Source organism: Amblyomma mixtum, chromosome 1, assembly GCF_055824585.1.
Source record: "Amblyomma mixtum isolate Tamu chromosome 1, ASM5582458v1, whole genome shotgun sequence".
NCBI classification, from domain to species: Eukaryota; Metazoa; Arthropoda; class Arachnida; order Ixodida; family Ixodidae; genus Amblyomma; species Amblyomma mixtum.
This window is the reverse complement of record NC_143012.1, coordinates 67,210,900-67,281,212: the sequence shown is the minus strand read 5'-3', so window position 1 is coordinate 67,281,212 and position 70,313 is coordinate 67,210,900. Positions and strand designations below refer to the sequence as shown.

General features: G+C 47.0%; 5 protein-coding genes across 5 annotated transcripts in view; 2 read left to right on the top strand and 3 right to left on the bottom strand.

The window, feature by feature from the left end:
* The window catches only part of LOC149366595 (uncharacterized), a 20,386-nt gene extending 12,519 nt beyond the window's left edge, over positions 1–7,867 (bottom strand). Inside the window, exons 1-3 of the mRNA XM_089563477.1 lie at positions 6,694–7,867; positions 535–920; positions 4–75 (exon numbers count right to left, since the gene is read on the bottom strand). Of these exons, the coding sequence (XP_089419603.1) occupies positions 4–75; positions 535–920; positions 6,694–6,853 (618 nt within the window). The 5' untranslated portion in view covers positions 6,854–7,867. The remainder of the gene's footprint in view (positions 1–3; positions 76–534; positions 921–6,693) is intronic.
* A 25,510-nt stretch (positions 7,868–33,377) lies between these two features.
* Positions 33,378–34,964, bottom strand: Phb2 (prohibitin 2). The gene has a single exon (XM_089551391.1). The coding sequence runs from the start codon at positions 34,818–34,820 to the stop codon at positions 33,912–33,914; it is 909 nt and encodes a 302-aa protein (XP_089407517.1). The 5' UTR covers positions 34,821–34,964; the 3' UTR covers positions 33,378–33,911.
* A 384-nt stretch (positions 34,965–35,348) lies between these two features.
* LOC149366593 (calcyphosin-like protein) lies at positions 35,349–47,580 on the top strand. Its single transcript, XM_089551390.1, has 5 exons — positions 35,349–35,469; positions 38,720–38,840; positions 41,021–41,198; positions 42,594–42,803; positions 43,672–47,580. The coding sequence occupies exons 2-5, from the start codon at positions 38,764–38,766 to the stop codon at positions 43,771–43,773; spliced, it is 567 nt and encodes a 188-aa protein (XP_089407516.1). The 5' UTR covers positions 35,349–35,469; positions 38,720–38,763; the 3' UTR covers positions 43,774–47,580.
* A 3,746-nt stretch (positions 47,581–51,326) lies between these two features.
* On the bottom strand, positions 51,327–56,635 carry ClpP (Caseinolytic protease proteolytic subunit). Its single transcript, XM_089563409.1, has 6 exons — positions 56,518–56,635; positions 56,239–56,424; positions 54,536–54,632; positions 53,240–53,427; positions 52,093–52,198; positions 51,327–51,539 (listed from the first exon to the last, which is right to left on the bottom strand). The coding sequence occupies exons 1-6, from the start codon at positions 56,533–56,535 to the stop codon at positions 51,424–51,426; spliced, it is 711 nt and encodes a 236-aa protein (XP_089419535.1). The 5' UTR covers positions 56,536–56,635; the 3' UTR covers positions 51,327–51,423.
* Positions 56,636–58,092: 1,457 nt separating this feature from the next.
* Polr2E (DNA-directed RNA polymerases I, II, and III subunit Rpb5) lies at positions 58,093–67,177 on the top strand. The gene is made up of 8 exons (XM_089563350.1): positions 58,093–58,225; positions 58,372–58,460; positions 58,552–58,613; positions 59,075–59,214; positions 60,541–60,621; positions 61,252–61,310; positions 62,546–62,624; positions 66,790–67,177. The coding sequence occupies exons 1-8, from the start codon at positions 58,169–58,171 to the stop codon at positions 66,853–66,855; spliced, it is 633 nt and encodes a 210-aa protein (XP_089419476.1). The 5' UTR covers positions 58,093–58,168; the 3' UTR covers positions 66,856–67,177.
* Positions 67,178–70,313: the final 3,136 nt, after the last annotated feature.

Below are 70,313 nucleotides of genomic sequence, written 5' to 3'. Positions count from 1 at the left end.
TACCTTGACAGGATGCAGGTAGCTCCTGCTGTTGGTGGAATCAAGCTCCCTTCCAGGAGAGTCGTCTGGGGAGCTCTGCGAATAGTTAATAGTAAATGCATCACCTAATCAATAATATTCTTTTTAATAATCCTGATTATTAAAAACAATCAGTTAGTAATGCATGTTTGACATGGTAATTTGGTGTGTGAGTGAGTGAGTGAGTTTATGAGTGGGTGAGTGAGTTTGTGAGTGAGTGAGTGAGTGAGTGAGTGAGTGAGTTTGTGAGTGAGTGAGTGAGTGAGTGAGTGAGTGAGTGAGTGAGTGAGTGAGTGAGTGAATGAGTGAGTGAGTGAGTGAGTGACTGAGTGAGTGAGTGAGTGAGTGAGTGAGTGAGTGAGTGAGTGAGTGAGTGAGTGAGTGAGTGAGTGAGTGAGTGAGTGAGTGAGTGAGTGAGTGAGTGAGTGAGTGAGTGAGTGAGTGAGTGAGTGAGTGAGTGAGTGAGCGAGCGAGCGAGTGGAAGCGAGAGCTCATATGCAGCCAAAGGTACCCCACCGTGCCGCCGTCATCGCCACGCTGCTGCTGCTCGTCGTCCGATAGTAGCGCCCCCAGGTGGGCGATGTAGTTCGAAGCCAGCACCAAGATGTCCAGCTTAGACAGCTTCGTGTCCGGAGGGACTGAGGGCAGCGAGCTCTGCAGCGCTTGGAATGCGCTGCGAAGGCTCCTCACGCGGCTGCGTTCCCGGGCGGCGTTTCGCGATGTGGCTTTGGCTTGGCTTCTGGCTGCGGACGGCGAGGGAGGCGCGTTGCAGACCTCGGCCGAGAGTAACGCCGCCTCGTGGGCGTCAGCGTCTGTACTGGCGTCGGGCAGGACTCCCTGCAATAGCTGCTCGCAGCAGTCACTCGTGGGTACGGGGGCAACTTCCAGAAGAGGAGACAAGCCTGCGTTGAAAATATGCGTTCGTAGTAAGAGTACTTACGGAGATTTAATTGCTTTTTATTGCCGTCATCATCATCAGCTTGTTTAAGACTACTGCAAGGCAAAGGCCTCTCCCATGCCTCTCCAATTAACGCTGTCCTTTGCCAGCTGCGGCCACCTCATCCCCTCAAATTTCTTAATCTCATCCGCCCACCTAATTTTCTGACGCCCCCTGCTAAGCTTGCCTTCTCATGGAATCCACTCTGTTACCCTTAAGGACAAGCCGCTATCTTGCCCTCGCATTGCATGCCCTGCCCAAGCCCATTTCTTCCTCTTCATTTCCACTAGGATGTCATCAACCCGCGTTCGTTACCTCATCCACTCTGCCCTCTCCCGTCTCTTAATTTTTCTTTCCGTAATTCGTTGCGTTCTCCTTAACCTAAGCTGAACCCTCCTCGTAAGCCTCCACGTGTCTGCCCCATCGGTGAGTACCGGTAAGATACAGCTGTTGTGTACTTTTCTCTTGAGGGATATTGGTAAACTGTCATTCATGATCTGAGATAACCTGCCAAAATGCCCTCCACCATATTCTTATTCTTCTAGTTATTTCGCTTTAGTTATTCGGATCTGCAGTCGCTACCTGCCGTAAGTAGTATTTCCTTACCACTGGCAGCACCTCGCTCACTGTTTCTCAACAAAGATTTCTCCTCACCTAGTTGTAGCCGTGTGGCCACAAAGGAAACACACTTTTCTCCTTTCCTGGTTTTCCGACTACTCACGATCAGCTACGATAACCACAGGAGTCGTATCCGGCCACGTGACACAGCTTGAATCGCCAACTCGAAGCAGTGGGAATGTGTTAACAGTGAACTTTGAAAATTTGAAAACTGAAAGACACTGTTACGGAAATAATGAAGGTAATGTTCCATTCTTCTGATACGTAGCAAAATATTTCTTTTAGAGCGCATTCATCGATCGCAACCAACATTTCAGACTGCCGTTGAAAACCAATGAAGAACGGTTTTTACGATAGCAAGAACGTTAACAAAAAAATAAATTCAAGACTGCCGTCGGATGATATCCAGATATATTGATTTTTGTAGTGAAATCTTACACTGTATGAAAAAATTGCGTTTATAAAAGCAACCAATTTTTTTCATCAACGGCATCGCTGATCCTAAGGCTAAGGCCATCGGAGGGCGGGTCGCGAATGCCCCTTCGCGCCACAATCAAAGAGCACAGCAGCGCTCACCGCATCGACCGTAAACTCTACCCCGACCCTCATCATAGCCTTTCTGTGCGGTAGGCTCACATCCTTCGACGCATACAACTTAACACACTTGTCACACCTACACGGCTTTATCTGTACACATTCCGTCGCGATCCTTCATGTCCTAACTGCCCTGCTCCTTATGTCAACCTCTCCCGCTGTTTATTCGCCTGCCAGGATGCTCTGCAATCGGGTTTCTTTCCCGCCCTCTCCCAAACTGTCGGGACCTGGCTGGACAAGCTTGGAGTTAAAGGTGGAGACGAACAGCGCCTGCTTGTGCAGCAGACCATCTACGTCTTAGGCGCCTAAGTGTTGTGCCTGAGCAATGTCTCGTACTACTATAGTACTACGAGACTTTATTCAGGCACTTTAGTAGTAGTATACTACTGCTAAAAAGGGGACTTCGTTCACGGTTGTGTCAGGGGAGCGGAGTACTGCAGGACGCCGCGGTCCATGGCCCACTGTTACCAACTGCGTTTTTTTTTAAGGTGTATCCTACTATATTACTGGTTAACCGTTCGTGTTATGGCGACTTTTATGACGTCACACCTTATCGACCAATCGCATTCGCGGTTGCTCAGTGGTTACGCTCGACTACTGACCCGAAAGACGCGGGTTCGATCCCGGCCGTGGCGGTCGAATTTCGATGGAGGCGAAATTCTAGAGGCCCGTGTACTGTGCGATGTCAAGAACCCCAGGTGGTCGAAATTTCCGGAGTCCTTCACTACGGCGTCTCTCATAGCCTGAGTCGCTTTGGGACGTTAAACCCCCATAAATCAAATCAATCGACCAAGCGTGAGTTTTGTAACGTCGCCACTTTTGGGCGACTCCCGGTTTTCGACTCGATGAGCCATCTAATCCTCGGTTTTTGGTTTTAGGAGAAAGGAAATGGGCCGTTATTGTCTCACATACCTCGGTGGACACTTGAACCGCGCTTTAAAGAAGGGAGTGAAAGAAGAAAGCGAGAAAGAGGTGCCGTAGTGGAGGTCTCCGGAATAATTTCGACCACCTGGGGTTCTTTAACGTGCATTGACATCGCACAGCACACGGGCGCCTTTTGCGTTCCGCCTACAACGAAACACGGCCGCCGCGGTCGAGTTCGAACCCGGGTACTCCGGCTAGGTAGACGAGCGCCTTAACCACTGAGTTACCGCGGCGGATCCGAACGCCTTTAAAGACGCTGTCACGGCGTCAGGGAGTTCGTATAATGCGGTCGAAAATCTACCCCGAACAATTGGACTTGATGTTTAAAAACAAGACCTTCGTAGTGTCGACCACGCAAATTTAAACACATTGCAGTTAACAAAACATATTATATGCGGAAAATTATCCAGGGCGCTTAAGGAACACAAGTCGATTAAGGCGAGCAATGCGAAATAATTCCGATTCCGTTCCAAATCTATTCCAGTTCTATTTTAATTCTACTCCAATTCTGTTCCAGTTTTGTTTGAATTCAATGTCAATTCTATTTCAATTCTATTCCATTTTTTTCTCATTCTATTTCGATCCTATTACAGTCATAATCTATTCCTTTGCATTTGGTGCAGTTGTAACTACTAATATTCGCTATAACTGGTTAACAATTCGTATTTTCCCGCCTGTGATGACTGCACACTGTTTCAACCACTATGAAACAACAGCGCGAATAAGGATGGGGACGAAAGTGAAGACGACACATCGAGAGCTACATTCGTCCACGGCCTTATTCGCGCTGTTGTTTCATAATGGACATATATCAACTCGCCCAAGTCGCTATACAACGGGTTATTCGACCAATCGCGAGTTTTGTAACGCCGCTACCTTTTGGGAGACGCCAGTTTTTCGTGTCAATGAGCCCCCTAATGCCTTCACATTAATAAATTTCGAATAGTGCTGGAAGATGTGTAGCTACAGTGTAACTGTGCATAGACGGTGAACATCAGAGCCTACCGCAGAACGTGCCGAGCATCGGCTGTCGCCCTATTCCTCTAAAGGATACGGCAAGGCACCGAAAATTTTTTTGTGTTGTATAGAGGAACTATGCGTACTAAACAGCCCTTGACAAAATAGCGCTTTCTGAGAGAGAATTAACCACTGAGGTACTAAATCTGTATCAACTGAAGTCGTCTCATTAAGCTGTTCCCGTTTGAATCGCTCGTTTGAAATGTTCGTTCAGTGCGATAGTTCAGGGGCTTTATGCGACCCCCTCATACCACATATGGCAGCAGTGCTGCATTACACTGTTTAAGGGACCAGAGCAATTTTTAACGCAAAAGCATCTCTAGCCGCACTCCCGGGGTTTCAGCGGTACGTTTCTGTGTATGTGTGTGAAGCCTTTGAGTAGCAAGTGTAACTGGCTCACTGGGTCAGTGGACGTCTCAGTCGCGCTGTGAGTAACGGTTGGAATCCACCAAAAAAACTGAGACAGTTACGCGTCTTTCCTTTTCTCAAATTAAGGGGAAGGTATGCACTCCGTTAATTTTGAAAAAAAAAAAAAGAAAGGAGCACAACTCGCTCCCTGGGTCAGGGTTTTGCGTGTACACAATCGTGTTTTGCGGTACGCGGCGGTTGTGTCCATCAGCAAAAATTTTCACAATAGCTTCCTTTCCACAGCGTCAGAGGTTACGGAAAAGTCGGCTGATCAAGTCGTTCGCAGAAAACCAACTAATTAAATGGTCTTAACTATTTAAAACCGCTGTGTGGCTTTAAATACAGCCCCCGCTAATATGGGCAACTCCAAGTATGGACAGTCTTCTTTGGGACCAAACTTGTTCAGTGTATTTACGCCCCATTGATATGCAAACTCGGAGTCTGGTCTATGGACAAGGAGAAATTGCACACTGTTCATTACGGCGCATGGTATTTTTGTCTCGTTAATATGGACGGCATTGAGAACAAAATCTCTACTACCCTAACCAGGTGTCTCAATTTCTGCATCTTGACCGCAGTACACCAGAGGAATGCAGAGATAAAATCCAAATGGTTGAGTGATGGGCCTTTCCCTTCATGGTTTCATGCTTTACAGTGCAAAGTTGCCCAATCGATGCGCCTCAACATTTTCCATATTGCACAAATGACTGGGACGAAAACTCCCTCTGCAAATTGTGCAACGTGGAAAGCCGTATTTCAGCAGCTGTCAGCTGGCTGAGTGCTTTGAATTGCCCTATAGACGCATACAACTCAAGAAAGAAGCTGCTCTTCTCCGTCAAAGGATCCCCTTCCATCCAATGGCGTCGGCCGATTCTTATGAACCTGCTAGAATGACAATACAAGGAGCGGCGTGAAGACGCACGGAGGGCACTATCCCGGTCCATGAAAGGAGGGGGCTGTGCACTTTCAACTGCCGCCCCCAGCATTGTCACCCTAGCAGGGTCAGGAGAATCGGCCAACGCCATTGGCTGGAGGGGGGGTCCTCCTTTGACGAGGGAAAAGCAGCTTCGTTGCTGAGTTGTATCCGACTGCAGTAGTAATTACCACATTTAGCCGTGAGACGCCATCAAGCATGTTATAGACCACTAGGCGCGTCAAGCTGCACCACATTACTTCAAGCACAATGGCGACCAGGAAAATGGGCTTGGAGCTGGCCAAAATGTCCAATTTCTACTTCTCTGGCTACCAGTATGGACAGAGGCACACCTTAATCATAGCATATTTTTTTTTTCTTCGCGATTCGTTAACTGACGACTCGTTTTAGGGACAGTTTTCTTCGGGAACCAAAGTGTCCATTTTAACGAGGCTTGAGTGTATGTGAGTTTTAGTGCACTGCCACTTATAGTGGCCATTCTCTGCATTTAGCCGTTGTGTGCTTCTCTGTATGCCCGTCTGCCTCTCTGAAGTCAGTTTTGTGGCAAGTGTTCATGCATCTGCCGACCGATCAAGCGGCAGCTCAATTAATCGTGAGAGGCTGCTCGGGAACAGCGACCTGGGTCGCATTCGAACAAGTTTGGCTTTTTTGGATAAAAATTTTGAATATTGGAACATTGTAACATATGGTTACAGAAATAATGAAGGTAATGGTGCATTCTTCTTATGTGTAGCGAAATATTTCTTTTAAAGTATTTCCATCGATCGCATCGAACAGTTAAGACTGCCATAAAAGACCAGTGGGGAACGCTTTTCAGAATAGCAAATTCGTTACTAGAAAAAAAATAAATACAACACTGCCGTCGGTTGATCTGCGCATATATTGATGGCTATGGTGAAATTTTACATTATATGAAAAAAAAGCGTTCATAAACGGTTTCCGGTTGATAAATGCTTTTGTCCAGAATTTCTGGTTATGCTTAACCGCTGCACCACCGCACAGTCATCCATGAAGGGAGAGAATGACCAATTCCGCATATATGCACATTATCCCAGTATCGCTATACGAACTACTTCCATCCGTGAACACTGGATCTAAACACCGCAACCGAAGGGAAAACCGAACTACTAGAGCGCCTATAGTTCGCATTTGGCCCAGCTACGCAAATCGTCTATCATTTTTTTTCTTCCCGTCTTTGGGGCCAGTAAACCTGGTGAACAGCAAAGCCAGTCCGTTCACTCACCTAGAGATGCGTCGTCAGAGGAGGAAGTGCTGAGGCCGAGGTCAGACGCGAAGTCCAACTCCAGGAGCCCGTCGAAATAGCACGGCTCGGCCTCGATGCCTTCCCACAACTTCCAGGAGCAGTCTGCCGTGTCAAAGTCCAAACTGAGGAAGTCTTCCATCGCTGGTCAGGTGCGGTCGTCCCGTGTACGAGGCAAAATAACGTCTCAAAAACAGCGTTAAACGCTTTAATTCCCTGTGGTTTTAATGCGACTTAGCCTCAGAAGTCGTCGATGAATCAAACTTGTAATTTACAACCGACAAAGGCGAAAAAGAAGAAACGTGAAAAATTCCTTTAAGCTTGAAAGCCTCTAGTATTCAAAGGGCGCAGGGAACGGCGAACACAAAGCGCTCTTCTGACGTCGTGTACTGTTTCATATCTTTCTCAGCTGCAACATGCGATGACCGTAAGAGAATGGTACTCCTTGAAGGAACGTACGTAGTAATCCGCCCTCATGACTCTAATTCATCATTCAGTTAGTTGATCTAACACCTCGCATGATACTGCAGCCGCTTAAAGATCTGCACCAATGTGGTTAGTACACAAGTTTACCACTCGCACCGTTACTGAAAAGCTTGTTGAGCAGAGCGCCACCTAGTAGAGTCCAGAAGATGCAGAAAGGCTCAATATCCTGCTGCAGGGCGACAGCTTCGCTTGTCGCCCTTGGTAACAACTTCGCTTGTCGCCTTGGTAATTATACGGCAGAAGCATCCGTTCTTTTCATCTACCGAAGAGTCAGGTTTCTCTGTGGACGTATGACGCACATACTGTTTGCAACGGTGACTCAATAGTAGGCGTTATTCCCTCGTTGATGCCGCCAAACCACCGCGCCTGCTACAACCTTTCTTCTCCAGCACAGACACTGCTCTTGCAGCTACCACGAGGTGTCAGGTTGAAAAAAGCCACGTCATCGGTATCGTCATCACCTGCTCCCAGGGGGCGTCAGCTGAACTTGGAGCTGCTGTCTCAACCGCATAGAGTGTCAAAAAGTCCGACCCGAATTTCACAAGCGCAGGAACTTTTCTGAGGAGAAAACTGGACAGTCGTCAGTCGCGAGCGAAAGAAGTCACACCGCTGTTCGAACTCGTCTCGAAGCATAAAAGATAGCGGTGCAAACTCGGGGGTCCTGATGCCTCCTTTAAAAGCTCGCAGCGACAAAGAGGAGGAGGAGGTTAAAGCCGGTATCTTTTTTCTCGCGGACCCTTGGAGAGTGGTTGCCCGTGGCGGCCGAGCAATGAGCACCGCCCACCGAAGAGGTATCCAGTTACGCTCCGCCCCCTCGACAAGGGGGAGAAGCGGATAGATAACGACGAGCGGAGAGAGTAATCGAGAGAGTAGAAAGTACGATATCGCTATGGCGGGCAGGACTTCCTTATCACCTGGACTCAGTTCGGTTTGTGCGCATGCAGTACGGTCTGCGTCACCCTTGTGTAGAACGCTCGAGCAATTAGCATCAAACAACAAAAACCGAAATTATACAGTAGCCCACCGTATGCGAGCAAAATTCTCGTGCCCACAGCGCTTGTAGGTCTATATGACTCAACTTCAAACCAATAGTTGTATCTACAGTCTAGCAGATGCGGCGAGGTGTCGCTTTTTTTGCAGGGCAGTGTCCCATTTGGGCGCTCTATAAAAGGGTGACGCAAACTGCACATCACTAGGGGGAGCAGCGCGAAAAGACGAGGATAAACACAGACTCTGATAGGACGGGCGCCGAACTTCTGTGTTCGTTCTCATCTTTTCGCCCTGCTTCCTTTGGTTTTGAATCCAGACTAACAAGCTCAAATCACTACTCTAATGCGCAGTACGTTTGAAGGGGACCTACCGGCTGACCGGAAAACTGTTGTCTCGAATCCGAAGCGATTAAGTTTCGTGTGCGCAACGCACATGGTAGTAGCTTTTTCTTTCGCATGCGTTAAATTGCAGTAGACAGAAGCTGCTCAAACGCCGAAGGAGTCGTGCTCTGTGTAAATGTGTCCTATTTCCGACAAAGTACTGTCTAGTACACAGAATTAACGTTGTTCGTTCTTGGTGCATAGTGACACGACCACACATGGGCACTCTGACGAAGGCTTGCCCCCGTGACCCAGTGACAACACCCGAGCACAGGTATATCCGAACCATAGCTGAATATCCGAACACCTTTGAGTTTTTGCGAGGCATGTCCGTGGGAAGTCTTTGCTTTAGATGTGCTGAAACGTTATCCGGTGGATATCCCGTTCGGGTCATATTATGGACACTAACTTGATATGATTATTCTTTCTGCGGAGATGTGCACAATGTTCGCGAAAAACTTGGCAAGGTGGACTTTTATGCTTTTTCCGATAGAAGATACCTGCAACATAGTCCACTCAACTTCATTTCTTTTTAATTAATAACTGAATAAAATAATATTGCTGCTTTCAAAAGGACAATAATATTGCTGAATGAATAGTATTGCTCAACGAATAATATAGCTGCTTTCAAAAGGAGGGTCCTTGATTTGCAGTGTACGCGTATAAGCTCGTGGAATTTCTTCGTTCCGTGGATGCTACCTCAATTTTTTGGTGCTGCATGACCTCTAGTCTAGTTGGTAGCGTTTCTCCAGCCTGATCTGTGTTTTACATGTGCTTGTTGTTCGACATCTTCGTCGTGACAGCGTGTGATGCTACGGAAATTTTACCCCTCAAAATTTCACCGTTGGTCCAAGCAACTCTAATCAGCTGTAGTCGTATCTTTCTTTACGTTTAAATCACAGAAAATGTAAATTAGGCTTTGCGAATATTTTTCACATGGCCCGAGCAAGTTTTCTCTCTTGAGCTTATAAAAATCACTCGGTAAATTTAACGCTTATGTCCTTGTTAAGGCCTATGAAAATCCTCTTCCTACGGACCTTTGTTGGATACAGGCCGCCGCAGTGACTCAGTGGTTATCGTGTTCGGCTGCTGACTCGAAAGACGCGGGTTCGATCCCGGCCTAGGCGGTCGAATTTCGGTGGAGGCGAAATTCTAGCGGCCCTGTACTGTGCAATGTCAGTGCAAGGTAAAGAACCCAGGGTGGTCGAAATTTCCAGAGCCCTTAACTACGGCGTCCCTCGTAGACTGAGCCGCAATGGGGCGCTAAACCCCATAAAACCAAACCAAACCTTGGATATACAAAATGCGATCAAAAAGATATGTGAGGAATGTCCGCGGGAGTTTCCCCGCACTTCCTGGGGATATCCGCATGTACTTTCAAGATTTCGCAGCGACATCCTATGGATATCAACATTGCCACTGAGGAGGACGACTTCACCCCTATGTGCCCTATTAACCACATGGTGAGATGAGGGTAAGATGTCAAGGGCTTGAAAAATTACAGACCGATCAGCTTACTGTCCATTGCCTACTAGGTGTTTACAAAGTTAATCGCGAATAGAATCAGGGCAACCTTAGACTTCAATAAACCAAAGCTTCAAGTAGGCTTTCGTAAAGGATACTCGCCAATAGACCATATTGATACTGTCAATCAGGCGATAGATAAATGCGCAGAATATAACCAACACCTATATATAGCCTTCATTGATTTCGAGAAGGAATTTGACTCAGTGGAAACCTCAGCAGTCATGCAGGCATTGCGGAATCAGAGTGTAGAGGTGTCATATGTGAAAATACTAGAAGATATCTATAACGATTGCACAGCTGCCATAGTTCTCCATAAAGTCAGCGATAAAATTCCAATAAAGAAAGGCGTCCGGCAGGGAGACACGATCTCGCCAATGCTATCCACCGCCTGTTTACAGGCGGTATTCCGGGGCCTCAAACGTGAACAGTTGGGGATTGGAGTTAATTGAGAATACCTAAGTAATCTGCGATTCGCTGATGACACTGCCTTGCTAAGTCACTGAGGAGACCAAGTGCAAAGCATGTTCAATGAGTTAGACAAGCAGAGCGGAACGGTGAGGCTAAAAATTAACATGCAGAAAACCAACGTAATGTTCAACAGTCCACCAAGGGACAGCAGTTCGCAATTAGTAGCGAAGTGCTGGAAGTGGCAAGGAAGTATACGTCTACTTAGAGTAGGTAGTGACCGCTGATCCGGATCATGAGAGGGAAATAACTAGAAGAATAAGAATGGTAGGCTCTCTCAGATCATGAATATAGCAGGCTATCATGAATATGGCATAAGAATCATGATCATGAATATGGCGTAAGAATATGGCAGGCTCTCTCAGATCATGAATAGCAGTTTACAGTATCCCTCAAGAGAAAAGAATACAACAGCTGTATTTTACCGGTACTCACCTATGGGGCAGAAACGTGGAGGTTAACAAAGAGGGTTCAGCATAAGTTAAGGACAACGCAGCTAGCTATGGAAAGAAAAATGGCACGTGAAACGTTAAGAGACCGGAAGCGGGCGGAGTGGGTGAGAGAACAAACGCGGGCTAATGACATCCTATTCGAAATCAAGAGGAAGAAGTGGGCTTGGGCCGGGCATGTAATACAAAGGTAAGATAACCGCTGGTCCTTAAGGGTAACGAAGTGGATTCCATGAGAAGGCAAGCATGGCACGGGGCGGCAGAATGTTAGGTGGGCGGATGAGATTAAGAAGTTTGCGGGGATACAGTGGCCGCAACTGGCAAAGGACAGGCCTTTGCCCTGAAATGTGCATAGTCGGACTGGTAATGATCGGGCTGGCGCAGTCGGGCTGGCACAGTACACGGGCATCTAGCATTTCGCCCTCTATCGAAATGCGACCGCCGCGGCCGGGATGGAGCCAGCGCCCTCCGGATCAGGAGCCAAGCACCATAACCACTGAGCCAGCACGGCTGTTCGCTCAAGACACGTGGGAACCAAGCACACCTAACAGCTTACGTACAACATTAGTCAAAATTCTTCACGCCATAGGGTTTGCTGTCGAGCTGGTTAGCGGGGCATCCACCGCAGCCCCGATGATCAAAATTCATGAAAGGTGAGAAGAATTACCGTCGTCATTCTGCGCAGCCTTTTGAGGTTCGGTGGATCCGTGCCACTCTAATGGGCTCACGACCAAAGACTACAGCCTAAAGACGTTTGACCATTACGGTGCACATGCATAAGCTCGTTGTTCGTACTGCGGCCTGCATAATGAATGATACGTCATGACCTGGGCTTCAAACACCCTCAAGCTTCATGTTTGTATTTTTGGTCGAGGGTCGTCTATTGTAAACGAAGTCCCCAACGCCATGAAGGCGCCACTGCGTAGCATGACTATAGATAACAGCCTTCTCGGCCAGCAGTTGTGAATACGACTAAGGAATTATCGGACGTGCCGTGCCAACAACTCTGTTAATCCTGAAGAGGGTCATCGCTATCACTATCATGTAGAAAGAAAGCCACAAACTTTTTTCGTGACCATCGGAGGCTCAGCACCAGGTAAGAGGATTCGATCCCGGCCGCGGCGGCCGAATTTCAATGAAGGCGAAATTCCAGAGGCCCGTGTACTGTGCGATGTCAGTGCAAGTTGACCCCAGGTGGTCAAAATTTCCGGAGCCCTTCACTACGGCGTCCCTCATAGTCTGAGTTGCATTGGGACGTTAAACCCCAATAAACCAAACCAACCTCGCGCGGATGAAGTCGCGCGAACTGCTCACGACGACGGCGATTTTGTGTCGATCCCCATTTCGAGATCAGACGCAGCGAGCAGGCTTCGCGCACTTGCGCGGGACATCACGCTTGCCGCGTGGAATTCAGGACAATTTTGCAATTCCCGTTTAAAATCCTTGGACCCAGATCTGAAACTCCGGCTACCATCAGGCCTACCACGATGAGAAGAAACTTTGCTGTGTCGCCTCTGGTTTTCTGCAGCTTTCACCAACCATTACTCATTCTTAATCGGTATGGCTGATAGCCCTGCATGTGCTACCTGCGGGCATGACGAGACTATAACCCACATTATTTGTGACTGCCCTGCCTACAGCGTCGAAAGGCAGTCTTTCAGCCGTGCGCTGGAGCGCCTAGATCCGCGCCCACTGATGGAAATGAAGATTCTCGGCCACTGGCCGCGGCGGTCGTCGGCGGTGAAGGCCTCCAAGGCACTGCTCCGCTTCTTGAGAACTTCTGGTCTGCACCACAGGCTGTGACTTAAACGAACACTGGCTTTTCACAGTGACTTCAATTTCCTGTTACTCTCCTTTCTCTCTTTTTTTATCCCCTCGCTCCTTTCCCCCCGTGTAGGGTAGCAAACCGATTATTATTCTTTCGGTTAACCTCCCTGCCTTTCCTCTTCTACCTCCTCCTCTCCCTCCTTTTTTTCTCTTTATAATAATACTATTAATTCGTTTTCAGGGAAGAGAGAGAGAGAGAAAACTTTATTTACAAAGGAATTCGGGGCACGCCCCAGGGTCCCCGCACGACCCCACTGCACTCAAGTGTTTATGTTCCTGAGGTCCATAACACTGGCAGCACGGCCGGTGGCGATGGTCTGCACGGCCGGGTCCTCCGAATGCAGCAGGGTCTCCCAGTCCTCCCAGGTCTTGAGGTTCTCTAGGTCACACGGGGGAGGGTCCGCCGGGCAGAGGGAAAGGATGTGGAGGGAAGAAGCGAAGGGTTCTGGGCATAGGGCGCAAGCAGGAGTGGGGAAGGAGGGATGATAGTGGGTTAGGGTAAGGGGCGAAAACCGCAGTATCTCCCTGCCACACTGTGGGAGAAGAAAGGAGGAGGGACTGATAAAAGCTAGAGGAAAAGAGGCGCCATAGTGGAGAGCTCCGGATTAGTTTCGACCAGCCAGGGTTCTTTAACTATGGGATAACTACCGCTGCGCAATGCCTGCAACACCGCAAACTGCCATGCCCACCTAGACCGCGCTAACACAGGTGGCGCATTCAAATGTCACACGGGCTGCGGCAATTACTGCGTCTTCTCTTTCGCCGCAAAGCGCTTGTATCTTTAACGCGATAGCGTGAGAGGACCCGTTCTCCAGAAATTCCGGTGTTGGCGTTGTCGGCGTCGGCGTTGCGAGCGAAAAATCACGGGCAGGACTCCGGCAGGTGTTCCCCAGAGAGCAACCTTAGTGGCAGGTGGGTCACCTAGGTCACGAGACATTGTGACGTCATCACAACCTTCCCACCGGATAGTGAGCCAACTGTCCACCGTCGTAGGCGGCAGTTCAGTTAATGATTGCTCATTCGGAAAGAGCAACCTGGACCGCACAAGGACCACCGCTGGGAGCACCTTCCATCGCAGGGCAGTGGCGCATCGCTTAACCACTGCGCAACTGCGTCAGGAGGGGTATGAGGGCTCCCAGGGATCTGTGAACGTGAAGTGCAGAGTTACCTTCTGCATGTATGGGAATTAACCCATCACGCTACCGCGTCTCTGAACAACTGCCATCCGCGAAGACTGGATCTGAACATCGGAACCGAAGCGAAAACCAAACTGCTAGCACTCCTAATTCGCATTTGGCCTAACTTCTCAAATCGACTATCATTTTTTTCGTAACTTCAAGCGAAATGTTCATCATCGGGGTAGAAATTATTTGCACTGTCCTTCGGATGTTTACCTGATAAGCGGCAGCATTTCGATGCTCCCGTTTTCATCAATTGTGACACTTTGTATGAAATTTTGTACATCCCTGTAAAACATCAACCCTTGGTATTTTGAGCTGAAAAAGTAACAAATTGTCTGTTAAGGCCTTTTTAAAGGCGAAAATTATTTAATTTCAATAAAAACAAACATTAGCCGCCGTGGTGGCTCAGTGCTTATGGTGCTCGGCTGCTGACCCGAAAGACGCGGGTTCGACTCCGGCTGCGGCGGTTCAATTTCGATGGAGCCGAAATTCTAGAGGCCCGTGTACTGTGCGATGTCAAACACCGGGTGGTCGAAATTTCCGGAGCCCTTCACTACGGCGTCCCTCATAGCCTGAGTCGCTTTGGGACGTTAAACCCCATAAACAAACCAAACCAACCAAAAACAAACATCAGGATGTCAAAGGGTTAACCGATATAAAGGATATTTCACTCAATATTTCAAGTATACGTCTCTTTTCAGAGGACTGACTGCGTTCTGTATACGAAACAGACTCAATGTTTGTCCATGCTTGGTGTTCGAAATGGAAAATGTTTTTTTAATACGTAAAAGTGCGTTCACAGTTGTATTTCACCCCAAAAAAATAGATAAAAATTCAAGCTCAGCATCGCATGAATAATAACTGGTTAGCGAGAGCTGTACTTAGGCTTACTTAGGTACAATAATGTCGAATTACTGTTCATAGAATGCACATCTGGATCACGTGGTTACAAAAGCTCGCAGGACGCTGAATTTAATTCAAGTGAATCTAAAATCTTCACCGCGAAACCAAAAGATAACAGATTTCCCCTACCGTGTTAGATCCGCCGCGGAATATGCCTGCATTGTATGGGGACCTGCGCATAAATCATTTGACAAACTGAAGGAAATTCACAACAGAGCAATGGGGTTCCGAGGTATTGGCGAGAAGGTAGCTGTAAAGCAATAAAAAAGGATTTGCAGAGGTAACCTCTTGTTTCTCGTAGAAGAAAGTTTAGACTAAAGTTGTTGCACTCAGTATTTCCTGAAGAGAGCGAGATTAATCACGAATTTTATTTTGAACAATCCTTTTACGTTTCTGAACGGAATGATTATTCTTGTGAAATTCGGGAGTACCGTACCAGGACCAACTTGTTCGCGATCTCATTTTGTTTCGGAAGCAACACTACGCTAGGTGTCAGCGGTTTCGCGGAGCCCCGCAGAGCCCCAACTGCGCATGCGCGAGGAGCGAGTGTGAGACAGTTCCTGCGCAATTTCCTTTCCTCAAATACAATTTTCATTTTCTTCATTACGGCCCCTCTTTCTTATTTCACTCTTCCTCCCATACTGTGCGGTGCGGTTCAGGTGTCCACCGAGATGACAGAGAATTACTGCGCCATTTCCTTTCCTCCAAAAGCGTCGCGTTCAAAGGGCAAGGCATCGCTGCGAACGGTTGGTGGCGTTCCGTGGACTCCCTGGCAGCGCTACAACACGCTGTCGCGTTCCACTTCTAAAGGCGAAGCTTAAGCGCCATTAATTAGCAGTTAATTAGTATTCAGGCATTAATCATTAATTAACCCTTAATAAGTGTTTTGTCATCACTTACTAATTAATACTCAATTACATGTGACACCACCAGTGCCACAGAAGCAGTTAAAGTGGTGTGGAAAACGCTTTCACCTCTACGCCCTTTAGACAGTCTAAATGCCCCCTGAGATGCCGCCGCCGCTGCGATTTCCGCGCCGTTGCTTCCGCAGTTCTACTCGGGATTGCCACTGGTCAAACCACAGCCAATTTTTTGTTATTGTTGTTGAAGGAATACAACAGCAAAAATCGGCTCTCGGAAATACAAGTATGGTCTCTAAATGGAGGTTGGTTTATTGCCAAGCTGTAATGCAGGATTGTTCTGGAACAAATAAAATTAGCTCTGGTTTGTTCTCTGACCCGCTCTGCTCTCCTCCCGACTCTTAACATCGTCCCTATCACTTATTTTTCCGTCATTCGCTGCGTTGCCCTCAGTTTAAATTTCAAGCCTCTCAATGCGTCCACTTTTCTGCCTCATAGGTAAAAAGAGTACCAGTATGGCGCCGCTATTATATACCTTCCTCTGGAGAGAGCCCCTACCAAATGCACACAGCTTCATTCTTATTCTCTTGGGTATTTCCCTCTCATTGGCCGGATCTGCTGTCGCTACTTTCTTTAGGACCGTTTCCAATACCTTTCCATTCGTGGTTAACTGTTCGTCCCTCTCCTTACTGTGGAACATTAGTTTCCTACTTATTAATGTTTAGTATTCCGACCCCTTTGGATGTTGTGGTAACTAATGATCAAATAAAAAATCCGCACACGCGATCATACGATGTGATCGGACAAGTAATCTCCATTAGCAGTCATACCCAAAAATCCTGGACAAAAACATTTTTAAGCGAGAAACCATTTATGAATGCAATGTTTTCATATAATGTAAGATTTCACTATAAGAATCAATATATCCGAAAATCACTTGACGTCAGTCTTGAATTGCCTTTTTCTATCGACATTTTTGCTATCGTCAAAAGCGTTCCCCATTGGTTTTCTATGGCAGTCTTAATTGTTCGATGCGATCGATGGAAACAGTTGAAAGATTTTGCAACATATCAGAGGAATGGACCATTACCTTCCATATTTCTGTAACGGTTTCTTACAACGTTCTAATTTTAACATTTTTTGCCCGAGAATGTTTGCCATGATTTGTTGTACATTTAGTTTTTGCACTGATGGCGTTCCCATTGTGCCTTCGAATTTGATTTCGCTGCCGCTCTTTGGCTTAGATGCTACGTGTGCTTCTGTAGGGCGAAGGCTTCTGAAGGGTATTCTGGAGGGTGTAAGTGGGTGGGAAGAACAATATAGGACAGAAAATTTATAGGTGTAACGTTAAGAGATCGGGAGAGGGCGGAGCGGGTGAGGAAGCAAACACGGGTTAATGACATCCTAGTCGAAATCAAGAGGAAGAAATGGGCTTGGGCAGGGCATGTAATGCGAATGCAAGATAACCGCTGGTCCTTACGGGTAAAGGAGTGGATTCCAAGAGAAGGCAAGCGTAGCAGGGGACGACAGAAAGTTAGGTGGGCGGATGAGATTAGCAAGTTTGCGGGGATACGGTGGCCGCAACTGGCAAAGGACGGGGTTAATTGGAGAGACATGGGAGAGGCCTTTGCCCTGCAGTGGGCGTAGTCAGGCTGATGACGAAGTGGGTGGGGATGATGATGGGTGCTTGTTGGAGAGCGGATGCTCGTAGATGAGAGATGCATTTCGAGGCGATAGCTTCACTCGGCTAGGTAACGCCGGGCATCGCCGTGTGTACAACATGACCTTCGGGACATCTGCGGGGGCTCTGGTCTGACGTCACGACAGGCCGTATATGAGCATAACTCTGGCAGGTGGGGCAAAAACCTAAAAGGCAGGTGGGCCACCCAGGTCATGTGACCTTGTAGTATCATCACAACCTACCCACTGGATAGTGGGCAAACTCCCCACCGTGGCGTTTCTTAGTTTTTCTAAGGGACGCGGGTTTAGTGGACATACTTCGATAATCATGTGTGTTTGTGAGTGCGTGAGTGTTGAGTATGTTTGATGTCACCTTTTTTTTCTTACTCTCTCTCTCTCTTTAACCCTCTTCTTTCACCCTCATCTGGAGTAGCATGCCAGGCCCATAACCAGGCAGACCTCTTCATTATTCATTAAAGTCTCTTTCTCTCTCTCCCCACCGTGGCAGGTTGGAGTTAAATAGAGCAACCGGGGCCTCACAAGGCTCACCGGTGGGAGCACCTGTCATCGCAGGGTAAACTTGTAGTAGTAGTAGTAGTAGTAGTAGTAGTAGTAGTAGTAGCAGTATGTTTATTTGGCCATATTATATACAATATGCCCTCGAGGTGAGGCTAAAGGAGGTAGACCAAGCATGCCTCCTGACAAGGCCTACACCCCGATCACACATCATGGAAACGGGGGCCGAATGGACAAAAGATAAAAAACAATGAGCAAACACGATCACAATAGAAAATAGTTAATGATAGACAATAATAAATATCAATTAACAATAAACAAAACATTTCATAATATGCACATTCAGAAAAAAGCAGAACACAAATACACACTGAAAAAAAAAACTAAGTATACAGAATTAGCTAAATTTAACCCGGGGGGAAAAGAATCGTCAGTTTTTTCTTGAATACAGACACACTATAACTTTCTAAAGCAATCTGAATAAGAGACTGGTAGGCATTACACAATGTTATAATTTGATAATCGGTTGTTTGTTTACCATAATTTGTTCTGGGTCTTGCAGTAGATAGGGCAACGGAACGTAGACCATACGCAACGTTTCTTGAGTTATAAGTATTAGAAAAAGAGCTAAAGTCATGCTTGACTTTATAAAAAATGTGAAGAGCCAAACTATAATTGTATGAATGAAAGAAATTGCGAACATGAAATGTTTCGAAAAGATTTGCTTCAACAGATGAACTTGAACCTAATAAACGTAGAGCTCTTTTCTGGAGAGAAAGCAATTTGTATGAATCAGTTTTGTTGCATGTACCCCAAACTAGGTTGCAATACACCAGGTGAGAATGAACAAGAGCAAAATATAACTGTTTTTTAACTTGTAGTGGGAGGAGATGTCTAACACGATAAATAACATAAATAGATCTGGCCATTTTTAGTCTAATGTAGTTTATATGATCAGTCCAACCCAAATCGCTACGAAAAAACACACCAAAGGAACCGGCAACTATGAAACTTGCTCGATGTTAAAGTCATTAAAAAATAGTTTGATGTGATGATCTAATGGTTTGTTTTTTGGATGGAAGAGCATAAACTTTGTTTTGTTTACGTTTAATTGAAGTTGATTAACATAGAGCCAAACCGTTAACTCCTCAAGCCAGGCATTACATTGGTGTTCAATTACTTGGAGACTAGAGCCGGAAAAAAAGACATTAGTATCGTCGGCATACATCATGATATTAGGAGTTAATGGAATGTTTACAATGTCATTAATATAGAGCATAAATAAAAGTGGTCCCAAAATTGAACCCTGAGGGACACCGACCTCTCTTAACCGCTGCCCCACTCTGTCGAGAGAGCTATTCGAGGACTCCCAGGAATCTATGAATGTAAAGAACAGAATGACAATCTGCACATATGGGAATTGCCTTATTACGCCATCGCGTCATACCGTTAAAGCGGGGCGTAAGTGTCCCCCCTAATTATTACCGGTGGGCGCCCGGTTGTGCACTCACCGGAAGAGTGGAGGCCTCACACATACACACGCAGCGGGTTTCCCGCCGAAAGGCTATAATGCTAACGCAATAAAAAAAATGGCTGAGGCTTAACTTGGTTAAGCCTGGAGAATGCGAAGCATCATCGTGTCGCGTAATTTGGAGGCGCACAACCACAGCGACGGCGCGAGGTGGGCCCCCGTTTCTCCACTGTCGTGACGTCATCGTGTCACGTGGTGTGACGTCATGTATCATGTGATTTGGAGGCGCACAACCACAGCGACGGCGCGAGGTGGGCCCCCGTTTCTCCACTGTCGTGACGTCATCGTGTCACGTGATTTGGAGGCGCACAACCACAGCGACGGCGCGAGGTGGGCCCCCGTTTCTCCACTGTCGTGACGTCATCGTGTCACGTGGTGTGACGTCATCGTGTCACGTGATTTGGAGGCGCACAACCACAGCGACGGCGCGAGGTGGGCCCCCGTTTCTCCACTGTCGTGACGTCATCATGTCACGTGGTGTGACGTCATGTATCACGTGATTTGGAGGCGCACAACCACAGCGACGGCGCGAGGTGGGCCCCCGTTTCTCCTCTGCCGTGACGTCATCGTGTCACGTGGTGTGGCATCATCGTGTCACGTGATTTGGAGGCGCACAACCACAGCGACGGCGCGAGGTGGGCCCCCGTTTCTCCACTGTCGTGACGTCATCGTGCCACGTGGTGTGACGTCATGTATCACGTGATTTGGAGGCGCACAACCACAGCGACGGCGCCCCTTCGGTTCAGTTAGAACGGCCGCTTCCTGGTCGCCTGCGCACGCCGTCACACGCGACCGCGAGCTCGTCTCCGCGTCGCCCGGCACGTGTCCGCTGTTCAAAAACATATCGACCGCCGTCGCAGATAAGAGGAGAGAGAGGAACCGCGCACGCGGTCTCCGGGTGCCGCAACGTATCGGGTCTCGGCGCAGGAGGAAACCGTTAACAAGAAGGGACACGCGACGCTCCCTGGCGGCGACGCAACAGGCGGCCTCCGACCCCGCCCCCTCGCCTGTCTCGGGCGCGTGCCGCCACTCAGGCGGTGTCCAATGTCCGGCGGGCGCAACCGTGACGTCACAGGCCGACCGCTCACGTCCATAAGCTCGGAGCAGCAGCAACACCGCGGACGGACAAACACGGGGTCGAGAGCGCGCTATGAGCCTGCTGTTTGCGGCCAGACCGATGTTAGAAAGGTTAGCGTGGGCCGTTGCCCTTTGCGTCTGCACTGAGTAGGACTTGGGCTTGGGCCAGGTGTGTGGATGAATAAACTAAACAAAGGCTAGTGGTTTTATGGGGCTTAACGTCCCAAAGCGACACAAAATATGAGCGACGCAGTAGTGAAGGGCTCCGGAAATTTCGACCACCTGGGGTTCTTTATCGTGCACTGACATCGCACAGTACACGGGCCTCTAGAATTTCGCCTCCGTAGATATTCGACAGCCGCAGTAGGGAGCGAACCCGCGTCTTTCGGTTCAGCAGCCGAGCGCCATAACCACTTAGTCACAAAGAAAGGAATAGGCTGTGTCTGGTTTAGAGAAGGGAGTGGGGGTTAGGCATTCTCTCTAGGTACTCTCTTTCTCAAGGTATTGTATACAATATCTTTATTGAGTGAGTGAGTGAGTGAGTGAGTGAGTGAGTGAGTGAGTGAGTGAGTGAGTGAGTGAGTGAGTGAGTGAGTGAGTGAGTGAGTGAGTGAGTGAGTGAGTGAGTGAGTGAGTGAGTGAGTGAGTGAGTGAGTGAGTGAGTGAGTGAGTGAGGGTGGTAAACCTAGTTCTACGCGGCTCTGCTGGCTGCTTCAGACTTGCTTGAGTGGAACCTAAAATTTTTTTATGCATGTTTCAATTCCGCAAAGTCGTAATCTACAAGCCATTCCATCCACTTAAGCGTGTTTCGACGCATCCTCTTAATCTTTTTTAGAACAGCTTTTCGTAATGGGCCGTTTGTATCTGCTATGCTCTCGTTTGCATCTCAATCGGTGACATCGTAGACAACTGGAAAAGCAGATACTGATGCCAAGCTCAATGTAGAATAAAAGTTTCATGGTGGCGCTTCTTGTTGAAAAGTTAGCTGAGCAAACTGACACTCCCCCTTGGACTCTTCTTCACTGCGCTTTGTGTTCTGAAGGCTAGGTTACACTCAACATAAATACCCATGAAAATAGAAGATTGGACAGCCGCCATAGCAACTCAGTTAGTATAGCCTCGCACACGACTTGCGAAGGGCTTGGGCTCGATTCCCACTCACGGCAATTCTCATTGATTAACACTACAATTAAAAAAAAATGGCAGTCGATTTGGATGATCAGTCCTAATGCGGTTATATGCGCTAGCATGACGTAAATTATTGGTTAGAGCTACGACATCCTAGGTGGTGCCAGGCTACCACCTAATTACCCCCCCCCCCCCCCAACTTCTTCATCCGTGTAGCTACTGTGCAAGCATCATTCTATTCACGTACTTCTCCTAAACGCTGCTGTTCATTCCGCTTAGCTCGGTACCATAAGGGGCGGTGCTGCCTAATTAGCTGCCCAGGTTATCGCCTGGTGTTACCACCGGCTACACCTTGGCAAGTAATCCACCCAGTGTACAGGTGACCAGTGGCGCAGTGGCACAGGGCAGGTGCTGTGGCAGGTTTTGCAATCGGTAGGACTTGGGTTGCGACCCAAGTTGCTCTTACCGAACAGCCTCTCCGATAAATGGGTTCCTTGATCCCGACATGGTGGGCAGGTGAACAGCTTGCCACAGAACTGACAGAACAGGCTTCAGACAAACAGACAGACAAAGAAGAATGGCCTGAGGGGCGAGTTGGTGCACGAAGAAATGAACGGCGGCGCAACAAGGACACTAACAAGAGAGGGGACACCACATGCGCACACTACCAACTGTTTATTACATGGAAAGGTGGCATATTTAAACATACAGCTCAGGCATGACACTCATCGCATCATCGCTCCGAACCCAACACGTGGAAAAAAAGCAGCAAGATCAGGATAACAGACAAGAAAAATTTAACCTCTGCAGAAAAAACTAAGATTCTGATAGCAGAAATTAGAGGGGGCCATCTCGTAGCAAAAGTAGTGTCAAACAATCGTAGCAAAAGCAGTGTCAAACATGAGAAGCAAAAGCAGTCAGAAACCAAACACCAAAAATAAAAATAAAAAGTAAAAACGGTAAAAAAAATAACAATCGTAGCAAAGGCAGAGTAAAACGCATTAAGCAAAATTACAGAACCCGAAAAAACAACAAAAAGGAAAAGGCAAAAACAATAGCAAAATTAACAACCCGCATAAGCAAACAACAGACGGCCGCTAGAAATGCAGGGCTGAAAAGATGCACAGTACATGACGACACAAAAAACTGTCAAGAGAGGACACTTCAGACAAACAACGCCCAAATGCTGGGAATTGCCACTATGAGTGCGAACGCATTATAAAAAGGAAGTTGCCTGGTTTCAGTGACTGTTTGCTTTCTTTATGTGTGTCGTCACGAGCATCCCATTTCCCTTTCCTTGTTTGCTAAATGAAATGCGAAATATTACAAGGCCCGCACAAGTCCACATGATTTTCGGCGCAGGTCACCATCGTCGCCAGATGTCTTCTCTAGACCTGCTCCTTACAAATTTCTCTTGAGCTCCAATGGGAAGTTATATAGTTGTCTTTACGCTATAAACATCTCTACATCAAGACGAACTACCAACTCACCCAACAGGAAGTTTTAATATAACGTGTACTAATCACAGTAAGCGGTATAAAAGCCACAAATTCAAAAAAAAATTTGAAAGAAACAATGAGCTGCAACAATAACGATCACATACATCAGAAGCATAACAGAAACACATATAAATGATTTCCAGGACATTAGGGAGCAGCAACGATAACAATATCACATAAATCAGGTTCATAATAGACACATATGATTTCCAGGACACTGGACAGTAAGTACATGCCGATGCGAACAATCACAGAATTTGCACAAGCAATGTCTAGGACTTCCGAGGATGTCACTGCCCTTGAGGAAGGCCTATTGTACGATGCCATTGTCCAAACGTATCGATAAATTTTCATATAACCGTCCAGTCTTGCTTTCGCAACTAATTTAGGCATATCGGTGACCCGTACTAAATAGCCATGAAGAAGGAATTCTCGAAAACGTCTTTCAGTGGGTGCTTGGATACAAAATTTGCACCCGTGTTCCTTCGGGGATAGCGCATTGTTGGATTTTTTTTGTTCGCGATTTGTCGGTCATTCGCAATAGTGGCGAAGCTTAAGAAGGTTACAATTTGTTGGACTTTTTTACAGGAATTAGAGTACAAGGAAATTTTTCCTGGAATTTCTTTTCGCTGAAAGTCGCGTTACGTTTCGATAATTTTGATTATGTTTGTTGACCCATTGCGCATGCTCTCTGCTCGCTACAAGAGATTGTCTTCATTTGAGTACTGCTATTCTGAAACTTAGTTTTAGGCAATTGCTTTGCACTTGTACAGCCCTAGCCTTCAATCATTTCTGCAACTCTCCATTTGCAGAGGTCGTGACGTACGGAGCGTTCGGAGAAGAGGTATACCTGCAACCCTCGAGCCCCCTCCCCTCTGACTTTTTTTTTTGTCTCGCTGAATGAACGCGCTATGTTCGTTTATAGTCAAAGAAATGTTAAGCTGGGGAAATTACGTTGCCCACCGTTCGATTGTAAAGTTTTAATGAACAAGGAGGAAACTGAGAAATCAGTGAAATAAAACCTGATTAGACGTAACCCCTGTGGGACTTCAGTAGGGAACAGATATAAGGGATAAAAATATGGCACGGAGGCAGTGTCGCACCTATAAAGCGCCTACACAAAAGCGTACTCACGAAGCCTTAGTGGTACCCAGTGCTGTCTCATTCGGACAATTTTCCCGGCTTCAGGGGTTTAGAGAAAATTTGGCGACCAATCAGCGCGTGCTCACCAGCGGTGGGCGGGCTTCCGGTACTCCGGTAACGGTAACACGGTACACGGTATGCCAAAGGTGTCTAATGAGAGTGAATGAATGAATAATTGAGAGAGTGTGTGAGAGTGAATGTGTGAGAAAGTGAATTAATGAGAGAGAGAGTGCTAACATACCGGAGGGAGAAAATGAGTGAGCGAGCTACGAGCCACCTGATGCTAGATGGCGCACAGCTGACTTGGAAGAAGAATTGACGAAGTGCCCGCGCATTCCCGTACGGTCTTCTTAAGTGACGCACTCGCCTCTTGCCGGGTTTTAAATCAATCACTTATTCCTTTGAATAAGTGATTTATTAAACTGAATAAGTGAGAGTAAATGAATGAATAAGAGAGAGAGAGAGTCAATGAAAGAGAGAGTATGAGATAATGTGGTTGCGAATAAGAGAGTGAATGAATGAGTGAGTGTTAAGTCAAAACATGAAAGTAAATATGTGAAATAGGACGAGTGATTGCTTGACCAAGCCGGTCCACATTGCGCACTGCGGGGCCAACAACTCGCGCAAGCGCGCTCACAAAACTTTTGTTGTGCGCATGTTTCAAGGCTTCCAAGACAAGACGGCCGCAGCAGCAGCAGCTTATCTTCAACCAAGGGTAACGGGAGAAACGGGAAACTCTACCCGTTAGCAGCCGCTGTCTCTCTGATTGAAAATTCTGACAACTAACGCGTGGCTCGGGGCAGGGGTGAACGGCGATACAGTTGCAGACGACGCGTTCGATAACCCCGTGGCAGACGTTACGGGCAGCCCACTGAGCAGAGACGACCGCAGTTGCGTACTTAAACTTTGAAATCTTAAAATAAAAAGCAGACGGTTATGTCATGCGTACACTGCGAAGAACAAGTGAAGCATACACTCGCTTTTTTTCTCTCTCTATACATCTCTCTTCAAGATTCTGTTGGCGATATATACCATGTAGCGAGCAGACGACTAAGATAACTGCACTGATAAACATGTTACGGTCGATTAGACAGCGTCGCTGACACTTCCTGGGGCAACGGAGGTCCAGGGGGCTTTTAAGGGCGCTCGCTGACAGACTGCTATCAACAGGATTCGTACAGCCTTCCCAAGACGGCCGACTCTCAGGTCGTCAGCGTAGAAGACGAGCCCCCTTCGTCACCCTATCTAGTCGAAGCAGTCATGCGTCCCGCCTCTACGCTAATGGCCGCACACAGTTTTTTTTTTGTTTTTTTTTTCGGCAGCCTTATAGTCTTGCAAGATGCGTAACATCGACTAAAGACCCGGCCATTTTCAAAGTGTCCTTTTCACTCGAAAAAATTTTTTTAAAAAGCTGCAAAATCTATCAGTCACCTATTGGCAGCATATACACATATATATCCTCTCTAAAGGCCTGGGAAAGCCGTTCACTTTGTGCAAGTTAATCGAAATGTAGTTCTCGACCCTGTGTGTTCCCATGAACGTAAACACAAGTATCGCATCCATACAATGTCCACCATTTACGCCTCTACCGCCTTTCTTTGTGCTCTGCGCTACGGAAATATGCAATACTGTCTGGCGATGCGTATTTAGCTGGATAAATTCACGTGGCAGAATGCATACTTAAATAAAAATTACAAAAAATATCCCTGTGAGGCACGATAAACTTCGGGCTTACTTTACAGCTGGGAGCAAGAATTTGTTTTCGACAAAGCAACCAACTTGGAAGTCCCGTCGTGGTGCTCCTGTTGCTACAAAGTTATTGGATAGATGACTGCACGTATGCTCACTTCCAGTGGTATTTATTATGCAAAACTGATGCGTTTTTCTTGTAAAAAAAAATACTGTGTAAAAAACAGAGGAGAACTTTCATGTATACGCGGGTTCTGACGAAGAGATACGAGTCGGGCGTCAGCTGCCTACTAAGAGCTATGAGTAGCTCGCTGAAGCTCTCCGCCAGCTGAGGCGACTCTGCGACGAAATATAATTTATTTGCACCCAGGGCGCCCTCATTAACATATTATGGTGTGAGGGGTAATTCTAACCCTCCAGGCTGCGTGCAAAAATGGCGCTGAGGTTTGCTTTTCTTTGTTTTTGCTAGTAATGAGTTTCACAATCATTTGATAGCGGGTGTACACTTATAATTCCTCTACACACAAAAAAAAGAAAGAAAACAAAACATACGAAGTACAGTTTCCTGTTCTTCTCCTGTGCGATGTCTTTTGCACTGGTACAATATTTGATAATTCGAGCCCCAATCAGCACAGCTCTCTGCTTTGATTGAAGTCCTTTCTAATACACTGGTTTTTGTGTTTTATCTGTTTTTGTAGTAAGCGCCACCACTACGTGCAGCGTAAGAATGTACACCTTCGCCAGTGGTCTCACTGCTTGCCTCTTCTCCTGCGTCCAATATTATGCGTCGCTACAATGATTTAAAACTCTAATATCGAAATATCGAACTATCCCGCCCCTTTCATCTCACGGGTTGTGAGGCGGGAACCTCAAATTCTTAGCCCAGGAACGGGTGGTTCGCCGAGATGTGAACATCGTGTAGGGTTCCACGAAAGGGTATACAAACAGGTACGTACACCCTCAATCACTTGTTCGAATACGACGTTGACAAGAACGACCAAGTCCACCGAACTTAACATAAATTGGTCTGTTGTGTAGCTGTAGTATACCATACTGATTTCTACAGATTTAAATTGGTAAATTGGTTTTTGAGGAAAGGTAATGGCGCAGTATCTGTCTCGCATACCTCGGCGGACACCCGAACCGCGCCGTAAGGGAAGGGAGGAAGGTGTTAGTGAAAGAAGAAACAGAGAAAGAGGTGCCGTAGTGGATGTCTCCGGAATAATTTCGACCACCTGGGGATCTTTAACGTGCTCTGACATCACACAGCACACGGGCGCCTTTTGCTTTCCGCCTCCACCGAAACGCGGCCGCTGCGACCGAGCCACCGCGGCGGGTTGGCTGTTCGCGCAGTCCGTGTGCTTTTGCCAGCATTTCTGCCCGCCGCGGTGGCTCAGTGGCTATGGTGCTCGGCTGCTGGCCCGAAAGACGCGGGTTCGATCCCGGCCGCGGCCGTTGCATTTCGATGGAGGAGAAATTCTAGAGGCCCGTGTACTGTACGATGTCAGTGCACGTTAAAGAACCCCAGGTAGTCGAAATTTCCGGAGCCCTCCACTACGGCGTCTCTCATAGCCTCAGTCGCTTTGGGTCGTTAAACCCCATAAACCAAACCAAACCATCTGTGCCCGCCTCATTCCAGAGCCTGTAAATAATGGTCCAGAATAGTCATTCACCACTCTGATGAAGACTGGCCCTCAGTTGAAGCTTCAGTAAAGCATTGTCTGTGTCTGTCTACCTTGTAACAGAGCGTGTGTGTGAGGAGGGGACGGGGAGGGAAGAGGGGTGGTGCGGCGCATTGTTTCCTCGTTAATTAATCATTAGCGTCGCGTGTCGGGCTCACGGGGCTCCCTCGACGCTGCACTCTCTACTCTGACCCGATAGCCTTGACGTTAAGCGAAGCGCGAACGCGATGACGCATGAGCGTGCAACCAGACGTGGGCTCTTGAATGACGCCGCAGAAGGCTGACGAGAAGTCAAACTAGGTAATTCACACTTTTGGTTAATTCAAACACGTTTTTAAAATCTTCGTGTGGTCTGTTATATTCCCAACCCATTTAAAGCCGCTTAATTCGAACAGCAATTGCTTAATCAAAGCTTTTTGTCTCACTCCAACGTATATACAGCGTGCGAGGGAGCGGCGGCCGAGGTCGGATACAGCGTGTTGGCGGCCCCTGTGGAAGGGATTCTCGAAGCGGGGCCGTGAAGAGATACTGACCGGCACGGCGTGGGATCGTTCCAGTATCTCTCCTGAAGCCTTATCTGCATGCTACATACCGTTGCCCGGTAAGCTCGAACGTGTAAGCTCCGACGTGCGCGCAACGGCAGGCTTGAAGACGCCGCGGGGTCACGTGACCGAAGTGGACCACCTGCATCCTGGAGCACTTGCCAGAGCCACGCCCGTGAATTCTCGCTCACAACGCGGACACCGTACTTTAAGGCGAAAGCCTTTAATGGCTCATACTGTCGTGACCAAGGAATGTCAGCAAATTTGTCCGCGTTTCAGATTGGTCGAAATGGTCGTGACGTCACTGCGCGCGAATTTTGACGGGTGTCCACCGAAATATGGGAGACAGTTACTGCGCAATTTCCTTTCCTCAAATACAATTTTCGACTGGTGTCCACCGAGATATGTGAGACAGGTACTGCGTAATTTCCTTTCCTCAAATACAATTTTCAGTTTCTTCATTACGGGCCCCTCTTTCTTCTTTCACTCCTACTTCCTCCCTTCCTGTACAGTGTGGTTCAGATGTCCACCGAGATGACAGAGAATTACAGCGCTATTTCCTTTCCTCAAAAAGGTTGCGTTCAAAGGGCAACGCATCGCGCCGAACGGGTGGTGGCGCTCCGTGGGCTCCCTGGCAGCGCTACAACACGCTGTCGCGTTCCACTCCTAAAGGCAAAGATTAGGCGTCATTAATTGGCACTTAATTAATGCACCAACAGAATGTGAAGTGAACAATCGCGTAGCAGAATGCAGCACTCAGGCCTTCGCCTTTCACCACTTTAGCCGCTAAAGTTCCTCGTAACTTTTCTGGATAACAGGGACTTTAACGCTATCGCTTTAAAGTACGGTACAGTATATTCCTGCGTCGCCTTCAGCAGCGAAGCAGGCCGCGCATAGAAGTCACGATTGACCCTTCGGGCCGCAAGCTGGCTTCACCGCAAGAAAACCGGCGCCTCCAACGCTGGCTTTACTGCATGACAGAAGTGTCGCGTTGAAAGTAAGCATGCCAGGCTGAAGGCATTTTTAAGCACACCCCACGCTCACCTCGTCATGCGGTTTCATAGCGCCAGCGTTGCCAGTAGGTGCCCAGAGCGACACGGGCCTGTGCGTGAAAAGCGATCACGTGTGTGTCCTTAGGAGAACCACCACTTGCAGGGGCATGGCGCGCAGTTCTGTATATCGAGTATTTACCAAACGAGAATTCGTTGAACGCGAACATTGGTACACTTTGCAAGGGATTTTAAAGGGGATACGGTGACAGTTCGATATCCGGGATCGACTGTATAACGATTGTGCTCACAAACATGCATTGAATGTAAAAGAAAACCTAAGGGGTATTTAGTCAAACATTGTAAAAGTAACTTCAGTATGTGGGCCATTGTTCAAGAGCATGGTGTTCTCAAACGAGCCAAAGACAAGAGACAGCGAGATCAACGAAGGCTACTTAAAAAGGAAAGTATAAAGCATATACAGCTTCCCTCAACTCTCTTCATAAAGTGATATTTTTGGATGGACATGTGTGATATGACGAAGAAAGGAAAAGTGATATGGCTATAAGAAGGCCTGTGGCAAAACAAACCTGGTTGGAAGTTAGTGTTGTGTGTGTTTCGAGCGCCTTTTATGGTAACCGTGTCTTCCTTCATGCCACACTTCTTCCTGTAGTTGGGCAACCTTCAAACAACCTATGAAAAGCATAAATGCAAAGCTGCTTGCAGTATTTCTCAGTTGTCCAAAGAAAAGGTCATTTTTCATATCAGTGGTGGGTCAAAGTTTCAGGAACAGTTCGCACTGCACATGTAACCAGAAACTCTTAATCCTAAATGCGATGCAATTTTTCCAGATGAACCAACAACGCATCACTGTCCTTGTAAGGAAACTCACAAGGTTTCTTGAGCTTTCCAAGTAGATGATCAAATTATATTTCTTAGACCGTGCTCACTTGGTTGCAACAATTGCTCCTAAAACAAAAAGCAAAAAGAATTTTAAAAGAATAAAAATGTCAGCAAAACATGCCGTGCGTTGCAAAACAAAACAAAGCAACATAGGCAAGAGGGCTGGCTCGAGGTAGTCTGCCACAGTGACTCTGTAGTTAAGGTGCTCGGATGTGGAGCAGCGGGGCCTGTTCAATCCAGGCTCCGGGAGCCATGTTATAGTTGAGGTAGGTTTGGTTTGGATTATGGGGTTTAACGTGCCAAAGCGACTGAGGATATGAGAGACACCGTAGTGAAGGGCTTCGGAAATTTCGACCACATGGGGTTCTTTAACGTGCACTGACATCGCACAGCACACAGGCCTCTAGAATTTCACCTCCATTGAAATTCGACCGCCGGGGCCGGGATCAAAACCGCGTCTTTCGGGTCAGCAGCCGAGCACCATAACCCCTGAGCCACCACGGCGGCCTTTTAGTTGAGGTAGAACGCAAAAGATGCCCGTGTGCTGTGCAATGTCAGTGGATGTTAAAGATCTCCACGCGGTCTAAACTATTTTGGAGCTATCCCCTACAGTGCCTCTTTCTCTCCACCATATTCTTTCACTCCCTCCATCCTTTCCCTCATGGTGTGGTTTAGGTGTCCGCCAAGAAGTAAGACAGTCAATGTGTCCTTCCCTTTCTTGAAATCCAATGCATTATTAGCATCATAACCTGGAAAATGTGGGTGAGTGGCGAAGCCTCTGAAGATAGTCATGTGATGCAAGAAACGGAGAGAAACAAACGAGGGTTGCAGTGAAGGTGACCTTGGCCAAACTGGAGGAATGAAATAAATATCCTCGCAACTGGGTTTCGAATCCGCGGCGGTGCGGACAGATCAGCTTCGCAGACCGCTGCACGAGGGCACTATGCTATTACCGCAGGCCTCGTGTTAAACTGCAACACACTCTCGCGCTTTGCATTGCACATCGTCCTCTTAATTGCTCATATAAAATTGGTAAATTGGTTTTTGAGGAGAGGATATGCGTGGTATCTGTTTCGCATATCTCGGCGGACACCTGAACTGTGCAGTGAAGGAAGGTAGCAGTGAAAGTTCATTCAATTCTTCTATTGCACCTTTATAAAATTTAAGCAAAAAAATCTTGAATACACAGTAAGACTCTGCGAGAGATGTTTATAATTACACAAAAGGTGAGAAAGAGGAAGCGTGACCCTAGCCTGCAATAGGGGATATTCAAAATTCTGCAAGAACTTGTTGCCCCAAACAAGATGGCCGACTTCGCTATAAAGGAACTACGTGGGCTGCAGGACAGGCGCTAAAGGTGGGGATAGAATGTAAGAAACGTATTTTGGAAGAATCAAACAAAAAACCAGTCTTTCTTGCTTTGTTTCAGCTGGAAACGCATGGTCAGCCATCTTGTCTGGGACAACGTTGTTATGCGGGAAAGTGCACTTGGGGAATTTTGAATATCCCCTATTCTACACCAATGGAAAGGGAAGAAGGAAGTAGAGTGTAGATGGCCAAGACAAGGGACACACCAAAAGGGGAGTGCTACAGAGTATTTAAAATGATTTGCCAAGTGCACAAGTCCATGCAACTGAAGACTGCTCAAATTTAGGCCGCAATATAGGAAGCCTTTAACTTCATTTGTGCAGAAAAATAAGAATGCCGAACACCTACAAAAATTTTACAAAAAAAGAAACAACTATGGGGACGTTAAAGTCACGGTACGAGTGGAATGCGGTTGCATTAGATTCACATTAGTCGCAGTTTCTACTCGAACTTCTGTGTGTGTTTCCCTTTTATTGCAACTGTTGGTCCATGAACCACCGTATCTGCTGCTGTGTCTAGCAGTCCAAATATGCCACCGTGGTGCAGACATTTTTGCATGCTTTTTTTTTCCTTCACTTTTTATTTTGATTCTTTAGCTAGGTTGTGCCTTGTGCCCTCATGAAGGGCAGGTCATGAGGGCACAAGGTCATGTGACCTCTCCCAACCAATCAATTGCCATCTGCCACGCTGGGCAGGTTGTTTACAATTCGGTGGCTAGGCTGCGATGACATCAGAAGACTGCGTGAACTCTCTCGACCAATCAGGGAAAGTTATAATGATGTCACAAGGTCAAGTGACCTCTCTCAACCAATCGGTGAATTTTGTCTCTTGACATCGGCGGGGTTTTGGTGTGACACCTCTAACGCTACTGCATGAAAAGTATCAGATCGGAGCCTACCTTATAAACATGTGTTAGAAAGTCTGACCTTCAAGAGGCCCCTCAGTTTCTCTAACTTTAAGTTCATTACGATGTGACAGGTACCAAAGCGCACAAGTTTTCATGAATGTGAGAGCCACCAATTTCAAAAGATCCCCCTCGATTTGGGATCCTTATTCTTAGAAGTGTGCAGAACCACATCAATGCCATACACGAAATTCGGAACACTACCATCTATATACTGAAGAAAATAGTATCATACAGTAAAGATAAAGTCAAGGAAAAGCATGAAAGCAAACAACAAGCCATCAGAATTATGTGTTCACAAGACACATGACGGCTTTTCGGCTCGAAACTTCTCATTGGCTTTCTAAAAGCTGTTGTCAACTTGTATTTATAACTGGAACTGAGCCACTTCAGTGAAACTCTGCATAACTAGGTAAATATGGATGGCTTGTATCGACATCACAGTGGCAGCCATATTGGTAGACATGGCCACATTGAAAGTTTGCGTGTTCACCTAATTCACCTATCGCCATCTGCTTTGACATGCACTGTAAAAATTATGCAAGGTCTACCATCATAGCACCCACGATGTCACATGCAAGCCAACCATACAAAACCAGTGCGAGGCAGACACTGAGATGCTTGGTTTGGTTTATGGGGTTTAACATCTCAAAGCGACTCGGGCTATGAGAGACTCCATAGTGAAGGGCTCCGGAAATTTCGACCACCTGGGGTTCTTTAACGTGCACTGACATCGCACAGTGCACGGGCCTCTAGAATTTCACCTCCATCGAAATTCGGCCGCCGCAGCTGGGATCAAACCCGCGTCTTTCGAGTCAGCAGCCAAGCACCACAACCACTGAGCCACCACTGCGGCTCGACAGACACGGAGATGCAATCAGTCGTGTCTGGAGTAAAGTAGCCAATGGCTGGATATAAAAAATGGACATAAACAAGTAGCCAGTAGCTGGATATAAACAACATGGGGCTATTTTTATTTCTTAATGACGTGCTAAACATAAACTTGACAATGGAGGCACCAAAGAGCGACATCTAAACGCTTCAAATACTCAGCTGCTTCCCATACATACTGAAATAAACAAAATGGTGGTATGTTAAATTCCTTAACGCACTAAGCATAAATTCGATAATGCAGGCACCAACGGGTGGTATTTGCACTCCGAGGCATCTTCACAGGTTCAACCTGTTAGCCATAAACGAAACGTTGTTGTGCGATGACCTCGAGACGAGAAGCCGGCTGCGAAAAGAGGCATCCATCCCACCGAGAACATCACAACAAGCTCCTCCTCTTCAATAAGCACGACCTAGTGCACGCCTGGGCACATCTTGCGGCGCTGACAGGCAACAGCTTTCCCAGAAGCTGGTCTTTCTCGTCATCTTTCTTCCATAAAGGGGTCTACCTACGCATCAACCCAATACCAAACATTCCCTCCGTGGTGTCAGCAAAACCGGAAGAGTGAAGCGCCATGCCTGTGTCCTCTTCACTTCTTCGTGGTCCCGTGCGCTATGCCCGTGATGTCGAACTCCTTGTCCGCGATGTTCAGCATAAGCGAGCTGGCATTCAGGTAGACGCGGTTCTGCGAGGCGGCTATGGTGCGCGCGATGTTCTGCGCGGCGCGGATCTTGCGCAGCTTCAGGTAGCCGGGGTTCTTGGAGATGGCGTCGCCCAGCATCTTGGCTGCCTCGGCTTCACCCTCGGCGTGCACGATCTTCTGCTGCCGCTCCTGCTTAGCCTGCTCGACGGTGAACATGGCCCGTTGGGCCTCCTGCTGCGCCACCTGTTTGGCCTCAACTGCGGCCGCGTACTCCTTGCCGAAGCTCAGCTCGGTGATGGACACGTCGTCCAGGATGATGTTGAAGTCGCGCGCCCTCTCGGTGAGCTCCCTGCGGACGAGTAGCGACACCTGCTGCCGCTGGGTGATGAGCTGCGATGCGTTGAATTTGGCCACGACGCTTTTGAGCACCTCGTTGCAGATAGAGGGAAGCACGCGCTCGTCGTAGTCAGTGCCCAGCATGCGGTACACGGAAGGCAGCATGACGGCGTCGGGACGCGCCAACACCCTGAGCGAGATGTTGACCATCTGCAAGTCCTTGGAGCCGGTCGGGGACGAGATCTTGCGCGGTCGCGAGCGGATGTCGTAGATTATGGGGTACTGGATCCACGGGATGCGAAAGTGCAGACCCTCGCTGAACACGTCCTTCTGGATGCCGCCGATGCGGCTGAAGATGATGGCCCGGTGGCCACCGTCAACTGTGAACACTGACTGTGTGGCCGCGTAGCCCAGACCCGCGGTGGCGGCCAGGAACTTGAGGCCTAGGCCTAGTCCCTTGGGTGCTCCTCCGCCGCCCCTGCCCAGCTTGCTGGCCATGTCTTTGAACTGCTGAGCCATGTCGGTGGACGACTGCGGCGTGGGAGGCCCGAGCGACGGGGAAACAACGGGATGATGCAAGAATCAATTTGGTACGGACCGACTGCGACCCACGGAGTACGGGAAAACTCACGTGCGCAACCCCGGCGTTGGTTTACGGGCCTGCCTAAGCCAATTTGTTTTTCGTGAAACAATGCTTGGTGGCGCTAGTGAGCAGTTTTTTACGTTTTGCAAGAAGCTTTTATATATGCTTAATATCATAACAAAACTAAATAATAACATAAATAAAATTAATTGTTATGTTTAATTATCTTGACACAAAACAGCAACCATTTCCTTTAAGATCGCTAGCAAACACTTTTATTCAAGATGAAATTGTAAACAATTAAAAACGTTAAAAACTTTAAAATAATGCGCCAAATCGCTGTTCTGATGAAGTTTTGTTGTTTTAACTTTATGTTAAACTATAATTTTTCTGTCTTGGTAGTGTGGCGCTGCAAAACATACTTATTCAGTACAGTTCAGACCACCTGAGGCGGTGGCAGCCTAGCGCGGTGGGCGGCACTCATTCGTCTAGCGGCACGCGACCGATTTGCAAGTTCGCCAGTTTTCGTCTGCACTGCGGAGCGAGCGTGTGTGAGCGGCGCCGGCGCAACTACCCGCACAAACGGTAAAGATCGGAGCTGCAACATTGTTTCGATCTTCCTTTCAGCGCCACCGTATCGGCGCGCGATCGGTTCGTGTATTAATTAGCGGGATCGCTACGATGTCGCGTTTTTGCGCAACTCGTTTATAGCGAGACGCTTCAGATCGATGCAGGCAGACGCCGCGATGTCCCCACCCCGCACCGCCCCAAGCCCCGGCGGCACGTAGGTGGAGCTCATGGCCGCTAATGTGTATCACATCTTCCCCCATGCTTTAGATTGTTGTGTGCAGTATTTACGCTGTCCTCGCCTCTTAAATCGTCCGCGACGGGACAATGGGGCTGCAGAAGCCGCCGTTTAGCAGCTTTTTATTTCTTTATCGTCTCAAACCAGCCGGTTCCGTCTCGCCTATCAAGCCGTAACGGCACGCCGCGCGGTCCCTTCGGCGTGGTTGTATGTGGGTCAGGCGATCAGCTTGGGTGGGCGCGCCGGTCTGTCCTTTGTGGCGTGGTGCTGTTGGTGTAGGCTCGTGCCTCTTGCGTGTCACATTGTGTGCACCCAACACTCGATCGCACGCGACGCTGGGAGTGGTGTTCGTCTGGTTTGCGACACACCCGGCCACGCTGTTGGAGCAGATAACATCGAGCTATATAGGCGCGGCCCTGATCACACTACCTCCTCAGAGACGATCTAAAAGCAGGAACATGCTTGTTTTCGGAACAGAAAAGTAATGCTGTTCCGGAAGATCTGAACTTGTCGCGAGTTAAAAGTCCCCTCTGCATTGCTCTGGATGCAGTTACTCATGCGTAACTGAGCGGTGCCGACTTATACCTGAATTGAAACCAATAGATTTCTTGATGGTTCTAATCTAAAGCAGTGCAGACCAGCAGACTACCGTTACGAGATTCCTTCATATAGTTGGGTATTCACATGGCCATTCGACACGTAACGGTAAGCATACTTAAATCGAAACCAGTAGATTTCTTGATGATTCTGATTTAAAGCAGTGCAGACCAGCGGAACCATTACGAGATTATAGCTGGGTATTCACGTGGCCATTCGATAAGCAACGGCAAAATTAAACTGAACTGTTTGTATATACCCTTCCAAAAAATGTGGTTTTCGCGTCCATCGTTATGACAGGTGTGGCCGTGACAGGGCAATGCTTTCGGAATGCAGGCGATTTGGTACATATACACGCGCGGTCATCAAAGTCCTGCGCGCGCTTCACATTTTGTGCAGCTGTTCTCGGGCGTTTTATTTGCGAAGATGACAGTCGGAGCCGCTCGAGCGATTTGGCGTGACTGCGACAGACAGAGCTTGCGCTCGTAACGCAGTAGGCCTGTGGGAGCTGTGTGCCGCAGGTGTTCACCGATCTTTCGCGGGCCACTCTTCTGAGAATGTTTTTTCCCACGTCGTTTATGCCTAGTTGCGCATACTGTATTTGCTAGTCAAGCCATAGACACAGGCCATTCTTGTTCCCTGCAGGACTGTTTATTGAGCCATTACATATGCTTCTGTTGTACACGGTTAACATCTTGGAGTAAGGATGAAAAGCTGCATCCGTGTGGTAATTTAAACATCGCCTAGAGTGTACGGCGGTACCTTGAGACATGGTGCTTTTAAACATGTGGGGCTCTGGCTTGAGGAACAGATGCTTTCGTATTCGGAGAGTGGATCTTGATCTTTTGTTTCGATACTTCCCCTTGATAAATGAAGCACCGTGATGATACGCTGGCTTTGGTGCTACAAAAGTACTGCAATTGAGTTAGAAAGCTAATGCCATTCTTATGCGTTTAAAGGGACAATTAGGCCGAATTTAAGTTGGCCCGCATCACTAAATCATCGCATTCTAATCGCAAAAACTCTAGTTTCACTGAAAACTGCGCCTTTCTTCAACTAGAAAATTCCAAAAAATGATGTACACTTATCACAGCAACTGGGCATTCTGTCTAATAAACGACAATGACGTCAAGGCCCATTTAATGTTTGGAACTCTGAGGCTATATACACTCTCATTCACTTCATACCGTGATCACGGAGTCTTTTTTGGTGTTGACGTCACAAGTTTGTTTGGAGTAGTGAGGAAAAAAACGTTCGATCTTTTAATCCTATCTTCCCAGCAACAAATGCACATTCCTCTGCCGAAGAAACGTCATCATAACCAGAAAAGGCCACAGAATCGATTTTGCTAAGAAGGACATATAGATGGAGTCATCGACGGCGTCCGTTTAAGCTCCAGATGCTTTGAATTGTGGGAAGACAACGGGATTTGGCACTAGCTTGAAAGAATGCAACTATCCGTGCGCTGGCTGTACCGGAGAAATCAGGCGCGTTTGAACTTAAAGGGACACTGAGGAGAAATTGAAGTTGACTTGCATCGACAGAATACCAGCTCCTGATTACAAAAACGCCATTCATACTGACAACAAAGCTCTTGTAACGTAGAAAAGAGCAAGAACCAAAATACAGGTATCGCCGCCACAGGCCAAACTCGCAAGTACAAGCTTCATGACGTCATAGGACAAAACAGTGTTGCTAGAACCAATAGTTCTAGCAACACTGTTTTGTCCTATGACGTCATGAAGCTAGAACCAATAGTTCTAGCAACACTAGGACACGAGAAGCCACGAATCACTGAGGCGCAGCAAATGCGTGCGCAAATCTCCTTGACGTCGCCAGATGACACCACGTACCCGACAGCTACGCGCGCTCCTGCAGCGCCGGGACCAATCAGCGCCGGCTCACAGCGGTATGTGGGCTCCCGGTATTTTGCTAACGGTAAACAAGGTACACGGTATGCTAAAGGTGTCTATTTGCGAGAACTTCGTTGACGACTTCGAGAGCGGGATCCATTGTAATGCTGGCAAAACGCCAGTGCAAACATAAACGAAGCGACGGCTGCAATAGCCGATAGATGCCTTCAACGTGCGGCCGGCGGTAGCTTTCTTTTCGGCTGCTGCTGGGCCGCACTGCTGGCCGCCAGAAATCACGGAGTCTGCCTTACGTCATGTGCACGTCATGTTTCACGTCACTTAGTACTGTGTCGTCATAGGAGAATCCCAAGTTTGAATCAGAGCGGCGGGAAAAACTTTTTCAACCTCGAATCCAAATTTCTTAGAAATAAATGCATCTTTCGCTGCCGGCCAAGTGGCAACAAAGCCATGAAATGCCGAACTATCGGATTCTGCTATAAAAAAAATATTAATAGAGCTCTCCTCAGTGTCCCTTTAACTTGAGATGTGTTTCTCTCCTTCTTCCCGTGCACTGGTGCAGATCCTCAGGAAGCATTGTGTTAGGAACCACTGCAGAACCTAGACATGTCCCTGTCACCCATTGAGAAGCTGCGTCACCAGTGCCTCCAGAGGGGAGCGCACGGCATCAAGGGATTTGCAAGGTGAGACTGGTGAATCACGCACCTCGTCTGAAAACCGCATACTAGCATTGAGTCCTTGGACACATTTGTTTATTTTGTGATTGGGCCTCTTACAGGAGAATTTAAAGGTGCACTGAAGAGGAATCTGCATTCGTATTTTTACCGCTGGAACTCGATGTACACGTTCCGAGCGTTCTTAGAAACTTCGAATTGTTGCCCTGTGCGGCTTATTTCCCTAATTTAAATCGGATTAACATCAGGCTCCTGCCTTCTTTTTTAATTCCCCGCAAACGGTGGGAGGAGTCGACCAACCTTTCACCCAGTCCCATGGCGGCTTGCCACTCTGCCGTCGGCGGAGTGCTACGTAGTGATCGGCGAATGCAAAGAGTCCACGCGTGTTTTTATTTCCGTGGGCCTAATTAGCAGCTGTGTAGTCTCTGACTAGATCTATTTAGTCACAGAAACCTAAAAAACAAAATAAAAGCAAAAGCAAAGCCGGCACGCGACTGCCTGAAAGGCACTCCACGCGTTGGTCGACTCCTCCCACCGGCTGCGGGGAATTCAAAAAGAAGGCTGGAGCCGGACGTTAATCCGATTTAATTTGGGAAATTGGCCACACAGGGCAATAAATCAAAGTTTCTAAGAATGCTCGGAACGTGTAGATTGAGTTCCCGCGGCAAAAAGACGAGTTCAGATTCCTCTTCAGTGCACCTTTATGGTTCTACCGCCTTATACTGGTACCAACTGGTGATGCATTGGGTACAAGCTTTCCCATGGCCTGGTGCCCGTCTTATCCGGGGCGAAATGCTTGGGAAATAGGTCTGCGAACATGCCTTGTGTACATGAATATACTTTGTGCCATGACACTCTTTCGCTAAAACTACCCTTGTGTCATTAAAATTTATCATCATCATGGCCGCCACCAAGTACTCCTTAACTGAAGTCGCTTTCATCCTGCACACACATGAGGCCTCGTTAGTCCAAAGGATGCACTGTAATAAAGAAATCTGTCAGATATTTTTTTTTTTAGGGCTTTTTAAAGCTGTGCAGAAGTAGTACATTTTCTTTGTTTTCAGCACTCTGAAAGGCAGTAATCAGAATGTGGTAACCCATGATGTGCGCAACACCCTTTAAAGGACTATGGACTCCAAATTTTTGCTTGCATATTTTTTTTTAAATGATGCTTTCGACATTCGTATACACAGAGCACCCTGTGGTATTCACCTGTGGCCAATAAAGAATTTACATTTGAATTTCTTCTTGACTCTGTTTCGGTTTCATGTCAAATGATGACTGTGACATGTAGTTGGTGTTTAGGTCATATGAGGCATAAAAATTCCGTTATATAATTGCTGGCAGGTCATTTTTTGTCATTCTAGGTCTTGGAAGAGGCTCGATTAAGTGTCGTAGTGAATTAAAAGTGTATATCAGCTATTATGTTAGTTTTTCTAGCGGACCACGTGACCAAAACATCAACTTGATGTCACAGTCGTCGTTCGGTCGATGAAACCGAAACAGCGTGAGAGAAGAAATTTATTTATCAATTATTTAGAAGTTGTAGGTAAATGCCACCCAGTAAGCCATGTATTCTAATGTCTAACGCGTCATTTGACAGAAAGAAAACGTGCAAGAAAATTAGGTGTCTATAGTCCTTTAGCGTATATGGATACCTCAGACACGATGATATTACTAGCGGAAACTCTATGTGTTGGGTTTCATCATGGCAATTAATTCCAGGGTAGAGCTCTTCACTTTCAGTTGCATAAACTGCCACTAGAGGTGTGGTAAAAAGAAAAAGGAGAGAAGGCTTTTAAGCAGCTTGGCTCTCTTACATTTCTTGCCTATCTCAGGCCTCCACTTTATTTCACTTTTGAACCAGCCCTGAAACCTGGTGCCGCCGCGGTGGCTCAGTGGTTATGACGCTCGACTGCTGACCCGAAAGACACGGGTTCGGTCACATCCGCGGCGGCGGAATTTCTTTGGAGGCGAAATTCTGGAGGCCCGTGTACTGTGCGATGTCAGTGCACGGTAAAGAGCCCCAGGTGGCCGAAATTTCCGGAGCCCTTCACTACGGCGTTGCTTATAATAGCCTGAGTCGCTTTGGGACGTTAAACCCCATAAACCTAAACCTACCTGGTATCTAGTGCACATGTCTGCTCTGTGTGGGAGATCTATTGAATCTAATAATGTGCCATGTGCAGGCAGTTTCGCATCATGGATGACTCTGGGGACAAGAAGATCGACATGGACGAGTTCAAGAAGGGTCTGCAGGACTTCAAGGTGTTCCTGAGCCCCGCCGAAGTGGACGCCCTCTTCAAGGAGCTCGACAAAGACGCCAACGGCACTATTTCCTTCAACGAGTTCCTCGTGGCACTCAGGGTAAGCATAGGCTCTTCTTCCATTGCTTCCCGCACAGTCTGTTCCACTGTCACATTGAAAGATGGCCAAATTGAAGACCTGGCTTCTCATTGAACCAGTGCAGATCCATATCACGCCTGTGTTCAATACAAAGGAAATGTCTACGTTTCAGTGGACAGGGATGCTGCACAGTTTCCACAATATCTTCATCTTTGACGCAGCCAGTGACTGGCCATGCATATCAGAAGTCCATTCTAAATGATCCTTTGCACTGTACAAAATCCTGGTGCTTTAAACAGACTCGTTTCTTAGTCTTTATGGATGCAAAAGTTGCCGATGTAAGTGCCTTTTGAGCAGCCTTCACTAATTGGTCGCCAGAAAGCTGTGGCAAAGTGTCACTGAGACGTGCATATATACTTCTTGTTGCGGGATAATAAGCCTCAGTTTTCACGTCCCTTTCAGCTCCTCATTGTTCTATCAGAGTAGGAAATGTGCTCTGCAATCTTCTGACCTTATTATCCCGATTGTTTCTGGCAATGAGAACAGCACAGAAAAGTGTACAGAGAAGGGATCCAAGGTGTTTTTTTCTGTAAAGCTGGCAGGCGAAAAAGAAAAAAAACCTCAGAACTTTTAGTCTTCCTTGTGGACACAGAAGTGACGGTGATAGTTTGTAATGTGCCTAGACCCCTCTTTCTCTCTTTATTTCTCTGTCCCCTCTGCTTCTTATAGGAGCACTTTATCAAAAAAGCACAGAAGCCATCTCTCGACCATGAGCTTACATCCTCAGAAGTACCCACTCCCCCACCTGCATGGTCAATATTTCGTCGGCAAAGAGCTTAACTTGGGAGTCTTGAGTTATGGCATATGGCATATTTACCTTGGAGATCAAGTCCACCATGCTGACATTTCCATAGAACAGTGCCACTCTTCTGCACTGCAGACAGCAAACGCCATCATCAAATTCTGTGCAGTAAACAAACTGCACACCGCTTCCGGAATTGCAAGGAAAACCTCGCTGTATCATATCCGACACTGTGCTCCCTCCCGTAGCTTCGCTGCACTGTAGCTCACTCGGCTGACGTGTGCAGTTTCTGTTTTAGATGCTCGGCAGCTCGAAACTATCTTCAGCAGGGGTTGATACCCAGTAGGCACTGCAACTCCACTGGATGTGCTGTGGACGTTTAGGACATCTGTGGGACGTACTGTGGATGTCCTGTGGACATATGTGGGACATTCAAGATAGTTTCAGTGCCCATTGGGTAGTTCTGCTGGAAAGTTGTCTTCACTTTTACATAACTCCACTTGAGGAAACTTGCAGTGTACGCCGTCTCCGAGCAGGTATGTGGTCAGGAGAGTGAGGGCCTTGTTGTATAGTCGAGCGTGGTCCATACGTTGCCACGCACCCGTCTGTTGCAGCCCCCAATGTCGGCAGCACGCCTGGAGCGCATCACGCAGGCGTTCCACAAGATGGACAAGTCGGGCGACGGCATCATCACCGTCCAGGACCTGAAGGGGGTGTACAATGCGCGCCAGCATCCCAAGTACCAGAACGGGGAGCTCACCGAGGACCAGGTGTTCGAGCTGTTCCTCAAGAACTTTGACAGCCCCAATGACCCCGACGGCAAGGTCAGACACTTGCGGGGCACCTTTGTTGCGTAGTTCCAACTCTTGTCTCTTCAAGTGAATTCTTATTGTTCGTAAATCTGGCAAAGACTTTCAGAACCTACTAACTTGGTCTTCTTCTTGAACGGCTTTATTCTAAGTGCAGGCCTAGTTTCTTTTTAATGCGTGAGCATTGTATGGCGGTTTTGTGTCATCAGGAACTTGACCACACGATTACGTCTGACGGATGGGTTTATGCGAAATAAAATGGTACCATCGAATAGAGCATCAAAAGATCTCATATAGGAAATCGGGGGGTTGAGGTGGGTTAATTTGTTAATTAGAGCCAAAAATGTCCAAAAAGTGGGCGGAGCCAGAGCAAAAGTGGCGCCAAATTTGAAAATGCCGGAAGTGTGGCACCATGTGACCAGAAGTATGGGCAGAGCCAACGCGTGGTGCCAAATTTGAAAACGAAGCGTGGCATGAAGTTTGAAAACTCGGATGGGCAATTGACGGAACTTGATTTAGGAATGCAGTTAGTTTTGGTATTGATAAAGTATCGGTAAGGTATCAATAAGGTATCGCCAATGCTTACGCATTTGCAGTGCGGGTGTCGCAGCGATCTCTAACGTTTTTTAACGACCGCAGAAGCCAAAGGCTATGAGGCATTCATGTTCTGTGTTTTTGCCCTTTTGCGATATTTTTACTCAGAAAATGCAATCACCAACAGAATCAGAAGATTACTGCAGTTTTCTGAATTACCATCAGACACCTCGTAAAACTCGAACACCTTTTGTTTCGCTCCTGAATGCAGTCACCTTTAAACCAATACATAACATGCATAGATCTCGGCGCTTTTCTCCAAGTCACACGTGACGCTTGCCCCCGACAGGTGACAATCGAGGAGTTTGTCAACTACTACGCCGGCGTGAGTGCCTCCATCGACACGGATGCCTACTTCGACCTCATGATGAGGAACGCCTGGAAGATCTGAGCGACGAGACTCGAAAGGGAGTCTGACCCCGTCTGGTCACGTGACTTTCACCGCTGTAGTCGCGTGGGGCACGGTCGCCGCACACGCTTCTTGTCCCGTCCCCGGCTGAAACCGTCGTGTCTCGCGAACGTCCTTTGGCGTGTAACCCTTCTTAAAATGGTTCTCTCCTTTAGAGCTCATCGTCTTGTGCTTTCCATACGTGAGCTTTTTTTTTTATATATATATATGTCAAAGCATCTTACTGTTGCGTCCAGGTCTTAATTATCGAGTTTGTCTCTATTTTTATATTTCTGCTTCTACTTCACTTTGTCGTTAATTTGCAGGGTCGTTTACTCACGATTTTATTGACTTTGAGGACCAGGATTATCTAGCTGAGTCGAGTAAAAGAAAAAAATGACGCCTTGATTTCCTTCGTTACTTGTTGATTTAAAGGCAATCATATACATTCGTCATAAGTGCTGCCGATGGCAATGATTGCCAAGCACGTTGCTGAATTGACTTTTTCCACGTCGGGTTTTGCTGTCACATGTCACCACCTGTCAAGTTATGCATAGTAGCTGAATGCATCCCTTCAGCACTGCGTTCTTTCTGTCATGAGGGTGGGCTGTAGTCGGCAATAAAGAAGCCGGATGAATTTTGTTAGAAGAGTTGCTCTTAAGCCCTCGTAAATTGACTCGTTCCGGAATAGTAGCTGTAGGTTGGTTTATGGTTGTTCCACCTAGTCAGTCGTATTGTTTTACCTCGTCAAGCAAAACCAAAAATATAACGACAGTGTAGCCAAAAAACGAGTAAAAGTGAGAGTGCGGTGAAAAGAACTGTCATTGCTGTCGCGGGGCTAGAGAAACTACTGCCAGTCACTTTGACATTAAAAACAAAAAAACTGAAGATGGAGGATTTGCTGGGTGGTTTTCTTGAAGACTTTGGAGTTGGAAGTGTCAAGCTTTATAGTGGCTACGCTACAGGGCCTAAAATACACTTTTTGTCCTTGAGGAGACATTCCAGCACTTGTTGCTTGTGGTTTGTTATCACCAGATATGTTTGCAGTGATAGTGTGGGTATTCTGGGACAAGCTGATACACTCTATCATTCCTTTTGACAATGATATGGCACGATAGCTGGCGTGCCGTGATGTCCGCACGAAATGACGGACGCAGAGCGTGTGGGGGTTTCACGTTTAGTGATTAAGGACTTGTTGACAATGTCGGTGTGTTCCTAATGATTGTTACACAACTGTAACTGAAATGAGGTCAGCTTGCACTGTCGTTGATATCAGCCAATGCTTGGCAACTAGTTGTTTAAGAAGGCACATTTGTGCGAAAATATTTGTGCACTGTTGTCGTTGTTTGCGGTGACATGTTTCTCGATTTGCACGAGTTAAAACAAAAAGCACGACAAGTGCAGTGTGGCAAGACAAGCACATTCTTGACCGTCGTTCTTAGCGCGAGGCACGTAAGCGTTCCTTAGATGAAGTGCTGCCCAGGGTGCTGCTCACTTAGTACCAAGCAATGCTTGCCAACTTTTTAGCTGCCAATTTGCCCTTTACAGAGGACTACCCTTTTCGCGTTATACAACAAGACTTGCAAGAGTGTTTTAACGATTACATTCACACATAGAAGTTCTTTGTTGTCGGATCAGCGACCATTGGGCTATTTCTTTAATGTGCAGCTCGGAGGCCTCAAAGTTGAAGTGAAAATATTGAAAGTTAAAACTGTTTTCAACGGACTCGGTGTCTGCCAGTATATTGGGAGAGTTACGAAGAAAGGCACGGAAATGTGAAGGACGGAGAAAGAGCTGCACTCATTATAGCGTAAAATTATTCTTCGAGAAGAATGTATCTGCAGTGCTCTCAAAACACCTCCTATTCTGAAACTTCTCAGGATAAGCCTTTGCAACAGCGTTTAGTGATCGTTAAACTGCAGTGAGCCAACGTTTAGCTAATGGCATTGCTAAGGCAATGCATGCTTGAGAGTTTGTAGTTTTCAGACAATATTACCACAGCTGGTTGCTGATCCCAATGGGCGTTGAACCTCCCCTGGACATCCAGGGGATATTCAGGATGTCTTCAGGACGTCCAAGGAACGTTCAGTGCCTTGATCTTTGCAGCAAAGACCTCCTATGTTTGAATTTCGCTTCTCGAAGCTCCTACTCTACAGCTCAGGTCACGTTTGAAACAGCGTGAATCGCAAGAATGGCATTTAAGAAAACTTAGCAAGCTCATGCAGCCCGGTTGCGACAGGTCTTAACCCTTGTCTGTGCCGGAGCTCCTGTTATTCTGCCTCGCCAATTTTACTCATGACCTAACGCAGGACAGTTGTCGTGCCAAGCTGTTGACGGTGACACGAAACGGAAATGCAAAAAAAAAAAAGTATACATTGCCCAGTGGTCTCTTCTTCTAGTGCACCTGTGTTCTTTGAGAGCATTCTCTTCTTCCCATTCAATGTGTGGGGAAAAAAAAAAGCACGACGCTTCTTCTGTCTAGTCACACCATTTTTCTGCTGTCACGGATGTTGCGGTTTTTGAGCGCGAAGTGCCAGTTGGAGGCGAGGTGTGTGTGTGTGTGCTCTTTAAAGTTTGGTGCTTGGTTCAATGACGGCTTTACCAATCAAGTTTTGAAGAGACACTGAGGACTAACTGAAGTTAACTAACTGAGGACTAACTGCCTGATTCTAACAGCAAAGAGGCGACCTTCACTGAAAACAAAGCTTTAATAAACTAGATCAGGCCAAAAATTAAATGTAGGTATCGTCATCTCAGGTCGTTTTCGCGAGCAAGCTGCGATGACGTCAAGTACTTCTTTGTTTGCGAATCTCCCGATATTTTACCACTCTACCGTCCACTCCCTGCTAGCAATCATGTAATCGTTAATTCTCTCGACGTCACAATCGTCACAAGTTTCAGCTGAGTGTTGCAAAAAAAAGTATTCCATCTTCTGCTCTAAATTTCTTACCGATAAATACGTTTTTTGCTACCAAACTATCGTCAACAGAGCCATAAAGGGCTAAACAACCAATCTTAACTAAGTGTAAAAATTAGCTGCAGTCGTCCTCAGTGTGTCTTCAAATATGGTTCATGGTGTAAAGAGGATAAGTTGTTAGTGAACAAATATTATATTCAGTCTTGAACTTGCATACCTAACCACAACTTTCGATCAGTTTTGAGTCTGTTTACGACAAGGTCACTGGATGTCGGGACACGTCACCTTTTTCGATCAGCCCCGGTGTCCACGACCGCATCTCTGATTTTATTATTTTAAAATTCGTAAATTGCGACACGGAAGTCGTTGATTTCAGGTGCGCGCATACGTAACTTTTAATTCTTCCATGTTTAAGGTTCACATGCTGTTGTTGTTGAGGAAGGGAGTGATGCTGCTGCGAGCGAGGTTTTGCGAAGTGGTTTTCTAAGCACGTGTTTCTGGTTGGCGACGGTGATGGCTTTTAAACGTTTGTAGCTTTTTGCACCATTCCGCTTTTGGGGCATGATGCCCTCCTTTGGTGACACTACTTTTTTTTGTTACATGGTCTCATATTTTACGTCTCGTTATTACTGTGATTGTGCCTCGTTTTCTGCTATTTTGTTGTTTTGTTTTTGTTTTTTCCACGGTCTTGTAACTCATACACATGCATTGCATGGAGACCTTGCTTAGAGCACATGGAGGTATACAGTACGCACACCTCTTTATACATTGAATACTGCCTCTTAATTTATTACTACTAGCTCGTTTACAGTGCATGTTTGTCTCCTTGCTTCAATTTTTTTTTTTCAAAATTGTTTGCCCTTATAAAGGAAATAAAATACTTCTCAAGTGCTGATGTTGTGTCGTGAATACTTCTGCAAAACGATGTCTTTCCACGTTTCCTAAACCGCCGAGTAATTGATGATGTGAGCGAATACTTTCTAAACAGAGATTTAAAATTTTACAGCCATCAACTGTCATTCAAGCAGCAATGTGACGAGTGTTGTCAGCACATTCATATAAAACTGCTAGTGGCCAGTTTGCCAGTCACCATAGCTTGTGTTGCCAAGCTGTTGTGTTTCTGTTAATCACTAACGGTTTATAGGGGTTTAATGTTCCAAAGCAACTCAGGCTATGAGGGATGCCGTAGTGGAGGGCTCCCGAAATTTCGACCACCTGGGGTTGTTTAACGTGCACTGACATCGCACAGTACACGGGCCTCTAGAATTTTGCCTCCATCATAATGCTACTGCCCCGGCCGGGATCGAACCTGTGTCTTTCGGGTCAGCAGCCGAGCACCAAAACCACTGGGCCACGGCGGCGGCACTAATCACACTTAAGTGTTATAGTAACCGTAAAGCCCCCCTTTATAGACCATCGCAGATCAAGAGGTGCTCTTCAAGGTAGGTAGTATGTGGTTGCAAAAAAATTTTTGCGAGTGCCAGATACGACTATGCCAGTAAAAGGAGTACCATATTTGCTCGCCTAATGAACCGAACCCCTACATTTGTAGTTAAGAATTTATTTTTTTTTTAAACGTTAGCTTTTCATTGCCCCTTCCTCAGTTTCACGCTGTCCTCTCCGTCCGCAGCGCTGACAGCGTGCTGAGATGCTACACGCTGATAACATCACAGTGTGTTTTATCTTTTGGCAAGAGCTGCTGGGGGGGGGGGGGGGCACGCTTGGCAAACTTGGCAGAGTGCCATGACGTGCCTGTTTGCGCCAGTGTATGCTTACAAAGCTGGCAAGCACTCAAGCATCAAAGAGGAGCATAGTAGTTTAAACCAGAACGCCATGGAGGAAGGACCGTCAGTTCTTTTTTTGAGCAGTAGTAGAAATGCGTTGAGTATAAGAAGAACAAGACGAAACAAGACAGGATGAAGCTCAACTATCAACTGAATTATATTACGCAAAATGGGACATATAAAGGAAAGGACAAACCATCAAGGAGCATGCGTGATCCTTATCTTGTGTAAACGGCATGAGCTGTCTTCGAAGAAAAGCCATCTCTCTGGTTGACAGCAGTATTGAAGGCGTGCTGATGCAACCTTCGCTACAATTAGCTATAAGGTTAGGTTTGGTTTAAGGGGGTTTAACGTCCCAAAGCGACTCAGGCTATGAGGGACACCATAGTGAAAGCCTCCGGAAATTTGGACCACCTGGGGTTCTTTTAACGTGCACTGACATCGCACAGCACACGGGCCTCTAGCATTTCGCCTCCATCGAAATTTGACCGCCACAGCCGGGATCGAACCTGAGTCTTTCGGGTCAGCAGCCAAGCACCATAACGACTGAACCACTGCGGCGGCCTTTTAGCTATAAGGAAAGCCTTTGTTATCTCTCTGCTGATTCTGACCAACCGCGTAGCTGGAACATGTGTTTTTTCCGGACGCAGTTTTTTTTTTTTTGTGAGGATCGCAAACTGCAGAGATCTGCAAGGGTGCCAGGCCCACTAATGCTGGCACTACACGCGAGGGGAATGCTGTAGATAACATCCGTTTGGCAGCGTACAAACAGTTCCTTATGTTGTTCGGCACACGAACTGCGTCTGCCCTGCTTGTCGATCCTGTTGACCTTCTGGCACTACGACTTCAGACTATATTGACTGGCCGTTGTTTGAACATCAGATAGCAGGAGTACTTGAGAAACCTGGGCAGCATTAGCGACATAGGCACCTTTGGAGACCACTGCAAAGTTTGCAATCCTTGCAAAAAAAGAACACCGCGTCTGGAAAAAACACGTGTGCTAGCCATGCACTCAGACAGAATCAGCAGAGAGATGATTGAGGCTTTCCTTATAGCTAATTGTAGCGAAAGTTGCACCAGCATGCCTTCAATACTGCTATCAACCAGAGAGGTGGCTTTTCTTCGAAGACAGCTCATGCCGTTTTGTCAGAATCAGCAGAGAGATAATTGAGGCTTTCCTTATAGCTAATTGTAGCGAAGGTTGCGTTAGCATGCCTTCAATACTGTTATCGGCGAGGGAGATGGCTTTTCTTCGAAGACAGCTCATGCCATTTCGTCTTCTCTTGTGTCGTCTTTCATTGCTCTGTTTTTTCCAATTCGTAAAACACAAGATAAGGATCTCACACATGCCCCTTATTGGTTTCGCTTTCCTTTACATGTCCCATTTTGCATAACAAAATTCAGTTCATAGTTGTGCTTCGTCTCGTCTTGTTTCGTCTTGTTCCTGGTATACTCGGCACATTTCTACTACAGCTAAAAAAATGAAATACCAACTAGCCCCACTTGTCGCATTGCTATCTGTGACCTTCAGATCCCCAGGGCAATGCCCAGTCCTCAGGTCACAACACAGCTAACGCTTGCTTACACATTCGCGTTACACACTTATAAATGTCCCGTTATTTTTTTTCAAACTCGTGTGCACCTCACCTTCAAGGCCGGTGTTCAGCATGTTTTCATCTCGTTGGAACCAGCCGCCGCTATCGACTATGTCTGAATCGCCGAATTGCACCGTGATACAGCAAACACCTTTTGAAGTGAACGATGCTAAACACCGGCAATATGAATGTGGCTGACGGCACACTTTTGTTGATGAACGAATAAACGGGTCGAACATGGCTGACAGCATGCATTTGTTGATGGACGGACAAACAGGTGGTCGGCACGTTCGTTAAGGTGGCTCACAAAAAAATTCTGTCTAAACTTTTTTTTTTCCTCGCGTAATGAACCCTCTTGCAAATTTGTCAACTTTTCTGGGCAAAAGGTGGGTCATTACGCGCGTGAATACAAATCTTCAGGGAATATGTATTTTTGTGTGCCGATTCTAAATATGTCACTTAGTTTCATGTAAAACTATTCCTTCAGCACTTATGTTAATTTTATTCATGTATTTTGTGAAGAGCTTTGAAAAAGATTTCTTGCAGGAAACTTGCTGAAATGTATGCCATTGGGTTCTCATGACACCAAGGAATGCAATAAGGGTAAAATTGTCTTCCTGACTATCATAGAGCTTAAGTTATAGGGTTTTGAAGTTGTCGCTTCAGAAATGAGAAGAAACGTGTGCATTCCTGTTTCTGAAGTGGCAGCTTCAGTACCCTATTACTCAAGTTCTATGATAGCCAGAATGATAACTTTACACACACACACATATATATATATATATATATCTTATTGCATTCCTTGGCATCAAGAGAACCCAATGGCATGCATTTCAGCGAGTTTACCACTGCTATGTTTCTTCAAAACTCTTCGCAAAATACTTGCATCAAAACTGCATAAGTGCTCAAGGAATTGTTTTACATGAAATTAAGTGACATATCTAGAATCAGGGCACAAAAATACATGTGCCCTGAAGGTTGCATAACTATGACTAGATTAATAAAATTTTCTTTTCAAGACCAGGCTGCCCCGTTAAAGTATTCACCTTTTCTGTTTCCTCTCAGTTTCCGTCTTGAAGTTGGAGTGTCAGTGCACACAGTCTTTGAGGCTCATTCCAGCAAAATGCGTTGCCAAGTTATTTGGCATGCATTCTTTAGGAGAGCACAAGAAAGGAGGCACAGAGATAACCATTACCGGTACTGTCTCTGTTTGTTCCAACATGGTGGCGCTCCCAATTCAACACACTCGGGACACTTGAGTTGTAGCTGGCAGAAAAACTGTATTGTTAAACGTATTCAACAAATTAAACATGCCGCCGCAAATATACACAAGCCTGTCTGGCCAACATGACATGGGCTAGCTTGTCTCGGACGGTGCATCCAACGTTGGCGGATGTTCGAGAACAGTGTCGATGAGACCAAACTCCTTGGCCTGCATGGCACTCATGAACCGGTCCCTTTCCATGGCACTCTCTGCAAATCGGGAGAGGGTTGACATGTTCATCACGAAGGGGAAAGGGGGCGAACGAACGGACTAATACAGGCTTCTCTTTGCAAGCGAGATCAGAAGCGGGCGGAGTGGGTGAGGGAACAAACGCAGGTTAATGACATCCTAGTCGAGATCAAGAGGAAGAAGTGGGCTTGGGCAGGGCATGCAATGCGAAGGCAAGACAACCGCTGGTCCTTAAGGGGGCAACGGAGTGGATTCCAAGAGAAGGCAAGCATAGCAGGGGGCGGCAGAAAGTTAGGCGGGCGGATGAGATCAAGAAGTTTGCGGGGATACGGTGGCCGCAGCTAGCAAAGGACAGGGTTAATAGTAGAGACATGGGAGAGGCCTTTGCCCTGCAGTGGGAGTAGTCAGGCTGCTGCTGATGATGATGATAATGAATCACGAGCAATCTCTACATGAGTTGTCAACGATTCAAGACATTAAATTTAAAGTGCGCCTCCAGCATGAAAGAGTAATGACACTTTGCAAACACTCTACACACATAGAATGCTCGCCAGTTGTGTTAGCATAGCTCACCTATAGCTTCCAGAGGCTGCTTGGTGTGCTTAGCGTAGATGTTGTTGATGGTGCGCTTCAGCTTGAGGATCTCCTCGGCATGAATCTGGATGTCTGTTGCCTGGCCCTGCACCAAACAAACCAGCCACAGAGTCTGACACCCACATCATAACAAAGAAACGATAGAGGGGTGAAAAGAAGACATCCAGGACAGGGGCACATTTAAGGGTTGCTCTTGGAGCGGTCAAATTACTTCTTTTTTTTTTTTGAATTACAGCCTTGCCAAGAGAAAAGCCTCACAGGCTCTGTCAGAAGTTTGGGATGTTCTTGTAAAGAAATAAATGTGGACATTGCTTGTGGTGCTGTACCCGATGTTTGAGCCATCACATCGTACAACCTGGATCAATCATCTAAATGATTACTGTATTGGAGTGGACACTCCACTGGCCTCTCATAGGAAAAGCACATGTAGGCAAGAAAGGCATTGCGATGCTACTTAGGGCACACGGAAGCTAGTAAATACAGAGAAGATGCTCCACATTATATCTCGTTTTGTGTACATAATGTCACCAATTCTTTGTCTTTTGTTGCCGTTGTGTTATCATGCTTGTATATCTATGGTATGTGCTGTGCACCGCTGCCCCTGCTTCAGGTGCCGGGACCTCGTCAGGCCAATTGGCCTTTTGCCCCGGCTCCCTCTTTCTGTTGAAAAAGAAAGAAAATAAATTTCAATTACCTTCTTGTACAATTCACCACTTTGCACTATGTGTGCTGGATTTGTCGGACTCCAGCATGCCACTAGTAAATGCTGTAAGCCTTTAGAGGGCAACTGTGGGGAGTCTTTGCACGGCTGCAAATGATAATCGTGTGGCATTGCTCGAACTTCCCTCCAGTAGTTGTAATGATAGTTTGATAGCTGTTAATAAGTAATTATAGCCTTGACTAAAATCTAACCCCCCCTCTATGGGGGTAGACCGGGCTGTTTAGATCGGGCTGAATAGACCGGGATGTTTTAGAACACTGTGGTTGAGCTTAGAAATCGCACAGGGCTCCTTTCCAGGACTCAGTGCTTTGTGGGCCATGAAAATGTCTTTGAGGGCTCCGAATACCCCCGGACCCCTGCCTGAGATACGCTGGCCAGTGTACCACAACTTCGGATGTTACTCACGGCTGCATGGCCAGATGGCTGGTGGACCATGATGCGTGAGTTGGGCAGGGACTGCCGCATGCCCGGAGTGCCGGCACACAGCAGCAGGCTGGCTGCACTGCACGCCTGGCCGATGCACCAGGTCGAGATGGGTGGCATGATGTACTGCATGGTGTCGTAGATGCCCAGTCCTGCTGTCACTGACCCACCTGCAGTACGTAGAGCGAATGCCAATAAGGTCAAGCTAGTGCAGGTAGTGCAGGCAATAAAAGTGTCAAACATGAGTTCCTCATGAGTACAAGAGATTCTGGAAGCCTGGGCCATCCGTGATTCGGGAGAGCAATGCATCAGCAAGCCATCAGTTTGCCTATTGAAAAAAGAGTTCAAGTACCTGTGCGGCGATGTAAGCAGAAGAAGATAGATTATCTTTGGAAGGAATGCCTGTTCTTCAGGATAAATATGCGGTTTTTCAAATAAATTCTTCAGTTGCCAGTGCAGCATCCTCCTCGTCTGTATGTTTCTTCAACATCCTTGTTCACTTTCTGCTGCTAAATTATACGATCATGAACCAACTAGCTCACAAATCCACCTTATTAACATGAGTTCAGTTCAGAAGAGATGAGATGCTTTCTAGCCCTGCCAGCAAACACAAAACCGCACATCTGCGAGATAAAACAGGACAAGCGTGGCTAGTGAATGCTATGCACTTCATGCAAGGACCCATGGATGGCATATAGCCAGGGAGTCCTAATGAACAGGCACAGCACGCTAATTGTGGATGTTCATTTAGAAAGCCAACCCTACCCAGTGTGCAGAGAGAAGATTATAGCTATAGTTCATGTTCAGCATCATCATCATCATCAGCCTGACCACACCCACTGCTGCTGCTGATGATGATCATCATCATCATCCCAGCAAACCAAAAACCTCTCAGAGACGTCTAGCTAGACGTCTCTAAGAGGTTTTTGGTTTGCTGGGATGCTCATGTTCAGCATTTCTTTCTGAACGAGCATAGCCACAGGGAATAAAAGGGCACTATTATGATAAGCGATAAGTGAACAGGTTCATTCAAGCAAACTATAGAGCAGTGAACAAGCCTTGGCAACCGCATAACATAGGATGCTGCGAAATCCAGCCGGAGACCTGTTGCTGTTAGGTGCCAGACCCTGGCTGGTCACAGTTCAGAACAGACCCACAGTAAGTGATGCTTGGCATTTTGCTCTCAGTTTTTTTAAACATTTGACAAAATTAAGAATTGCGCGCACTGTTTGGGGCCAGCACAGTTATTTAATTGCACAGATGTCAGCGCAAACGAACCTGGGCTGTTGATGTACATGTGGACCGGCTTCTTGTTGCTCTCCGATTGTAGAAACAACAGCTGTGCCACAACCAGGCTGGACATCTCATCCGTGATCTAAAGGGGGGGGTCAAACACGGACCATCAAAATTAATGCACAATTATGAGAGCAGTCACCGCTTATCAACAGCGTGCACTGTTGTCACCGACCCACAAAAGCCAAAATGCAGCACAAACAAGGCCTTTTCAGCAGAACTCAGAAAAAGATATTCTTTGGGAGCACAGTCGGAACCACCATTCTGTTTAATCTGAGAATACCTGGTGGCAGCCACATTTTTGTGTAAAAGCGCATACAACTGTTTCACTCTCAATGTAAGACCAACGTGCAATGGTGGTTCAGTGTCTTCGGCATTCGACTGCTCGGACTGAGGTTGCAGCACTCAATACTCGTCACAGCAGCTACTTTTTAATGGAGGCGAGACGCAAAGACACCTGTGATGTCAATGAGCCCCACGTGGTCGAAATTATTCTATAGCTCTTCATTATGGCAAATACTGCATCCCGGGTGAAGCTTCGGCACAACAAATTCCAAAGACCATGCCATGCCTCAGTGGAAGAATGGTTACTCTTTTAACCCCCCTTATTATCAGTGATGGTGCCCCAGAGGCCAGTACTAACCGAAATACGTTAGTGCTAGCCTTATCGCTAGTGCTAACTTATCACAGTTATCAGTGGTATTTGTTAGAACGAGAGCATGACAAATTGTTATACTCCTTTATGCAACAGTGAGTTTATTATAGCCAGATACAACTCACTAATGAAGAGGCAAATGTCCCTTAACGCAGGCCCTCTAGCGAACGGCTTCGATTTATTGTCATGACGTCACAGTCAACCACCTCGCACCTGCTAGCATGCACTTGCTAGTGGACCAATGCAGGTGCAAGGTGGTTGACCGTGATGTCATGAGAATAGACTGATGTCATTAGTTGGAAGGCCTCCATTAAGGGGCATTTGCCGCTTCATTTTTTAGTTGCATCCAACTACAGCCGGCCGGGGATGAGTCGTTAAATCCAGAGCTGGCTTCTACATTACATCTAATAATCTGCAGTTGCACAATTACTACAAGGCATTCTGTACTACTATTATTGTGCTATTAACATCAATCCTGATGGATACATAAGAACACAAATGTGTTCGTAATCAATGTGAGGGTAGAGACTAGCATCGCGTTGTTATTGTCTGTGTGAATAAGCACTGAAAAATGGAACATGCAGCATGTTGGAAAGGTGTGATGATGTCAGCTTTGTCGTTTCAGCCCAAACACATTAAATGTAACATGCAGTGGAGTTATTTTTCGCAGCGCAAGGGACAAAGGACGAGACAAGTTCACAGACACGGCGGTGAACTTGTGAAATGCATAGGTGAGCATCCAAGTTCTTCATCTGACCGGCTCAGCTTTCAGTGTGAAAATATCAGCGGCACTGTCATGTTCGACATCACACCGGTGTAGTACGTTTGGGTTTAATGCATGGTTTAGCACAATCTATGAACGCAGCTCATATGTCCACACAGGTCAGCGTGATGGCGACGGAACAAACACAGCACAGGATAAACCCACAATATCGCACGGCTGCTCTTTCTGCATCTGATCAGCAGAGGGGTAGACCACGGTGAAATCGCCCGGATGGACAGCAGATCTCACGAAGGAAAGAGATCGACTCACCGGGCCCATGACGCACACTATCCGTTCCTTGAGTAGCCTGCTGTAAATGTCGTAGGCACGCTCCCCGCGCCCTGTCTGTTCAATCACGATCGGTATGAGTGGAAGGCACAGGGGCCGACTGGAGTGCAGTGACCGGCGTGCATGGTGATGCCGCCGTACTACGAGGCCCGGACAGAGTCGTATTGCCTGCACGGAAAGAGTTTCATTCGATTTGACAAAGCAAGTGAGGCAACCTCGAATGTGTTTAAACAATGCCGATACGTTCTTACAACTACTTACCTTTCCTAAGAAACTCATTCTTGGTACTTGCAGAAAACTTCGATGAGTTGGATCAAACAGAAACCAAAGTTGATGCCTGATGCCGGCTACGATGCCGATGTCCGAAGTCTAAGAAGCCATGCTAGCCATGCGGAGTCAACGAGTGACCCCTATTACTATGAAACTTTTAGTTTGTCTAATAAAAAAAATAATTTTAATGTTTCAAATTGTTGGCAAAATAATAATTCCCACTGCAAACTTATTTTAATTTATTATAGCTTTCATGGTGGCCTTAGCACTGATCTCCACTAGGTGGCTGGATGCCGCATTCCCGCTTTCCGAGACGAGCGCGAGTGAAGCCACCGGAAGTTGGACCGCTTGTCCCGGAAGTCGGGTGTCTGCTGTGTATTTCAATGCAAAAAGTCGTGTCTTTCGCCCTTTCGTTCTCAGTTTTTTGCGTTGTTTTCGTGTGATGTCTGCTGTTATATGAAAGGAAGAAGCAAGCTGAATGCGAGAAATGTGAGCATTGTGTGCAGAACCCTGTAATTTCTGCGAAAGCGAAGAAAACAGGCATGCAGGTCTCACCCTGCCTCGGCAAGGGGGTACGTGCATTAAACACTATGTTCTTGCCTGGTTCGTGTATTCCGAGCGTAAAGGAGAAGTAGTGGAATGACGATGAGGCTAGGTCACCTTAAAACCGAATTTTCGTGCAGTAAAGAAAAGGCACAGCGCGAGAGGAACGACTGACAAGAAAGGCGAATGGTGCAGTGCGCGTGAGAAGCGCTGTTAGAAGTCAACTGCACCAAGCACCACGAATTAAAGACCATTCAGGCTTAACTTGCTACAACACGAAACAGTACATGACACGCTCCGTCGAAAAAGCAGTACCATACCTTTTGGAGGCGCTAATGTGAACCAACCGAACACCGTCGACACCTCACAAGATAGTAGCCTAGCCCTCGCTCCGGTTCGGTCTAAACTTAATTCGGTAAAATGGTCGCTGCAAAGTAAGCTGCCTGGTGAATGTTTCAACCTATTCTTTCTTATATTTATCCCCCATTGATAGCATAACTTGGGCTTGAGCGTGGGAACAAGCATCACAGTAAAGAGCAGAGTAGGCGAAGCTAGGCAAACGAGACGACACCGAGCCGAGTAGACGAGGCTCCATACTTGCTGTGCGTAGCGGCGTCCTGTCGTCTGCTAGTGTCGCCCCATTGAAATGCAATGGGCCCTTATTTTTGAAACGTCCTTCCCGAAGACTTCGCAGGTCTCCTCGCTCAGTTGGCGGCGCAAAAGGTAGGCATTGTCATGGAAAAAGACGAGAACGGCGAAAAGACGAAATGCTAAGTGGGAAAACAAAACTGGAACTGAAAAACCGTGCTGAGCTCCGATTTCATGCACTGCCAAAGGCTGACTTCCGGGACAAGGCCGCTTACTTCCGGTGGCTTCACTTTCGGGCGCCCGATGCGGCATCCAGCTCCCCTAGTGGAGATCAGTGGGCCTTAGTTAGCGCTTACTACTGTACTACTTCAAAGCAAAAATAAGTAACTTGTACCTCTAGTAGCATCAAAGAGGATTACTACATCATATCATCTGTCTACGGTTACTGCTGCTGCATGTGCGCTTGTGTGTGCTAGTTTGTTTTACTCTAGTCCTTCGATTAGCGTACGCGATGGATGACGAAGCCGAAACGTACAAATTATGGAGGATTCGGAAAACCATCATGCAGGTATTCCCCGAAACACCTTCGGTCATAAGCGCGCGTTTCGCTGTCACCGGCACTCGCCGATTCCAATATGGCAGCCCCCATTGATGGCATGGTGTTTGGCTGATAGCTTTCTGATTTCCGCTAACTTTTTCGTCGTTTGTTTTCAGCTGTGTCACGACAGAGGCTACCTGGTAACGCAGGACGAGTTGGACCAGACCCTGGACCAGTTTAAGCAGCAGTTCGGCGACAAGCCAAGGTAATCGTGCCTTCGCGGCGTTGCTGGCGTGCATTGTAACATTTGACGATCGTTTCGTTGTAACATTTGACGTTCGTTCCGTTGATTTCAGTGAAAGGAGACCAGCGAGGAACGATCTGATTGTGCTCGTTGCCCACAACGATGATCCTACAGGTAAGTGAAGGTCGCTTTAATGTTCCGTGACCGTCGGGAACTCGCCATGTTATCACATAGTCGTCGTCGTAAGCTGAGATTCTACTGCGCTGAAGGTTTTGTAGCGCTCTAGTTGGACATGCATAAAGTGTGTGAAGGCATGCTGTAGCCGAATTTCTACCCAATTCTCGTATGGAAGTGCTCCCTACGCGCCTTCTGACACAGTTGAAGTTAGCGCTTGACAGCCGAAGACAACATCAACTAGCTTCGTGTGAAGTTGGCTCTAGAAGGCGCAGTTTATTTCACCGACAAACTGCCGCCTTAACGACAATATTGTCATGCTACTAGGTCAGAGTTGCTTTCCTAGCAATGTATGAGCCATATGACGCAAATAATCTGCAGCATGCCGGCTAGGTTACAATATGCATATCTCTCGACACGCATTTGATTGACTCTTTTTTTTTTTTTACTTTCCCTCGCAGACCAGATGTTTGTCTTCTTCCCCGACGAACCCAAGATCGGCATCAAGACGATCAAGACCTACTGCCAGCGGATGCAGGAAGAGAATATCACGCGAGCCATCATCGTCGTCCAGACCGGAATGACTCCATCAGCCAAGCAGGTGCAGAATCGCTTGTTTTCTTTATTTTGGCCATTTGATGTGCGGCTTTTGCCTACCTTTCGTGTGCGGCTTTTGCCTAGCTGTGAGACGGCTTTTCAGAAGTTTCATTTCACAAAGCGTTGTCGTTAGTGTGTTTTCTGCACATTCGAAGTCATTGTGGAGCGTCATCCTGTCTACACCTTCCTCTTGTGAACGTGTCTTTTATGCTGGATGTTTCCATAGTCATGCACCAACTGGCCCATCAAACTATGCTTCTTCAAATCGAAGTCATAATTTATTGCATACCTAAGCATGTAATTTCTAAAATATTAAAATTCAAAGGCTTTCTGTAATATTAGGATGGATAAATTGGAGTGAATTTCCTGCTGACATGATATTTTAATCCTTAGTTAGCTGTCCATTTGACAGATCATGGTTTGCCTATCTTCAATACACTGCAGTCATGATTAAAAATTATTGTGCATTCAAGAGGTTTGATAAGGCAGTGAGCAATAACTTTCACGCAGCGCGTGCTACATAGGCTACAGATGCTCAGGTGTAGTGGTCATGGTGGTACGTTTTAATGGAGGTACACATTGAAGGCTTACCTGGAACACTGCATAACTGTCTTTTTATCACCAGTGGTTAGAACATGTAGAGCTTGGTCACCCTTATGCAGCCCAGTGGAAATGTGATCAGCATAGGATTTTGAGGTTAGTGATTTGAGCTCCCTGCCAATGGTGGCCAGTTGGTCTGGAAAAACAGAAAAAAAAGTCCTTTTTTTTTACTTTCTTTTACCTGTTTTAAGAAAGCCCATAGGTTGTTTAGCCCTGATTTGCACGATTGCATAGAAAGTGTTTCACCTTTAAAAATGGCTTTTATGTGCAAGGTCTTTGCTTATGTAGTACTTCTCGACGTTTCACAATCGGTGCAGCGCTTAATCCCATTGGCTCTTATACGTATCGCATGGGTCTTGCGTTCACTATTGAGACAAAAGGATTTGCAGGAGAGGACCGGTAGTAACATTCTCTATATTTGTCTTCAGTCTAGAATTGACCCATTCTTCCCTTGTTAGTTACCTGATCCGGCAGTTGTTAACATGGGTCAGCATGATTCACAGGCACTCACGGAGAGGCACATGCCTTAGCTATGTGGCGCATTTATCTAAGAGCATGGGTGGGGACCACTCATCATCGAAATCTCATTATTTCCAAGTTTATTCGTGCAAGGTGAGCTCTGTGAACCGGGCACCAGTTTTTGCGTGTTATGTGAACTGTGACTTAAAGGTGATTGCATATCCGTGGTCGAGGAGGCTCTGCATTCATGGCATTACGTCCCCCTGTGCAGGCCCTTGGAGACATGGCACCCAAGTACATCCTGGAACACTTCTTGGAGTCAGAGCTGCTCATCAACATCACTGAGCATGAGGTATGTGCAACTTCCAGTTATGTTGGCTACGTGCGGCACAGCAAAAAGAAAAGGAGGGAGGCTGAGGAACGCTTTAGCTGGGGGTTTAGATAATTTTTGTTCTTTTTTTTAGAACATCTTTTCTTCATGTTGTGGCTATCTTAATGGGCCACATTATGCTCTAGATCTTTTTTTATTTGCACTGTGGTGTCAAAAGTGCCTGGATGTTTGTCTGAAGCGCTACTATAGGGGGCAAATTGGTTTGGTTTGGTTTGGTTTGTGGGGTTTAACATCTCAAAGCGACTCAGGCTATGAGGGACGCCGTAGTGAAGGGCTCCGGAAGTTTTGTCCACCTAAGGTTAAATTTTGATGGAGGTGAAATTCTAGAGGTCCGTGTACTGTGTGATGTCAGTGCACGTTAAAGAATCCCAGGTGGTCGGAATTTTCGGAGCCCTCCACTAAGGTGTCCCTCATAGCCTGAGTCGCTTTGGGGCGTTAAACCCCAATAAACCAATCTTCCTCGTATGCGTATTTGCGTATGCAACCGCCATGGTGGCTTAGTGTTTATGGTGTTTTAGCCCAACCCAAGTGGGTGTATACTTGTCCAAGTGATTGCACTGTGGCTGATGTTTATTGTTTTCTTATTCGCAGCTTGTTCCAGAGCACGTGGTTCTCACACCCGAAGAGAAGACCGAGCTGCTTGCACGATAGTATCCTTTTTCCCACTGTGATAGGCACATCAGGGACACCTTCTTCGGAGTTTCCGTCATCTGAGTGAAAACTCACGTTCACCTGCAGGAGGCAGGTGAGGTTGTTTGTAAGGTAATGTAGAAGGATCAGTTCGAGACAAGCAGGCTTGAAGGAGTTGGTCCTTGATGCCACCTACACGGTTTCGAAGAGGGCAGCCACATTGTTTCCAGGAGGTGCAAGCCTGATGTAGCTGAGGCAGGAATTCAGAGATGCAATGCTTTACTTGTCGTACAGGCAGCAGAAGCAAGTGGTGATTTATCCTAAGGTTAGTTCTTAGGCCTCGGCAGCATTTGTTATATTAAATGCCCAGCGCTCACGCTTCATGAAGCAACCGCTCCATTGGCTCTGGAACAAAGTTCTGGAACAGCAAGGCTTACTTTTTAATTGGTGCAACAGTAACGTAGAACACCAATAGCTGGACTTTAGGAGCCATGTAACAGTGGTGGGAATTCTGCGGCGACCAGCACCATTTCATTAAACCTGCTATAAGCTGCTACAAATCGGTGTTTTTTTTTATGCAATTTTTCTTTCTCACTATTGGGCTCCTTCTACAGAACACAAGGCTGCTCCACATTGCATTTTCACCTGGCACAAAGGCTTCTCCAAAATGCTCTTGGCCATTCCCACCACTGCATGTAAAGAAGCATACAGGAACCGCACGTACCGTTACTGTTGGCGCAATAGGGTAGATTTTAGTTATGGAGCACATGCATAGCCTTGACATGTTTAGAATCATCTTTACTTGTACTCAAAGCAGTGTTACGATACCATTTTTTGTGGTTGAGTTGGTGCACTATGACAACGGAACAATGGTGCACATGTGTTGTCTTTTTCTTGCGTTGTCGTTGCACTGCCATTCATTTCAGTTTTACTGACTTTCTATTGCCAGGTCCAAAGGGAATTTAAGGTACAATGGCAACAGTTGTATTGTTGCACATTACATTGCAGAGCGGTTAAGAGGAAGCTTCCTCAATTGTGTACGCAGGTTTGGAAATGTTTACGGGGATACGGTGGCCACAACTGGCGCAGGACAGGGTTAATTGGAGAGACATGGGAGAGGCCTTTGCCCTGCAGTGGGTGTAGTCAGGTTGAAGATGATGTTTGGAAAGAATAGAATCACAGTTGCCAAACGATGATTTGCGTGTCACGTACGAAGCTGGTGTTGGGTGTCTCCTTGACTGCCATCGCTACACAGCAAACTGAAGGAGAACCACCTGATGAGGATCCAGGCAGGTGACCCTGTGGCACGGTACTTTGGTCTCAAGAGAGGACAGGTACGATCCCTCCCCAAGGTTTTGTTCAGGGAAGCATGACACTGGTGCACGCTATCAAGGTCAGGCTACGTGCATCTACTTTCATATATATGTTGTATATATATGTTACTTATATATATATATATTGTGAAGAAGAAGATGGACCCCTTCGCTGGATGCCGATAAAGAAGAAGCGGTTGTGTGATTGCCATCGCGCAGATCGTGTTGGTCTTGGTCGCCCCGCTCCAACGCCGACCTCGACGCCGTCCCCGAAGTCCTTCTTCTACATTTGGTGGAGGTGCGGGGTAAAGCACAAGCGGTGGGCACAAGGACGAAAGAGCACGCAGGGAGGTCAATATCTTCGGCAACGACGACTTTCGGAGGAGGAACGTTCGGCAACGGTACGTCAAGCGCAAAAAACTCCAGTTCGGCACGAGCACAGTTGATCACCGCATTATTGCGCGACAGAAAATCCCAGCCCAAGATAAGATCATGAGAGCAGGAAGGCAAAACGACGAACTCTATGGCGTACACAACTTCCTGAATGACGACTCGTGCTGTGCACACCGCTATAGGGTTGACAGGCTGGGCACTTGCCGTGCAAAGTGAGAATCCTGAAATAGGTGTCGTTACTTTGCGCAATGAACGGCAAAGACTTGCAGCCATGGCAGAAACAGCAGCGCCGGTATCGACCAGAGCCAGTACGATAACGCCTTCAACAGAAACTTCAAGCAGATTCGCGGGAGATACGTGAGGCCTTTGACAGTTCGCTCGTTGCGCAGTTCTCGCCTCAGGAACTGCGGCAATCAGTTTTCCTCTTGCGCAAGATTGGGACGCCGTCGCAGCGGAGATAGGGAGCGGCGACGCGGCGAGGTTGAGCGGCGAGGAGAAAAGGAGCCACGGTCATTCGCGACGGAACTTGCAGACGGATCGGCGGCTGCGTACTGATTTCGGGGCGGCTGCCAGGAAGCGGACATTCGGCGCGGTACAAAATCGTCGTGAGTGCGATTTCTGCAGTATCGAGAAACATGGCCAGCAAACCCACACGAATAACAGATGGGACGGTTGTCACTTGTTCGCCATGGATTGCGGCGCTGCGGAGGAGGTGGAATAAAAGGCTGTGGCGCCGGAAGAAATTCCTGTACAGGTCCTGGAGGCGTAGTGTAGACCAAAGGGTAGCTAGCTGGCCGTGGTCGGGCAGCGACGGCAGCGTACGTCAGCGGTGCGACAGGAGCGGGCGTCATTGGTGAAGCGGCAGGGACGTCGGCGTATGCGAGGGGCTCAACGGCTGGTGCGTGCGGAGGCATGGGAGCTGGTGGAGCGACAGAGGGAAGGGCCTCTGCCACGCGGTCGGCAATGACCTTTTGAAGGGGCGCCAAATTTTGGGACAGCTCGCAGTTCGTCGGAAGTAAAGATATCTGCTACGCAATCCAGCACGGGTTTCTCTCCGTTCTTTTTGCTTTACGGTCGGCATCCATCTGCTCCCCTTGATACAGTGCTCCCCTACAAACCTGATGCCTCTGAATGTACCACCGTTACCGAAGCTGCACGGCACGCCGAAGAATGCCGCCAGATTGCCCGATCGTTCACGACCGACTCTCATTGGCGCCAAAAACATCACCATGACACAACTCAGAAGAATGCACTACACTTCGAGCCCGGCTCGCTCGTGTGGCTATGGGTTCCATCCAGCAGTCCCGGCCTCTCAACAAAACTGCTCTCCAAGTACCATGGGCCCTACCGTGTCGTCGAGCGCACTTCGCCAGTCAATTACATTGTTGAGCCTCTTACACCACCTTCTGATCTTCGGCGCCGTGGCCGTGAAACTGTACATGTGCAGCGCCTTAAGCCGTTCTACGACCCCATCATATCTTCGTCCCCTTAAGTCGCCAGGATGGCTCCTTTTTCTCTGGGGGGCATTGTGAAGAAGAAGATGGACCCCTTCGCTGGACGCCGATAAAGAAGAAGCGGTTGTGTGATTGCCATCGCACAGATCGTGTTGGTCTTGGTCGCCCCGCTCCAACGCCGACCTCGACGCCGTCCCCGAAGTCCTTCTTCTACAATATATATATATATATATATATATATATATATATATATATATATATATATATAAGAAGGGGGTGAAGATCGGATGGATCCGGTAGAACATAAACGTAATTCGGTTGACACACGGTAGGAAAACAAAAACTTTATTCTAACGTTTCGACCAGGGTCTGGCCTCTGACGAAGGCCAGACCCTGGCCTATATATATATATATATATATATATATATATATATATATATATATATATATATATATATATCTGCCTCGACCTCCTCGTCTTCGAGGTCTACTGCGGGTCATCTTCTTCATTACAATCATATATATACAAGTACCGTATATATACAACATATATGTGCAAGTAGAAGGTTGGACAGCTGTTACCATAGCTCTGTTGGTAGAGCACCGTATGTGGCATGCGGAGGTTGTGGATTTGGATCCTGCCACCAGTGTGTGTGGTTGTCTTTTCATCAGTTTTCTAATCAGTTATGTTCTAGGTGAGAAATGATTACACTACAAATTTGCCATTGATCAGTGCTACTAATAATAATAACAAAAAACTTTCCCCTATGCCTCTCTTGGTTTCACTGTTTGTTGGCTTCCTTCAGTGGGTACCCTGTATTAGTTAATGTTGACTTAATGTGTTAAACCTGGAATTTTTATTAAGAGTATAATCTTGTTTTAGTATTGCTTACTTTTTATATTTTATCTGCATTTATTTTGAAGACATAAGAGAGATTAATCACAGTATCAAAGTAACAAATAACTAATGTGCAATTCTAGTCGTATTTTAGGTGTTGTAAGTTGTTTCGAGACCATTTTTGTTAATTTTTTGAAGACCAGGAGCCAATAGGGGAAACAGTAACTAAAGGCTTGTACATAACTAGTCAGTTTTAGCAAACAAGGAAAGGGGAATGAGGGGCTCGTTATACATACATATGAGAGAAGCCAACAGCCACAGAAACCAAGGGGCACAGGGGATATTTTTTTAAATTTATTTATTATTTTGTGGTGTTGATCAATTTAGAATACTATTACAGAATATGTTATCGCTTAAAGCTAATTGATTAGAAAAGCAGAAGAAAAAACAACCACATGCCGCCGGTGGGATCCGAACCCACGACCTCCGAATTACGCGTCCGGTGCTCTACCGCTGAGCTACGGCGACGGCTGTCTGATCTTCTGCTTTCGGGGGTATTTATGTTTACATGTTACCTAACCTTGAGAGTGTTCATCAGCGCCACCCACGCTCATAAGCGGCGGACGTAGTACGTCCTGAGTTACCGCTGGTGTGACGTAGAACGTCATCGAACGGCGAGGGTGGAAGCTGTGTGAGAACCCTCTTATGCCTCCTATGGCATCAAGGCTGCCAGAACCGAGGCCCTCGCTAAGCAATTAAGCAAACAAGGAAAGGGGAATGAGCGGCTCGTTATACGTACATATGAGAGAAGCCAACAGCCACAGAAACCAAGGGGCACAGGGGATATTTTTTTTATTTATTTATTATTTTGTGGTGTTGATCAATTTAGAATACTATTACAGAATATGTTATCGCTTAAAGCTAATTGATTAGAAAAGCAGAAGAAAAAACAACCACATGCCGCCGGTGGGATCCGAACCCACGACCTCCGAATTACGCGTCCGGTGCTCTACCGCTGAGCTACGGCGACGGCTGTCTGATCTTCTGCTTTCGGGGTATTTATGTTTACATGTTACCTAACCTTGAGAGTGTTCATCAGCGCCACCCACGCTCATAAGCGGCGGACGTAGTACGTCCTGAGTTACCGCTGGTGTGACGTAGAACGTCATCGAACGGCGAGGGTGGAAGCTGTGTGAGAACCCTCTTATGCCTCCTGTGGCATCAAGGCTGCCAGAACCGAGGCCCTCGCTAAGCAATTAAGCAAACAAGGAAAGGGGAATGAGCGGCTCGTTATACGTACATATGAGAGAAGCCAACAGCCACAGAAACCAAGGGGCACAGGGGATATTTTTTTTATTTATTTATTATTTTGTGGTGTTGATCAATTTAGAGTATTGCAGAATATTGTTTTGCAGAAGTGTTTTGAAGAGGAAAGAAAAACATAAACCACAAATTTCTCAACTTTTATCCATGCACATTATGGACACTTGTTATATTCCAGGTTGTCAAGATCATCAGGCCTAGTGAAACTGCTGGACGTTACATTTCATATCGCCTGGTGGTGTAATATACGCAAGTGCTTCTTGCTCACAAGAATGCAAGACGGACTACGCAGTGGTGTCAACTCATTTTCTGCGTGACAGTGTCAAGACCGCATCATTCGTCATGTAAGCTGCATGACAGGGCAAGATAGCTCTCTTGGATTAGATTTGGTTTATGGGGCTTTGACGTCCCATGTAACCCACATTGTCTTCATGGGCAGTCAGTCACCTTGTGCTCTTTGGGGAACGGTATTTTAACCAACAGCCCATCACACTTAACACTGGAGTCTACCATTGAGCCTAAATCTGTCATCAAACACTTCATTGATTAAAACTGGTTTGTCACATTTTCACAAAATGATGTTTTTTTGTTGTTGTTGTTGTCATAACATGGAATTGCTGCCATTCTGTGAAGGCATGATATACACAGGTTATGAGGCTAAAGGAAATGTTTGAGTTGCCAAGTCCGTAAAATGATTCTGAAAATCCTTTAACTGTGTTTGCAGCATGGCCCTTGTTTCCTGAAACTCTGCTGTGTCCGGAGGCTTGTGTGGGCGGAGTGAAGGATTTCAAGAGGCAAAGATGCGCTCGAATAGCGCCCCTAGTGGGAGCGAGAGGAACTAGCGTTCGCGATGGAGTGTGTGAAGGAGTGCGAGAGGGAAGAGAGAGAACGGAGGTGCGCGGCAGTAGCGGGAGTGTCGAAGCAAACAGATGAGTGGGAAAGGGTGCACGCAGCAATAGCGCTCCAAGCGGGTGTGCGTGGAACTAGCGAAAGTGTCGAAGCGAATGGAGGGATGTGAGAGGGAGAGGCTGAGGCGCGCTGCAACAACGCCCCGAGTGGCAATGAGAGGAACTAGCAGGAGCATAGATGCAAACAGAGGAGTGGGGAAGGGAGAGGGGACGTGCAGTAAGGGCACGAAATCAGAAAGACGAAAATTCAAATTGCACTGTTATAGCCATAAATGTTTATCGCATTGTATGATGGCCTGTTTGTTTTGTCTTGTACTATTTGTGTTTTAGTATCTGCAGTGCAAGTTCCTCCACAGCACCTGCATTGCAGAAATGCGTATAGCTGGTCTATATTTGCTATAAAGTAGCTGTATAAATTAATTTCTGGCATCAAAAATGGCAAAACTGTGTGCATATACTCAATAAGGTACTAGAAAAACTCAAAATCGTTTCATCACCTGCTGGTGTGTATAAATATGCCCAGTTAACTTTTATTTTATTCCACGTCAGTGTTAGCTTTAGCTTCCAGTGATTTGACTTGACTTGACAAATGCAAGGAAACGTGGTTTGTGCACTACTTTGAGGATTTTGTTTACTTCAGAAATGAAAACTTCTTACACTTGGACTGTCATATGTGATATGGAGCACATTACGGAGTTTATATCATTGTGGGCTCTGATATGTGACTTTAATTTCTCGTAAATTGTGCTAGCGTCTCTTATTTACAAATCTGTGGTGGCCCGCTGTCCGCATGCATTTCGTGTTTGTTTCAAAAACCTGTTTGGCCTACGGTCTCCTATAACCGGCTACAAATCTCTAGCTGTATGCATCTCTCTCATGTATAAAAATGGTAAAATTTCACTCAGAATGATTCTAGGATTTGAATGGCATCAAATTGAAGCCGTTTCTGCCGATGTTTTTGTAAAAGGAAGGGCAAGGAGGTGCAGAGTTGTACCAATGACTTCGTAAAAAAGACCTCGAATGTGGCACTTATTCATACCTCAGTTTTTCAGGCGTATAAGACAACTTGAAAGGGACCGAAAAGCTGAACAATTTTTCAATTTTTGTTTTTCTCTACTAGGATAGGTCTTGTTGAACATTGAAGCTGCACTTGTAAAAACACACACAACGCCAGTGAGGCTTGTTAAAGATAAAAACACACTGAATGTTTTGTTCGATAGCTAAGCAGTATTCAGCATGCAAAAATATGCTACGCAGGGGCACCGTTTTCCATTTGCCGGCACTTGAAGGAAGTGGTCAGCGATCTGTTACAGTTTCTTGGCTTGCCTGCTGAATTTTTTGAGCAGCTTGTACCTGATCATGTTAGTTGCTTGTTGTATGACGATTTCAGTTGGCACCTGGATGACACAACTAGAGTCAACAGGAGGAAAGGGTAGACATAACGATAGGAGGGGACACTTCAGCTCCACCTTAAAAGTATGACACGATAGCGTAAGAGGTTAGTTCCTGTATATGCAGAAGGTCATTGTCTACTTTACATTCATAGATCCCTGGGAGTCCTCATACCCCTCCTAGTGCAGTGGTGCAGCGGTTGAGCGATGCACCACTGCCCTGCGATGGCAGGTACTCCCAGCGGTGAGCCTTGTATGGCCCAGCTTGCTCATCCCGAGCAACCAATTGTTAATTTAACTGCCACCTGCCACGATGGGCAGTTTGCTCACTATCCGGTGGGCAGGTTGTGATGACGCCGCAAGGTCACATGACCTGGTGGCCCACCTGCCAACTAAGTTGCTTTCAAGGGACCACCTGCCAGAGCCATGCCCGTGATTTTTCGCCCGCAACGCCGACACCGGATTTTCTGAAGAACGAGACTTTAGCTTTAACGCTAGCGCGTTAAAACAGCAGTACTAGTTGTGTCTGCACATCTCTTGATGTTGTCCAGACATTCTGCTCAGACCTGTTCAATTCTTCCGTTGTGTGGCTTGTTCACAACGCCTTTTAAAACCACCCACAGAACCGCGTTTCTTTGGGTAGCGCGAGCGTACCTCGATTTTGCGGTTAATTTATTTGGATTCAAACTTCAAAATCGCGGTGCACTCGGTGCAGCCGCCAAACGCGGCGCGAGCTCGGTACGGCAGTTTGGCAACCCTGACAGCCGCCGCCATCTTGTGTCGTCTGCTTCTATTTGCTTGCGGCGGCGGCCGACTCGTCTGGCGCCGTAAAACAGTAAATTGGATATTCACGCAGCACAAAATCGCGCCGGTCGAGGCACCCGGGAGCGGAAAAATGCACCTCGCCGGTGCTCGGGCTTGAGAGGCAAAGAGGAGGATTGAATTGATTGGATCTCGCGCTGATCCGGCTATGCGGGCTGGATCGATCCGCAGCCTGCGAATGCTCACGGACGTGCTCTGTACGGCAGCCGGTGTCGAAAACGAAACGTTGCGTTTGCGCGGAGGGGCGGATCTTTTTTTTTTTTTTTTACTCAATTGGAGTCGTTCAAGGAGGTTCGGGAGCTAAATAGCTGTAGCATTGATCCCGAAACTAGGCTTCCAGGCAGGCCCCTTTACGGTGCGTTCGTTGCTGCTGCTCCTACTGTTTCGGCAGCGGCTATGCAAATTGCGCTTTCGCTTTGCGCTTTGATTTTGAAGGCCGATTAGTGACGGGTCCTGGGTCGGCGCAGCGGGCATGAGCGATTGGATTGCGTGCAGCGGGAAGGGAGAAAGAGGAACGATGAGTCAGCACTGAGGGAGCTGAAACGAATTCCCCCGCTGAAAGGCGCTGCATCGATATTTAG

What these genes read in the sequence shown, in the direction of transcription:
- Phb2 (XM_089551391.1), bottom strand. Translation starts at nt 34,820, where the DNA reads ATGGCTCAGCAGTTCAAAGACATGGCCAGCAAGCTGGGCAGGGGCGGC.
- LOC149366593 (XM_089551390.1), top strand. Translation starts at nt 38,764, where the DNA reads ATGTCCCTGTCACCCATTGAGAAGCTGCGTCACCAGTGCCTCCAGAGG. An exon ending in AGTTCCTCGTGGCACTCAGG is followed by an intron (nt 41,199 to 42,593) that starts GTAAGCATAGGC and finishes CGTCTGTTGCAG; the next exon opens with CCCCCAATGTCGGCAGCACG. An exon ending in CCAATGACCCCGACGGCAAG is followed by an intron (nt 42,804 to 43,671) that starts GTCAGACACTTG and finishes TGCCCCCGACAG; the next exon opens with GTGACAATCGAGGAGTTTGT.
- ClpP (XM_089563409.1), bottom strand. An exon ending in TAGTGTGCGTCATGGGCCCG is followed by an intron (nt 54,633 to 56,238) that starts GTGAGTCGATCT and finishes CCCCCCCTTTAG; the next exon opens with ATCACGGATGAGATGTCCAG. An exon ending in AGCCATCTGGCCATGCAGCC is followed by an intron (nt 52,199 to 53,239) that starts GTGAGTAACATC and finishes TGTTTGGTGCAG; the next exon opens with GGCCAGGCAACAGACATCCA.
- Polr2E (XM_089563350.1), top strand. Translation starts at nt 58,169, where the DNA reads ATGGATGACGAAGCCGAAACGTACAAATTATGGAGGATTCGGAAAACC. An exon ending in CCACAACGATGATCCTACAG is followed by an intron (nt 58,614 to 59,074) that starts GTAAGTGAAGGT and finishes TTTCCCTCGCAG; the next exon opens with ACCAGATGTTTGTCTTCTTC. An exon ending in ACCGAGCTGCTTGCACGATA is followed by an intron (nt 61,311 to 62,545) that starts GTATCCTTTTTC and finishes ATCGCTACACAG; the next exon opens with CAAACTGAAGGAGAACCACC.